The sequence below is a fragment of the Gymnogyps californianus genome, chromosome 12, assembly GCF_018139145.2.
Source record: "Gymnogyps californianus isolate 813 chromosome 12, ASM1813914v2, whole genome shotgun sequence".
NCBI lineage: Eukaryota > Metazoa > Chordata > Aves > Accipitriformes > Cathartidae > Gymnogyps > Gymnogyps californianus.
This window is the reverse complement of record NC_059482.1, coordinates 20,326,236-20,398,324: the sequence shown is the minus strand read 5'-3', so window position 1 is coordinate 20,398,324 and position 72,089 is coordinate 20,326,236.

Genomic DNA, 72,089 nt, shown 5'->3' with positions numbered 1-72,089 from the left:
GCAAAATACGAGTGAACTGTTTTCCATGCTTGATTACATGACTGTAATTACAGAGATGCAGCCATCTCAAGGTGTCAGTGTTCCCTTGTTCCCTTGTGATCACTTCACAGCCTGACGTTTTAACTGAAATCCTGTCATCCTGTATAGGACTCATTCCATGAAGCAGTTCAAGATGTAGGGTAAGGGAATTTAAGCAGCACTTATTGGCTCACCTTAACTTCCACTTAAGTCGATAACAATTTACAGCTTATGGAAATCTTAGTAAAAACTTAGTAAAAATGTGGATCCACTATGATATCAGAAGTTGAATTAGCTGCATTACTGATACTCATGAATAAAGCAGTACCCATTCAAACTAAGGATTTGTCAGAAGGAGAAGGGAAGGAGAAAAGTGTTTTTGCAGACTTGCCATTGCGATGTTCATTTACCAGTTTCTCCCTAAACTTTCTTCCTTCTTCCTAAAGAAGGTAATCAAACATTGCCTAGCAACTCTGCAGCTCATCCCTTTTATGTCCATAGGCTGCCATCAGGCAAGAAGCCATTATAAACAAGATGTCTAGCTTAACTGAACTAACCTGTAAAAAATAAAATATTAAGAAGTGTGCATTTACAAGTCTCATTGAATACCAGTGATGTCAGCAGTTAAGTATGTGTCTGCAGAAAAAAAAAGGAACACCCTCAAAAGTTCACAGAGCCTGCTCAAGCCTCTGGCATATTTAGTAAGGAGCAGAGTTATGATGATGCAATCTCTATTCAAAATAAAGAGGTATCAAGCACTTGGGCTAAATTTTCAAAAGGAGTCTTTGGAACTTCAGTGATGCCTCTCACTGAATTTCTGTAAAAGCTGTACATTTAAGCAGATACGGTGCTGTTATTAACCACAGCGTTGGTAGCTTTAAGGGACCTGAAACAGGGCTATGAAGTCCATTGACTACTCAAAACAAATCAGTCCTTCCGTAACAGAGCCCACCCTACTGGAGTTGGATCGGTAGTGACAAAGGTAGCTCTTGTCACCTATATCACAGCCTGCCCACAATGAATGGGAAGTAGTAATCCTGTTCATTTGACCAAAGGTTGGCTGTAGCTCGTCTCCTGCTTAGTCACCTTAGCAGAGAAACTAAGCTTCATGCTGGCATGGTATCTCATATACCTCCTCACCCCAAATGGGAGTTTTTCTATGACAGAGCTGAAAATTTTCTTATGATCAGACTGTAAAACTTGCTCTGTGCTTTACAGTTAAGTGTGGTGTGGCAACAGATTCTCATTTCCAAAAGCAAATCATCTCAATTTGGTAGTCTCAGATCATATTCCTAGGCCAAAACCCATACCCACACACCTTCTGCTACCTAAATCAAATTGGATTAAGTTTTAAACTTAATATTAAAATATAAATTCAATTATGTTAATGTATGGAAACACACATTAAAAAATGTAAACAATTATAACCAATTGAATAACATGAAAAACATGACAGTTTTGTCCCTTTTTTCTTTCAAAATGGATGGAAAATTGAAGCTGAATTCATTATTGCAGAAAACAACCAGCTTTTATATTCCTGCAAACAACCTTGATTCTACCCTGACACAACAGATATTAGTTGCTTAAAACTTACGTCTGGAGTCATAAATGCAGAAGGGACACATCGTATCTTTCAAGCCTAGAAGAGATTTATTCTTTACTTCACACATATAAACTGCAGTCCCAACAATGAACAGACAATTGGTTTGTCTACACTGAGCTACACACCAAGTATACTAATGGCTCCCAGCAGGCCTGACCCAAACCCAGAAAACTTCACCAATCCAACTCCAAATTCTAAAGTATATCTCCAAAACTTTGTGCATTCTGTTATTTTAATGCGAGTGCACCAATATCAGCCTGTAAACATAAGCTGACTAGTCAGATACATGCCACGTGGGAACTTTTTAATAGGGCATTTACTTCTACTTCACCGTAGGGTGCAAAGACTCATCTGAAAATCTGGACTCCAGACACTTTCATCAATTATTTTTATTTCACTGGAAATAGCAGACTAACAGTTTCTGTTATATTAGAGGGGCCAATGCCACCAATGCCTCTAAAAATATCATGGTTATGCAAACTAAGTAACACAATAACCAATGCCAGTTATGATCAGCAAGGACATTACTTTAAAACATAAATTTAAGTGCATCATTTGAGTAACTTCTTCAGGAATTCATACAAAAAAACCCCAATCAGCAAAACTGTCTCTTCTTGTACAGGAGACACAATCACATATTTCCAAATTATCAATTCATATTTATGGCCTTTGGAACTGGCAAGAAATAGAAAATAACAGCAAATACTTCATGCAGCTTTAAATTTTCAGAAAAGCTTTGCTATCAGGCAAGATTTAGACAAAAAAAATTCATCTGACTACTTGGTGATCTCACTCAGTACCTGGAAAGCTAAACACTTTCTATTTTGAGACCTTATTTGGTTACACTACCTCTCAGTAGTGAGACAACTGCAGCATACAAATGCATGAATCTGTGACACTAAGCTCTGTTTATACAATAGAAATGGAACGGGCTCTATTTACAAAATCACCTTTTAGTGTGCTTTAGCCTCGTATTTTACAGGAGCTGAAGTAATTCAATAATAGCTAAATAAATCTGATCTTTGCAGATGGTTTGTTTAACAAATCTTAGCGAGATGGAACAATATTAGCTTTGGGTGCCTAAGACAGAATTGGAGATAAAATTTTTTCTACTCATCTTTCACCATCTAAAACCTACACAGGCCTGACTACAGCCATGCCTAGTCCATAAATTGTCAGGGGGCATAGGCTCCCTGTAAAATGAAAAGCTGTACTTTCTCAAGCAGCACTTTAAGCCTTCAGGCTTCTGGTTAGTCCAATATGGCTCATCAGAGAGAATTATAAAGTAATCAATTTTCCCCAGAGTGGGTATTTTTATACTGTTGAAGTTGTTCTTAACAGTTGGTAAAGAAAAGTTATCTTAGCCTACAGTAAAACCAACAGAAATCCCTGCCAATAAATATCCGTTCTTCTATAAAAAAAGCTCACCTACAATTCTCAGAATACTTTATAAAGGAAATTAAAATACAACACAACTGAATTAAAACACAGCTACCCCTATAAGGAAAATTAAAGTACATTTATTCATGTTGTGTATATGGAAAATTGGAAAAACAGAGCATTTGTAACTTAAGTAAATTTTCATGGAAACCCTGAGATTAGACTCCTTAACTCACAATTTCCTGCTCTGCTGACAAAGGCATACTTCCTCAGGATTCACAGAGATCTAATTGTATGGTGGATAATCATTAAAGAATCAGCGTTACTCAAAACCCAACACATAAATACTGAATCTTTCCCCCGAAACTTGTTACCATATCAGCCTCTCTGACAAAAATGCAAGAATTCAAACTCAAGATTTTTTTTAAGATTAAATTGTTCTAAGATAGGCTGAGTATTTTTGTCGCATATATCTCAAACAGTTAAATGTAAGTCTATTAAAATTCTGGTTTAAAAAAAACCAAAAAAAACCCCAAAAAACCCCAAACACCAAAAAAAACCCCAACAAACCACCCAGAGCACTCTACATTTTTGACTTTTCGAATGTGGTAACAAATTCAAGCAAAAATATTTTGTTTATTCATTTGTAAATCCATTTCACTGTAATACACTGGTAGACTAAAGTACACCAATCCTCTCATATTTTCATTTCTTGTTACAGAGTAAGACATAAAAAAAAGACAGTTAGCAATATATGATTTTTTTTTTTAAATATCCCATCCAATCAGTTTGTACTTTGTCTCAGAGAACATTTGTTGCCATCTTTACATAAAGCATGGCTGAATTTTGCTCAGATATTAGAAAGCTATTCATCTCTCAAATACTCATGAATGAAATATTTAAAACCACAAAATCTGTTTGGTGATTTGTCTTAAAACCACTCCTAAGAAAGCAGAGAGAAGATTTCATGCAGGTTTATTCTAGGAAGCCTCGTGCCATGTTACAACTGCAAAACACATCACGGAACAGTGGTGCAGACCTATTTCAACTCTTCACTGTCTACAATGGAGTAATATGTCATTCTTTGTTACACTGGGTATCTCTGGGAGAACAGTAAGTTATACCTAATAAGACCCATGCCAAGAACCCACTTACTATCTAACTACACCACTGCTTCTACACGTTTGTAGAGATACCCTGCAGCATTTTTTTTAAATGTATTTGCCACCAAAACCGCATTCTTGGAAAAAAAAAAAAAAATCTTCTAGACTCTCACAAGAATGCAAAACAGAAGGACTGCAATATGTTTCCCACTCATCCTAAAACTTATTTCACTTTTTATTAAGCATTGGGTTATACAGAAAATGCTGATCCTTCCTCTTTCCCTTCCAAGACATCCTGACAAACTGGGAAACACGCTCAGTATGTTCTGGACACCTTACTGTTACAGCACAGGAAGCAACGTTCAGTCACAAAGCATCCTTTGAAGTCTGCTAACACTGCCTGATAAGAACCAGGTTTCTGGCACTCTCCACTAAATTGCCTAAGAGTCTCCCATATTTTCTGCTGGCAGAACAGATCCTGGCTCACGTCTGGATGCTTCCAACCCTTCAGGTTCCATGTTTCAGAGATTCCTACTCTACATACATCACTGTGTTTTTGTGCATGAGTTGGGGGTGCATTTGGTAGAACAAAGTGAACGCAAAATTTGAGGTGGGTAGGGAGAGGGGAATCTTATTTCTGAGCCAAAAGATTTTATATCTCTGTGGAAAAACAAGAATAAAGGGAAATCTCATTTTTGTAGTATGGACAAAACGATGTTTAATCCGTAACACACCCTGAAATATCAAAATTGTGTTGTTACTCAAAGTGGTCCATGTTTAGAAAAGAAACAAGAGAAGCTATGCTAAATACAGAACATTCTAAGACTTCTACCACCAAATCAGAGAGTAGCATAAGCCAGTAAAAGAACCTGACAAGAATTTAAAAAGGAAAAAACCAAAGAACAAGTGAAAATGAGCAGCTACTTTATTTGGGTATGCATATCTGCATACAAAGTTCACCTTACTATTCTGTGGACTTCTATTTTCCTTAAAAATACAGTAACTGTTTATGGTTTTTCTGTTATTAAATGCACTTGTAAAGATCAGGACAATCTACAGATACTCATTTTATACTTCTGACCCCATTTTTTAATTCCTCTTGCAACTACAATGAAATCAGCAAGTTTTCCACACCCAGAATGAACAGGAGGGACAGAGTAGTTTATTTACATATTTAAAAGGAATCCCTGCAGTGTTCTTGTGTGATCACCAACAGATCATGCACTCTAGATGCCTCTCAGCCATCAGCAGAAAAAAAAAATTATTCAAATATTTAATATGCTTTTCAAAATTTCTGAGTCAAACTATTGCCAGTTTTTTCATTGTGACTGAAAGTAAAATGTTTAATTCAAACAGCTGTTACTTAATAAATAATCAGAAGCTGTGTGCACAAATGCATGGTATTTCCAGATTAGATTTTCATGCATGGTATTTCATGTAGGATATTTTCCACATACTAGAATATAAGACAAGTCTAAATAAGATCTCAATCCAAATAACAAAACTTTAGAGAACCAGAAGCGTTGACTCCAAAATAGACCCGGGCCTATCTCCAATATAAACAACTTGATCTCAGTATTACATTTAGGATGCAAAGCAAGCATCCTAGATCCTCACTGCTGCTTTTACTCAGTCAGGTAAGCTTTACTGTTGCAACTGTTTAGCAAGAAGACAAGATACTAGAAATAAATACTGCTATTCCAGGGGCAAAAAAAACCTGAGTGCATTAAAATTTCGTCAAAACATGGTCAGAAAAACAAAGAGTGGCTTTTTTTTTTTTTTAACCAGATCTCTGATGCATATTCATAGTGCAAGCAACTGATTTTAGCTTCAAAAAGGTTGGTTTTAGTAGCCGCTACACAGCCAGTTCTACCATGGCAAGTTAAATGGGGTTTTGGTTTTACAAGACCTGCATCAATGTATTTGTCAAGTTTGTTCCATTCCCTGGACTAACTGTACAGTCCATTATTTTCAAAGAGCATCCTCAGACATGTACAATACCTGTATAAATTATTAGGGTTATAAAAGTGCTAAGAAGTACGGCATTCACATAGCAGAATTGTTAATAGCAATGCCTAAAGCTGGAAAGACTTTTGCTACATCTTCCAAACCAACATAGTTTTGTCCTGCCATTAAATAAACTCACTTTGCACTGTGATTCACTTCAGAATTCAATTTTTAGGAGTCATTTTGTAGAGTAGAAATACATTCCTAAAATATTCAGTTGTCTCTACTAGAAAAGCAGGCCTTCATATGGTGAATGCTATAATCTTGGAAGGTAAGCTCTTCAGCACTGAAATGAAATTCATATTCCAGTGTAAGTTTGCATTATCTCCTGCATGTAACAGGACAGTTGTCAAAGAAAAAGGTGTAAATTGTGGAATGCTACAATTCTGATACTTTAATCTCCTTGGCTTTGGGTTATCTGATCCCCGCTACATACCTGAAGTTGTCACATACCAATATCTGAGAGTCTGTGTTATGAATGCTACAGCTTCAGTGCTGAAACAGCAAATGTCTTTTTTTCTTTAAGAAAGTGATCTTTATTAGCTATTAGTTGCACTTCTACCTCTGCTAACTGCCCCTTGCCTATGCTACACTTTGCAGGACATACATTTACTTGAGTATTGCAGGTAGAGATGCCATTTGTTTGTTGGCCGTGGCTTGCACTCCTATATTGCCTCTAATAGGACTACTCCCAGAGGTAAATTTGCATTAGTGGAGCAAATGCATACTGGGAAAGTATCAGAGATCTGTTAGACAGAATAACATTATTTATATAATTCTGATTATTATGCACCCCAAATTTTCTAAGATTTGAAATGATGTAGAGGGAACATACTGTTAGTATCTTACATAATTCATCCTGATCACTTAAATAGTTTCTTAAAACAGCATCCCCTGGATGCCTGCTTTTGAAGTGTTTAACGAGGTATACATAAAGAGGGTAATAATTATAATGGGGGTGTAATGAGCTTCACTATCAACGGGAGTCAAAGTACCGTAGATTTTTATCTCAGATAATTATTGCTATGTGCAGTAAACGTACCAGGAAAACTGAAGAAATAAAGCCTTTGGATTACCTCTAGTGAAGGGAATTCACAAAAGAGAACATTAATTTTTATTCTTCATTTGTTATATGAATCAGACAGGTGTTAAGCTGATAAATCAAGAGACCAGAAGCCTCACGTATTGACATAGAGCTACACAGCACAGGACACACAGTAGCACTTCAAATTCCAGCGTGTCTTGGCTACAGGTAACAAGAAACCACTTGTGTCTATGCAATTAAACATCAAACTTTCGACACCAAAAGGACAACTCGTTGTAATATGATCAAGAGAAATAACTGCCTTAGCTATGAGAAGCAGACTGCTATCACACAAATACCCAGGGACCAGCATAATCCATAAACTACACAGTTACCCTAAAATGAATGGCCTTTTCCTACGGAAGAGAAGGCATTTATTTACAAGCCATGTTCATTCACTCTTGAGCCCTACAGCCAAAACAACCATGAAGCTCCTAAATACTGCTGACGCATTTCGTAGTAAGTGTTGTCAAGCTGGTCAGGGCCTGGGCTGAGATCACTGAACTCGCACAGGACACTGAAAGCAGGTACCACCAGCTGGTTACACTGGTTCATTCTGGTTAACAGGATTATTGATGTTTTGATGGGAAATACTACTGGGCAAAAGCCATAAGGCCGGTACATGCAAGATTAAGCCATTTCATCCTTCCAAAGACAAAAAACTCTTGTACTAAAATAAAAAGTTTGTGTTCTGTTTTTTTGTTCTGTGTTCCATTTTTCCTAATGAATAATTTTTTCCTTCGTATCTCAGACTGTCTTACGCATTTAAAGAAGTAATTTTGTAGCTGAGATCAAAATTACTCTCTGAAGTTATTATCCTGAAACTAACTGAGAATTATGACTGGCTCCACTACGGCAAAGAAGCCCAACTGGTAAGCAGTGAAGACAGTAAGACTTTGCTGCTCACTCAGCTGATAACACAACTTGATTTTCAGCATTACGAGAAATTAAGTAAACAACTCAGGTAGGTCAGTTTGAGAGCTCCAGCCTAATCTCCTAAAGCTATTGTTGGTACACCACAAACCTGTCAAGGTTCCTTCACATGCTGCTTGGCATATTAATTATGTCATCATTATACTATGTTTTCAAATACACAGTTGATACATGTATCAATGAAATTACAAGGAACTGACAGAAGAAGGGAAGGTATGAATACAAGCTAAGTACATTCAAAGCAAATTCATTTAAGTTCCAAAAACGCTCCTGCAGTATAAAAGCCATTCTTTGAAGTCAACTGTTATTTAAATGCAGGTTTACTGACGATTCTTTTTCTACATCCCAGGATTTTCTGTGCTGCAACATTATCTGAAAACAAACAAAGCAGAACAACAACAAATAAAAGCACTAATTCTATGTTTGTGAATATTTCTCAGAAGCCAAATAGCTGCCTTGTTTTACCACATTCATCCCTCTTTTCAATTGCAAGAACTCTGACAAACAAGTTTTGAGGAAACAACTGCTTTTGTAATCCACATTGATCTCTACAGGCAAATGAGTCTTGGCTGTTCCCTGTCTTAGGCCTCTAGTAAGCTATTTACATTTACAGCTACATTACAGCTACTTGCTATAGTTATATAACACATATTTATATGTTACATTTATATAACAAGTATGCACTGGAAACCGTGAAGTATTTAAGTTAGGACCCACTTTTGAAAGTTCTTCGCTGAGTCCACCTACAATGGCTCATACCCACAAATACACAACTGATTTGCAACAAGTAATTCAGCCAGGTCTAAACATTTTTCAGGCTGTATCTGTGGCTTTTCAAGCATGCCATTCTAAACACTAACTCTCCAGTCATCTACAATCACTGTCAGTCTCTGAAGAAACTCACATCATCTACTTCTGGCAAGAGCCATGTGAAAAAGTACTTCGAAGCAAAACTTGACTTGGTAGAGGAAAAAAGATCAGGAACCTCAAACTTTGCATTACTCTAACAGCACAGATGCTGATTATCTTATAGGACAGAGTTCAACCCAAAACATTTCTCCACTGTGTTGCGCTCAGTAGAATATTTGGAAAGCTGAAATAACAGAAATGTTTATGGGCTTTCTGGGGGGAAGCGTCTATAAATAAAAAAAAAATTAAAAAAAAAAAAATTCTGACTGCCTACCCACACGTGTACCTCCTAAACAACCTCCCACTGGGGCTTAGAACAAGATCTTCTTTTGTAATCTTGGGATACGCTTGAAACAATATGTTTGAAAACGCAGATTAATACTTATCAGTACCAGTGCTATATTTTAAAATAAACGTCACAGTAAAGGACTTGAATAATACTGAATGCAAAATGCTCACTTTCCCTTTTATTGCTATACACAAAAGGTGATGCCACCTGCAAAATAAGTTAATACCACAGCAGCTGAATGCCAGCTTCTGTCACCAGGACACAAGGGACCTGGATACGGGTGTCAGATGCCACAAACTCCTCCAAGGGAGATCTATTACTGACCTTTTCTTCCTTAATTTGATTGCATTTCAAAAAAAGGCATGTTAAAAACAACATTACAAAGGCTAACAGAGTAACATGCAGAGAAGTCAAATAGAATTGAATTAAGACAGCTTGTACATACCACTTGCAAGCCCAAAGACAAGGAAGCACTGAGGTGAACAACTCGATCCTTACTCCACTGGGGTTTTGAAGTCTAAATGGATAGGGATAACTCATATGAATCTGAATTAAGAATGCACCTATAAAAACCTAGGCTTTAGTGTGCAGTACCACAAACAGAAATAAAAAGTTGCCCCCAACAAAGTGTATGGAAGGCTTTATAAATGAATTTAATGATTATATTCCACTGCAGAGAATGGCCCTTTCTTGAATCCCATCACTGCAGCAATCATCCACATGGACCCATAACAGATCTCAGTGTTAGATTTTAAAGTGTACTGATCCGAAGACTGGACATCGTGTTTACCATTCTGGACGTACTCCTGACTGGAAATGGGACATTTGAGAACAAATTACTTCTGCATGCATATATTTGGCTCAAAGAACCACTTGTGATTACTACAAACATACAAACTTCTGGCTTTATTTGGAAGGCAGAGTGATGGCACATTTTAAATTGTGAAAGCTTAGAATGCCACTGATCACGTTGTGTCAGCTTGCTGTGTAAGCGTAGGATTTCAGTGTCCAAATGCTTTAAATAACTACCAGAAAAACTGCATTTTCTCAAAAGAGAATAATCTCTGGGATTATATCTCTGGGATAATCAGAATAATCAACAAACCATGCATACTTTGGTTACCAACTGTACTGATATCTTGGTTGTCTGGTACTTCAGTGGACTAATTTTTTTCTTTAATTCAGTCATCTCTCCAAGTCGCAATGTAAAGAGAAGAGAGCTTCAGTTAGTTCTCCTCTAATTACATCTTTGCTTGCTTTTACAAAGCACACAATGCTTCACGTTAAAATACCATCAGCAGAAGAATCAAAACAGAACTCTATCACCATCAAGTAATTTTTATGATAGTAAAAATCGTATTCCCTTAGAAGCTAACTCACAAACTACAGACTGCAGGCACTGAGTAGTCAAACCCTCACATATCAAACTATCACTGTCATCAGCATACACACTGATTCTTAAAAACAAAACACATTTGTATTCTGAATACTCTCAGTCTGAACTCTCCAGTTACCTATAAAAGAGCTGGTCTCTGTCTGAAGCAACACACTTGAGACTTCCCAGGAAGCACAACATACAGTAGCAGCCATCAGCTGTAACTCTAGCAACCACAGGGAGGTTGAGGAACAGTTGAGGAGGATTATGGGATATTGTGCCTCATATGAGGAGGCTGCAAGCTGATGAAGTTTAACTACTGTAATTTCAGTTTCACATGGTGAGGCTAGGACAGACTTTATGCTTTAATTCAATGAAAAAAAATCTATTTATAAATGGATAATCTAGGCAATGTACCCATCAAATACTCAAAGTAATCATAATGCAGGATGCGTGACTTAACTTCCTGTTTTGCCTTATGATACAAACCTGTTAGCCCTAGTTTTTAGTGATTTACTAGCTATTGGACATATTTGTCCCTATTTCTTTTTCCCTATCGTCTGTGACCACATCTTTCTTTCCCTTAGAAAAATCCTTTGAATCACTTCTATTTCTTCTTATTTGAGGGAGTATAACTGTATTATTATTATTATTACTACTACTACTACTTTATGGAAATTGCCAAAACAGGAACAGGTTAGGTATATCTACACAAAAAAGATCATCACCAACAAAAGACTTCGCCATTCACACAATAGGAAACCCGAATCTTACAACGTGCCTTGTTTTTTCCTCTGCCTAACATTTTCTATTTCAGAGCTTTCTTTTAATGCACGTGGACATGTAAGTACTGCTAATACACCTTGTTTCTCCTCATTTGTAGTTATACAGCATATGACTGCTTTCAAGGTAGCACTTTTACCTACTTTTAGATTTAAAACCTTACCTTCAAGACATGCTAAATTAGAGAGAAATATTACAGGAATGAATGTGTCTCTTGTCACTAGCTTTCATCTCAAACAGACGGTGGTAACGATGGAATTAAAAACTAACTGAACTGTCAGGCCAGGACTAAAGGGTGACCTACACAACAGCCTAATACTGTAATTCTAAATAACTTCTATAACTTTTTTTTTTATTGCATCAGGCTGATAAACTTGATGACCAGAGTAATGACCAGGTTATGGCAGCCAATATAGCACAAAGCACTGATTCACAAACTTCTAGTCATGCTTCACCATTTCTGACATCTCTGTGTCACCCATGGTCCCAATTCAAATGCTGCCCTGCCTTTGCCTCCCTGCCACTGCACAACATAAGCAGCTGAGACAGGGTGATCCAGAGACAGGGTGATCCAGAAACTGCTGAGCAGCAGGAGCTGAGGCAGAGACACAAAGCAAAGCACATTCCTGCACCTCCACCTGTCACCTGCCCCTAGGCAAGCTCTTGGATGTCTGTGTGCACCTCCTCATTCACTGCCCCATTTCCCAGTCCAAGCTGACTTACCTGCTTGAGTTCTGTGCTGTGTTAGACCTTGAATTTAGGCACAGCTTGTTAGGGAGGCACCTCGCTGATTAGGAGCCCAATGAGCTAGTGAACCTGCAGCCAGTCAGCATATCAGAAGACAAGCTGTCCTCTGAAAACAGACAATTTTATTCTTTGAGGCAACAATCAGCTGTGTAATGCTAGTCAGGCAACTCTCCCCACTGAGATCACTTAATTTCTTGCCCTGTGTCTCACCCCTTCACACCATAAGCTTTTAGGAGTGCAGTAACTGTCAAACTTAGTATCTTTGATGGACAAATTATTATTCATTGTATAAGATTTCCCATCATATATCTAAAAAGATGTATTTCATACTCATCACATTAAAAACTGACGCATTTTCATGAACATAATTAATGTTTGTTGTGCTATCACTCAAATAAGTATATACAGTTGTGGTTCGAGAACAACACTCAGCTCTAAAATAGCACCCTTCATCTGTAGATCAATGCAAATGCAGCTGGTAATTCAGCTTTTGTGAACAGGTCATCAGCATGACTAGCATATTAACATCTCAGCCAAGGAGCAACACTTAGAGGCATTCTTTTAAAGGTTAATTAAATGGCTCAATATGTACTTCAGCAGTGATTATTTCCAAGAAACTGGTTAAAGGCAAATGGGCCTCACTTGAATTTTAATTCAAATTATAATTTTAATCTGAACAGTTAATAGGTGTTGCCTGTTTGTTATGAATATATGCTTGCTCCTGATCCTGTTGTAACCTGCTTAGATTTGTTCAAATTAATTGCGTATGGTGTTACTGATTAAATTCCCTGGGAAAGGACACAATACTCACATATAATGACTAATTCTCTGAGCTTATTGATTCTAAGTTCAGAATCATTACATTAGTACAAATGCAGAACACATGAAAGACAGATGCTATACTTGGTTCACAGAGAAAGCTCATACCAAGAGGAGCTCATAGTAGCCGTAACTATTTAACATTAAAGTTGTACGCTGTTATCTACTTAATTTTACGTCGATTTGGCCACCCACCAAAATAATTTTCTGACAAAAGAAATAAATAAATACATACACTCCAAACATCCATTTGGAAGCATTCAGCATATTAATATATTACTCACTGTAAAGACCTACATTGGAGTCCTCCAACAAATTGTCATTACAAACAGATCAAAGAGCATCAGTTCCAAAGACCTAAAGACTACGGGAAAGAACAGGTTCATCCAGGCAGCCTACCTGCTGCTACACAAAAGCTACAATTATCTTTCATATTTCTTCAGCTAGGCTTTATGTCTCTTGTAGGGTAATCTTCACCTTTGCCGTCTGAGATCTTTGAGGGCTTCTTAGAAATGCATCCTGAGAAAGATCAGACCCTTGAGACAGAATTGCATCATTCCTTGAGTCATAATGCCCCACGTAACTGAATCCTCATTCACCAGTTTCTCAGCAAAGGCAACCAGCTAGCATTTCAGCTACAAGAAGAGCTGAGACCATTGTGTAAATGCAGAGACCCAGAACGACTCTTTCAAAATTAATACTAATTGCACATGGGAATATAGCAAACAGAAGAAAGAATTAAGAGAAAGGAATTCTTCCAAATTCTTCCTATATCTTACTGAGGGGAAACATAAATATTAGGGCCAACTTATCCTAGCCTCATTATCTTCTAAGGAGAAGGGTTCTGTCTGCTGGAGGGTGCTTCTCAGTAATTTCTGGGGATTTTATTTTTAACCAAAGAAGGTTTGTTCAATCTAAGTCTGCTGAAACTCCTCAAGTCATATCTGGTATCACACCCTGAGATACTGGAGATAAAATTCAAAGCACTGTTAGCACTCAGCACAGTCTACTAAATGTTGTCAAAGGGATTATTTGAAGCTACTCCTTGTCTCCTGCAGACATAAGATGTGAACTTAACAAGAGATAACCCTTTGAATGCAAATAGCAAAGCAAGATGAAACAATAAGAAACAACAATAAAGAGGCAAGCAATATTATATTCATAAAAATAATGCAAGAAGCTCCCAACAAAGAAATAATACCGCTTGCTTAACCAGCATGATTGCTGCCTATCTTTCACAAGAACAATGCTGTTACAATATCACTCGGAAATTCCATACTAAATGCTATTTAGCATTTTTTAAAGTGTTCAGTAGTGTGCATTGTTTGTCAGATTTGTTGCTTTATGTGCTTGCACTGGAAAAGCTAAGAATAATTTTTTCTCCAACAGTACAGTTTTTAAAACAGATGTAGATAGTAACAAGCAAAAAAACTCCTACCAGTATTGAGGTTACACAGTGTACGAGAGATGAAACAGTATCTGCCTCTATTTCTGTGGTTGTATATTTCTTTGCAAGGGTTAGGAAAGAACTGGACTTGACAGAAGTGTTCTGCATAAAGAAGGAAAAGACACAGCTCCACAATCACTGGAGAAATACACAGAGATTTTTTTTGGCATTTTTGCTATTTATTCTGCTTTATTTTTTAATTGCCATCTGTTTTAACATTCTGGAATTTATTATCTAGTGTTCTATACTTCCTGTATTGTGTGCTGACTTTATGGAAGCATGAGGTAACCTAAATTATTTTAATTAAAATTTCTGTTTGCATCTACAAAGTTATTTAATAACTTTCTATCCTACTGGTCTAACTGTATATTACTGTAATTTAAAAAGGCATTTTAAAAGTCTTTAGATAATTTCTGTTATTATTGTAAATTAAATAAGTATGGGTATTATATAAATTAAACATGTCACTTGGAAACAAATCTTACAATCTCTGCTAGGCAAAATTCCCAATCAAATTAATAAAGCTTTACCTGAGCTATACCTAAATAAGAGCTAGAGGAGATGGTCACAGTTACCAGCTACCAGCTCCTAATAATAAATAATAATTTTTTAAAAAATCATTCTAATGCATATACTTATTTTTTCCAAGATCAATTAACTTCTTCTCTAGGTATCACTGAAAATCATCTGATGGTAACACTTATAATCCTTTCAAGATACACCAAAGTGAGTGGAATAATCTGCACAGACAGCAAGAAATGTAATTACTTAAAATCCATAAGCATGTGCAGTTTAAGAATACAGTTATGATAAACAACCTAACCTGACTTTCAGATTTTCTATTACTCAAGCACAATCTGCTCCTAACCCCTCAGCAGATCAGGCACCCTCAGTGGGAATACACAGTTGCAGCCAACAGCAGACCAACAGCCACATTTTTAGTCTTTCCTTGCATACTCTACTCTTGTAGGACAGCTTTTATCCTTGTATTTCTGCAAGCAGCTCAAATCTGAGCAAGTGGGAGGTGTACAGATCCAAAGACAGAATTTGTCCACCAGTCCTAACTGTGTTACGTGTTCCACAGGAGCAGATCATGACAGTTATGCAACTTTGGCAGTAATGAAGCCAAAAGGCAGGAGCTGGGAGACACGTCAAAAAAACAATTAGGAGCATAGGAAAACTTGTCTTCAAGAGGGAACTTACTCTGTACCATGCTAACCATGCTCATGACTTTCCTCACTTAAGACTTCATCTATATGAACTGATGAGTATGTAGGTATGCATGAACTTTCATGTATGTATTTGCGTATATTAACACTGACTAGCAGAACTGTTAAGCTGTTTTATAATCGCTCATAAGAGCTGTAGGAAAGAACTGGTAGATTTATTGTGGTGCATACGTGCATGTTTAATACTGCCAGTCCATCCTTCTCCACAGTATTAAATTATTTCTTTCATTGAGACAAGGGCAAAGTATTTTTACTTTATGATATAAAATCTTCCTAAAAACAACAGAAAATAATCCAAAGCAATCACAGATAATATGAAAAGAATAAAAAATACCTAAAACTCAGCAGGCATATATCTCTGTACTGTGTATAAAGATCCCAAGGGAGAAAGCATCAGGGAAGAGGAAATTCCCTCATGCGTAAATCTCTTCTGGAGATTAATTCAATATAGCATGCGCCCCTGTGGATTAATAAACTCCAAATACATAAAGTACACATTCACCTGTTCATTTTCTCCCAAATATGGAAAAAAGATATGTCTTCCAAGAGACACTAAGACAGAAACAAGAATCTCACTCTTTTGAACTCATTAAGGAACTAAACAACTGACTGCCCCCTTTATGGCTCTGAAAACCTCCTTCTATTAAAATCAACTTAAATGCTACTGTAATGGGTGCTGATCAGCATAATGTTATGGTAACACATGCAGTTTCTTTCTCTGAACAAAAGATGCTGTTTTTCCAAATTAACTTGAAATTAACCCACTAAAAATTGCTTACAATGAATAGCTGCATTACTAGATTATCTTTTCATAATTATTAGTTTATATTCATCTTGACGACAAAGATAATTTATACTATGAAATGAAATGTTCCTTGTAGCTCAGAATGATAGAGTTGTGCTTTGGATAGCCATTCTTCAATAGCCTTGATGTCCCTTCCAAGCTGATAAGAGGTTTATACACAGTCTGTGTGCCAACTAGTGGCTCATTTTTGCTTTCAGAAATGCAGTTGGCAATAAGTAAACTGTAAAAATTCTCAAGTCTTCTGAATCCTGTTCTCAGTTAATTGTAAGCGCTTTCTTTTTTCTCGCAATTTGTATGCAATTCATTACACTTTAGCTTTTCTTCTTGGCCACAATAAAATCTGAAACAGTAGTTCAGTTTCTCCTTAATTAAAAATATTTTTTACTTTGTTTTAAGGTTTAGGGAAGTGCTTTATCTTTATTGTCTTTGGTGAGAGAGGGTACATGAACAAAAATACTCTGTGGGCCTTTCTGCACCAGCTCTGTTTCTCTCTTTATTGCCTGAAATTGTGAGGGCTTTGTATTTGATAACCCAGATGGTCCCTTCTAGTCTTACATTCCTTAAAAAGGACACCAAGTACTATAAACTGATGCCACATGGCATACAAAAATCACAAAATTCTTTAAAATGTCATGCAGTTATTGAGCAAGTTTTAACCCCATTAATGCAACTTCACTAAATGAAAAATACCATTTTCAAATGCAGTTTGTGTTAACAAGCTCTGAAATCAGAAAATAAAGCTAGCTCTACTATTAAACAACAAACGCATAAATGCGGCGTATTTCTCCCCCAGATCTGCAGCAGAATATGATTATTGAAAATATATGCAATCCTGACAATACAAAAAAGCAACATTTTTTTGGACAAGATGATCCTAAAAACAGTCACCGAGATGTATTATTCTGTGGAGATGAGTATTTGACAAATACAGGAAGAGCAACCCTCCATCACTATTATTATGATCTACATCTTGTCCTCAAAGTTTTACACCTTTTTGCAGCAACAACTGTCTTTTAATGACATGTCAATATGCCACCAAGCATAGTGAGGTCCTGACCTCATAGGAACCCCTTACATGGCATGCAATGTAAGTGAACAACACAACTGATTTTCTATTAGGAAACTGAGTTTGTAGCCCAAGAGTAGCATTTGTTCCTGTGCACATCCTAATCGTTCATGGAAGTTATGCTGGTAATGGGTAGCTCAAGACTGATAAGAACTTTCAGACAGATAACCCTGACTACACAAAAACACCATTAACACGATGCCAACAAAACATAAATAACTTCAGTAGGGATCCAAGCCACCATGGTTTAGAAGCTAGGAATAAGCTAGTAAGGAAACATATGAAGAAAAGCACCAAATTGAGTTTGCAATAAATATGGAGATGTGCACTGGAAAATTTAATACACATTTATGTAACAGTCAACAAGGAACTAAAGCACTGCTCTCTGTTAGGCATCTCTTTCAGGGTACCCCACTCACAACTCATCCTTTTCAGGGATCCAGACCAGGTATCCAAACATTCATTATGGCCTTCTTATTACTAAGAACGCGCATGAGTTTGTAAGCAAGTAGCTATTAGATTAAGAATGTTTGTCCTGAAATTGTGAAACCAGTATCAAGTCTTACCAAAGGCTTTCCAATTGAAAAGCCTTTCTAAATCACCTTTGTTTTCACAGGAGGAATTTTTAAAAGGCACAAAGAACAGTTTGTTGCTCAAATGCCTTTAAAAATGTCTTTGATAGAAAGCCACCAGGGAAGTCATTTAGTGTCACAGCTCTGACTTTTTCCAACACTACAAATCAGTGCCTTGTTCCTCTTCTACAAAAAAAGCAACATAGATTTATGCAGTTTCTTGGAATTAAGAATGAAACGTACCCCTCCTCACACACAAAGCATCGAAGGTGGGATTTTCTGGTCTCCTTACAAGTCAGTAGCTCAAATAAGACTCCATCTTTACCTTACAGGGCTCAGAGAACTTAACTCTCATGCCCCTTTGTAACAATGGTAACAACTCTATCCCTCCCTTTCAGATGCAGGCTGACCTACTTCAGCAAGACCAACAAAAATTAAAAATAAATGAATAATAATTAAAAAAAAAAAAAATCAAAGGGAACACAAAAAATTCCTGAAAAGTATCTGCAATAAATGGTAGTGAAAAGAAACCACAGCAATAAACAAGAAAAACTTTGCATCGGGCAGGTGGGTGCCTCCCCCCCTTCTCCTGTGCCAGCCACGTATTTTGGGGAGAAAGAGCCCAGTTTGGATCAACTCACTCTGGCCTAATCCACACCTCTAACCCCGTCGCCTTCCTCCACAGCTGGTGAAGATGAGCTTGGGCACTGCAGCGTGGCCCCTGCCTGCTCCTCCCTGGGGACTCTATGATCTTTTATAAGAATTCTTCGCATGCTTACGTGGGAAAGAAAGTACCAGGCTGTCATACCCACTGTGAGCAGCTGCTTAAGAATAATTACACACTGTTTGGATCACTTTTCCCCCCAAGTTTGCTCACTAGAATACTGACTGATGTGAAGTTGAGTGACTGGTCCATGATGGGATTTACAAGAGAATAATTAGGTTGCCTTCCTATAACTCAGTAACGTATTGTAAAACAATCAGTAACACTTTAAAATTTGAAATGCTCCTGCTATGCAAACCCCTGAAAACATTGACCAAAAAAAAGCATTTGTACAGCTTCTGCTAACTAAAGGAAGATCTGGATGAAGCATGCATCATATGCGTGCCACAAATGTGTAAAACAATCCACTGAATAATTTTACAGGATGCAGTAAGATTGTTTTCCTGTCATCACCAGAACAAAAGCACAAGTGCTGAAGAATTACGATTAAAAGCCAAATAATCCAAGATGTGACAAAAAGACGTGTACCTGAAACAAGTATTTAGGAACATAAGTCCTTTTTGAGGGTCTTGAATGCACTGGCTATGCCTGAATGAGTGAACAGCATGACAATGAAGAATCAAACTAGCACAGTTTTGTAGAAACATACTGGTCTGATTTTTGCAAATTAGTATTATTGTCCAGTTAGGTCACAATTTTGAAATGAAAGCTGTCATGAAAAAACAAATATGTCTGGAAAAAATCTCTTGTGAAAAATAAGTCTAAGCTATTCCCAAGCGTTTCACCACCTTCAAGAGATTTTCAGTAGAATCACTAATTTGCAAAAGAACATTCAATTTAAAGGTAAATGCTTCTAACTAGCAGGACAAGCAATGATATGCAAGCCTTAAGGATCTTAACTCAACTATGGATCTTTGTACTAGAGAAGTGTATATACATAGACATCAAGTTTATGTTACTGGGTATTAGTTCTATCTTTGGGGAAACAAATTTTTACATAAAAGGGAAATGCAAGTTTTATATAAACTGGGTTAGTAGAGAGGAATTTATTTTCAAGGTTTAGTATCACCTTTGGACTGAGACCAAATATAATTTGCAATAGATACGGACTTTATCTCAAAATCCATTTTCAATGTCTGCCTTTGAAAACTGATCCACTTCACTCTTCAAGGACACTACTGAACTGGAAACATTTTACAGTAATCACTTTTATTAAAAAAAAAAAAAAAAAAAAAAAAAATCTGTTCCATTTTTACCAGTCATCACTTGCCAGCACAGCTATGTTAAGTGAGACCATTTTCAAAATTATTTGCTGAAATCAGTTTCTGGAGGCAGAGGTGGATCCTCACAGGGTGCTAGGAATATAGTTGCTGCTAACATGCTTAACTACCATGTGATACAAATGCAAGCATAGCCAACAGGTTATTTTGAATCTCAGGAGGGCAGGAGGCTTTAAGAAAGAGTCAGGAGAAGCACTTGCAACATTTTTACTTAAAAATTAAAAAAAAAAAAAAATTCTAGAGAAAACACTAGGTCAGTCCATCATTCTCTTCACATGTATAAATAAAAGTTGTACATGTACGCTTCTACTTTTTACATGGAATATATACAGAAATACATATATATATTTATGCAATACATTTATATAATACATATATGTACACACACACATATATATTTATCCATATCCCTATCTTTTCATTTGCAGACCCTCCAAAACAATTTAAAAGACTGATCCAGGAAGATGCTTTTCCCCTTTTTTATTTTCTTTTGATCTAAACCTGTTAATTCAACCCTTGTGCATAGCTTGAGTTTATTCTATAGACTGAATCTACAGCCAGATGAAGCAGATGATTTTTCAAGTAGGACCCTAAAAAAAATAAATAAATCTTGCTCAACTGTTAAGGTAGAGCCTAATGAGGCTTCTGTAGAGAACTATATCTTTCAAAGGAGTATTTAATTTACAATAATCAGAGTACATATTTCAAATATAAGCACTGTTTTTAAAATGGGTATTCCAGCTGCCTTAAAGATCAGCTTTCATTTAATTGAAAATGTGAACTATTCCTCAAATTTATGCTTCATTAAAATGAAGTTTTCACAGAATAATAATAATTACACAAAAAGTACACAAGCTTGGGTGAAATCATGTTTTTAAAACTGTATGAAAAGAAAGAGGTAATGTGTTTGACACTACCTTTTTGTGACATTAATCTGCTTTACAATGGCAGTTCTTGCAGCACATCTGAGTGATGAAGAATGAGTACAAGATCATTATCATACTGCTGCCACCTTTCCTTAAAAAAAAATTTAAAAAATCATATTTCACCCTGCTTTCTGTGTTCTGAGACATACTGTGCTCTCTTTTACCTAATTATAGGAATGCAATGAGTTGCAATTCATTTTCGTATCTTAGTCTCTCACATGTGCTCTCAGAAGGGTATCTAATCTCAGGTGCTTTAAAGCTGTATTATTCTATCACGTAAAGCATTGCATGGGGAAGGGAGTACGGGGGAAGAAAGATAGATGAAAGATTATTTTCTAAGGATATCCTGGACAGGTAAAGAAACTGGCTGTGATCTAACAGAAAACATCTATTCTTATAGACACCTGAAAGCCATTTAATTCCTTACCTTTTGGGCACCTGGACTTCAGAGAGGAACCCTCTGAACTAGACACCTAGGTTTGCCAGACAGTTCATACTGAAATCTACCTTTAGAGCTTAGAATTCAAAATAACTGATAACATGAGCAAGAAACTAGCTGGAATTAGCTGTTCAAAGATATTCCGTTACTTGGTTAAAACTCTGACAATCATCTCGCAAGGTTGCGGAAAACTGTGCCGCCCTGTTGGCCTCCACAGGCTGGTTCATCCATTGTAGACATGCACTGGTACACTTTCAAACAAACTGAGCAGAGCACTCACCTAGTGGGGGTATTCTCAACTGTACAGTTTCTGGACGAGTTAACTACATGAAACAGTCCTGGAAGTAGATTGTAGAACACAGACTGGAGTCCTGCTGTCCTCAAGACACTGTGTTGTTCATTCCTTAAGCCTTAAAAACTCTTTGAAGAATCACCGGGAGAAAATGACAGAGCGGAAACACCACCCAAAAAGTTCTCACAGCAATGGTCCGGGCTACAATACCAGTAAGCTGCTGGTGTACAATATTTACTTTCTTCAAGCAACCTTGGCTAGTTTCCACCATTATCCTTTCAAACAATCTCTTCTAAGCATCTCTTGTTTAAATTCTCTAGTATCAGCCCACCACAGTCATTTAACTAATGATTTGTTCACTTTCCCCACTTCCCCCACTGACTTATCAACATGGTCGGTTAGCTTTTTGTCCTTGACGGGATCAAGAAATATTAACCCAAACCTCTCCAGTATACAGCACTGCCCATAGGAAATATTAGTCTAAACCTCTCCAAAACACAGCAGAAGACAGTAAAATCACTCAGAGAAATATGCAAGGAAAAAGCAAAATTCCCAATTCTGGAAGGAGTAAAGATTTTACTAAAGCAGCAGCACTCAAATACACAGGGAGATGGGAAGTCCCTGTTTCCTATCACTAAACAACAGGACAACAGGAACAAAGGTATAACAACAGGGTTCTCCAAAATACACCCACATCACAACTTTCATATGTTTATATTTGGGGGGATTCTTATTTAAGGCTGCTAGCAAGTTTTTGCTGTCATTTACCCAACCGCACTTACCCTAATAGGCTAGGATAAAGGTCAGAGGACCAGCAAGCACACAGTTCACCTTAAAAGGATTACAAAATAATGACTTCAACTGCAAAGGGTCTTTCCTAATGCATATATAAACTAAATAACATTTGAATTATTAGGGTATGTGTTACTGGATTCAAAGCTTTGCTCTGTCAGACATATAGATAAGCACCAGCTGCTAAGTTTGGAACTGTCACATTGCAACTCTAGATTTGAACTTGGGTCTAACACTCTTCACTACTAGCCTTTCACATTTTTAGTTGCAACTTTCAAAAATTCACTGTCTTTTCCTATTATATTTGTTCTCCTTTTTAATATTTTATATTAAGTTGGTGCTATAAATAGAATTAGGCAAGTGGTTATATAGAAAGAAAACTGTGCTTTTACAAACATCTTTAAAATACAAACTATTTACAAAAAAAAAAAAAAGTGATCATCATGTAGTACAAGTCTGCTATCCGTACGCATACTTAGAAAGAAAATGGATATATTTGTGAAGGGGTGAGGAAGGAGTGTTAGGAAAAAGATCAACTTAAAGAATTTTTCTCCCAACAGACACTCTGCATACGGTTACCTACTTAGTGCATCATCCTTTCTTTTTATACACTAAGTAACTCTTTGTGCTTTTTCCCTTTACCATTCCCAAGGAATCGATATAGTCCCACATGAAAATATGGTCCAACTGGCAACGTTATGATCACAGATCTTTATATGCAAGTCTTTCACAGAAGACATTTGTAAATCTCCTCCAGTTATATTCCATAATCTGTGAATCTACAGAAATGCGCTGTAAGCATCCCTCTCCCTTCTGATGTGAGTTCTATCCACCAGTCTTCATATCCTTTTATTTACTGATCAAAACTTGTCTGCTATTCTATGCAATTAGATTTGGAGTGCCTTGATATATAGTCATGCCAAGTATAATACCAAATGATCACTCCGAGACTCATGTCTTCTTGTGTCACAAAAAGATCCCAAAGCCCCAATCCTGTAACACTGCAACATTGTCATCAGTTTTCTTACACTGGTGCACGTATTTCCAGACACACACATATACCTAATTCAAACAGCAAAAGTCCTGTTATTTTTCTGAGTTACTCTCATCTTAACCCAATATATTGTGTTCATTTTAAAATCCTCATTTAGAAATTTTCAAGATTTATCTTTTACGTCTTTTATCTTTGAAGTAGCATTTATTTTCTTGATGAGAGAAAAGAGAGAAAAGAAAGAGGGAAAAAGATTACTCTGCTTTTTCCAGTGATCATAATCTTTCCTGTCTTGTGAGAAGTTCACTTACCAGAGGCTAACAATTCTAGAGCTTCTTACTCCCTTATAAACTTCTGTTAGTCTTTGATTTCTCACCTTACCAATACCCTCAGACATCAATCTCAAGCACCTCTTGAGTTTACAGACAATTTGCTGCTTTCCTTAACAAAAGAACTCCTCCAAAAAGTGCACTATTCACACCCATCTGAAATTGCAATAAATCGCATCAATGCAAATCATGGCTTGCAGGAGTTTATCCTCTTTAAACACTAGGGGAGTGGGTTGCCACAACTACACCAAAGGCTGTAATCAGGGCAAAGCCTCTGACTTACTTCCTCGCGAAGGAAGTGGGTGAAAGCAGAAATCATAACAATTTTACATATGTTGATAGGTTTCTCCCAGAGCTGCACAATGTCTCTAGAACAAAAAGCAGTTTAGCTCCATGAGGCCTAGCAGGACTGGGGACACAACTAACACAGGGCTGAAAGTTTTGACCACTTTGTCACCCAAATTTCCTGTACAATGGAACAGATTGCATGTAAGTTTTATACCCTGAACAATTAAAATCTACATTTGGTATTCAAAAAACCACTTATCTACAGCAAGAATTTTCCCATTAAGCTTGATAATTTTGACATTTTGAAAGAAAAATTACATCTTCTTTCCAGCATATTCATTCCAATATTAGCTCCTTCCTCACCACAATGGAAACTAAAAAATCGTATTAGTAGTTAGCATGTTTACCAACCTTGCCAGTTTGTCTTAACTGAACAGCCACAGCAATAACATGCATGCACCTGCATAAGCAGTGGTTATAAAGAAATCAGATTACATTCTAAATTATGAAGGTAACACACAGACTGACAAATTTTTAGCTAAGTTGTGCTATATTTCACATACTTCAAAATGATATAGTACATCATGAAGAATGAGTTAAGTTAAAATTTTAAGAAGTCTGCAAATGATAAGTAAAGAAGATCCTTTGGCATTGAGAAAGAAAAATAATGCGCAGAAAATTCATTATATAACTTTGTTTTCTACAACTTATTTCATACATGGTCTGAACCACAAAATTATAAAATTTAATAAATGGAGTTAAGTAGTCTCTTTTGTTGGCTGAAAGACATTTCTTAACCCATCTCAAAATTAATTCATTCATTTGACGTATTCAAGTGGTTTCAAGATACACTGATAAGTGTAACAGCTAAATACTCAAAATCTAGCTTGGGGTTAACAAGCTTCTCTCACTACCTAACTTGTTATTTATTCTCTCATTGTCATAGTTCATGACTTATCAAACATGCAGCTAAGATTGAACTTCACATCATGTAATTATTAAAACACATTGACAAGTTATTTCATTTCAGTGAACTGGTGAATTCAAAGTTTTCCTCCACTCACTACTCAATTGTTACATCAACTTCAGTACTCAGATTAACAGTCTGTGAAGAAGGTCTACATAAAATTAGTTCTCATACATTATACAAATCTTAAGTTTATCCAGTTACATTTAAGAAGAGTAGGAAACACAGGGAAATCAGGAAGAAAAAAAATTAGGGTTCCAGTGAAATGTGGAAAGCACTAGAGAATGTAAAAGGTTACTCTAAATAGTGGCATTGGAAGATTTTCTCAGCGTCATGGCGGAGACTTTCAAAGAACAAAGGAGAGCTTTGGAACAGGGGAAAAAAAAAGCAAAGGAAGACAACAAAGTCTAACAGATATCTAGGGGAGATTCTACAGCTGCAGAAACTAAAACCTGGATTTGAATTCTTCAACTTAGCAGTTGACAAAAAATGTCTTTGTGTGACACGCTGTCCTGCTTACACATATCATTCAAGACAAGCCACAGACTGTCTAGAATCCTCTGATAATAACAATGCCCATCAGAATCAATTTATATGACTATAGTCATCACAGAATGGAGAAGCAATGCTGGTAAAATACACCACATAAAATGAAGAGTTAAAAAATTAAGTAGGTGCAGGGCATATGTTACAGGGAGTTTTCCAGAAAGCAGAAAAAGATACTTTTATTTACTGACTGCAAGGAAAAGCACCCCGTGTCCTATTGAGGTCCTTGTATTATTCACCTAGTTTTACAAAAAAATACTGCAGAAAGAGGAAATTTCTGTTTACATATAGATTCCAGATTCTCTGGTTCAATAAAAATCATTAAACATTTATTGATTCCTCCACCTTTATTTTAGTGATTTACAGATAGGATTAAACTGTTAGAAATTTCACCTGCTGATAGTGAGTATGAAATTCTTTGGGAAAAAGCTCAGCACATTTCCAAGATCAATTGATCAAGTGCTTTCAGAATCCAGCAGCAAAAACCAGGAATCTTGACAAAAGCACTGCAATCAGAGTGCTAATGGAACATATGTTGCCATCACAGTACAGACAAAAGAGGTGAAATGCTATTTTTATTTGTTATTACTAAACCCTGCATGCCTGGATGCCCATTTGTGCATGCAAACACTTGCACAGCATAAGCTTCAAGGAAAATAAAACTACAAGAGTATAAGCATAAGCAAAAAACTGTAACATAAATGTATAAACAAATAAAGGAGAAAAATCCCACAGCATAAGCTCTCCTTGGTAGCTTACAATATAATAGACAGTGAAATAAAACTCTGGGATAGAGTTTTCAGCTCAAATGTTGTCTTTTCTTTCAAAGGTCACCAGCATATACTTCCACTTTCTACACATTCATGTTGAAGTGTTTTAGAGTAGAGAATCCCTAAGCAAAACAGAGAATGTCTAATAGCATCTCTTACATATCTGAAGACACCATATGTGATTGCACTTGAACTGCTCATCTCCTTACACTGACCACCTTTTATCTCATCAGCTCATTATTCTGCATCCTTTTATCTCATCAGCTCTCCCATCCAAATTTAATATTACTTTACTGCCACTATTTTTTCATTATTTATATATTTCCTTCTCTTTTTCTCCATTACAATCACTCATATTTAATTTAGCTATTGCTGTATATTTTGATGGACTGTTATATAAAGCTCTAGTTTAGTAATTTTATCATATAAACATACTGTGAATAACAAACACACTGAAATTACTTCTGTGTTAGGACCAACCCTACCCAATGTGTCAATGGATTATGTTGATACTGTTGTATATCAATTTTTTCAAGATGAGCTGCATTAACATTTTTAATTCTTGAATACTGTGACTACACCCTTCATAGCTAAACATGTTCAACAGCATTATTGTAAAACAGCATTAAAGAGTGACAATGACATAAAATTTCCAAGTACTCTGACAACTTACATTACCAAAATGAAATTTTAAGTGCTGGCATTACGACACCTCTCAAAAAGAAACAATAAATAATTAATTTGAAGAATGTGGTGCTTCATTAAGTACAGCTACCTCATTACCAATACGAACATCAACATAAGACATTCAGACAGTTTAGGGTTTTGTCGTTTTGTCAATAGCTAGCAAGATCTGCTAGCAGGGCTGAACCAACCAGATTGCCTAACAGCAAAACCAAGTAATCAAGCAGCACTGAGACCTCTCAGGCAGTGTCATAGCAAAAATTCGGAACTACTTTCCCCTGATATCAGAAATTACAAACACATTATAGAGGTCTTAATTATTTTCTCAGACATATAGTTCAACTCCAGCTTTTTCGCTTGGGCAGTAATTAAGTGAGGTAAATTTTATTCTTAGATTTTAGAATTGCATGGGGATACTCAACAGACTTTACTATCACCTTGGGAAGTCCTAATCACACAACTCTGCTGCACTCGCTTTAAATATTCAAAGAGATTCCTATGAGAGCAACGCATTGCCAGTTTAATATGACTGGTAACATTTTTACTATAATCCCTACTGCCAGCACTGGATTGTGATCAACTGTGTCCAGCTCCTTTTTAGCCCATTCTTTGACTGCAATTTTCTCCTTCACTCTTCCTTTGCAAATCAAGGCTTATTTAGTAACATACAATCTCCATTTTAAGTACATCTTTTTATAAGTACATAAAGATTAGCACACGAGCACATGCTAGGATCAAGCTGCAAACTTCAAGGTTCTAGTCTTTATTTGACAAACGAATCCACTACACGAAAAGTCAAGTGACAATCTTCTGAAAACATTCCTGAAGAAAATGGGAGTAGATAAAGGGTAACACATGCTAAAAAGAAGGCATCTGTTTATTAACTAGATGTTGTAATATGCTTTCCATTTTTACAATGCAGTTAGAGTTAATATTTATGAGGCACGCTTTCAATCAGGTGGTTAATTTCCGCATTCAGACAATCTGATGCGTTTTAATTCAGAGGCATGTCTTCACTTACACATCAGAATACCAAGCTCATTTCCTGCATAGTGGAAGGTAGATAGATGTAGTGCATAGAGTTACCACTTAAATCATGTTTCCAGGTGTTCTGCCTGACAATGCATGATGTAAAGATTAAAGTATCCTCTGTGAGCTGATTTGCTGTGATTCACAATTAAAAGCTTTGCATTAACCACTAGTTAGGGCTAAAAATTTCAGATTAATTTCAGGTACACACGACTCATAGCTGTCATGTCCTGCTGTTGCCTGGCTTCTTCCCATTAAAGTAGCTGCAAAAGTTGCATTACTCTCTACAGAAAGTAAATTTATACATATTGTTTTACAAAGTTATTACATTTGAGGCCTGCTCAGTTCATTAGCTAATATGACCAAATTAAAAGTTTTCTGAAAAACAGTCTTCCTCCAATCTGGGTCACAAATGTAATAGCAGAGTTCATTTTAATATAGTAGCAGCAGGCATTCAAGAATAATGTCATGCGGTCATTCCACGGGGCAACAGAAGTTTCATTTGAGCTCCAGCTGCAGAATTTGGCCTTACACAATTCAGTTGTCAGAAAACCAACAGAAATCCAAAGTTGCTGGTATAAGATTAGAGCCAAAGGCTTCTTTGCTTATGAGAAAAATTCTGCAAAGTTGCTATGTTCTTATGGATGTTTTCATCAAGGGAAAAGTTCATTACATTTATACAGTTGATCAATACACAATCCCTACACGGCACAACCTAAAAAAATAGAATCTGTTCAAGGGAATTCTATAAAAATATGAAAAAGGTAAGTATTAGTAACTTATAGCTCCAGATCGTTCCCCTCAGCTTAATTAATTCATACTTTTTACAGGAAAGGATTGGGGCTATGAAAATCTTTGTTAAGTCAGAATTACAACTCCCGTGTTTTCACAGTCAAGTTTTGTGGACAAATAATGAGCCGGCCCCAACTGCTCAAGGAATTCATACATCATATGGAGTCGCAGGAAAATAGCTTACTGTGCAAATGAGGCAGTCCAAGACAGACTGTATCTATCAGACATATATCCAGACAGGCAATTATGTGCATCAGACATAAAATATACATATATCATACAAAATTAGAGTCCATCATCTGTGTATTGTTTCTATGTCTGCACTCTGTGTCGATATAACAGCTGTTATGCAGCAGCTCCTAATTAGATTTTCTGCACTCATCCCCCTTTCTACAGTTTAGCCTCATTAACACGATGCTTGCAGATGTCAAGAACAACTTCATTGAGCCTGGTGCAATATAAAGGCTTAAATACATGAAGCTCTGGCTGCCATCTCAGAAACACTCCCAGATGAAACCACTGGTTGACAGGAGAGAGTCAGATGCATTAGTATCTTAGCTATCTTTAAACTTTAATTCCTAAGTCACTCCTAAACTGTATACACAGCTGCACCCAGCAGATCTAAACCACAATCCACATGTTTTGGTTTGATAAGCTTCTATCTACTAGCAGACCAGCTTTTTAAACTTCATTGCAATATGTATTAATCCCTTTTACAATTCCACATAACTAATAGTGATAGTTACCTTTTTGCCTGAGATCTTATGTTTCAGCTGCACTTTCAATGTTTAATAATGAACACTGACAAAGTGCACTTGCTGCTGTGCTGAACATTTCTTAGTGTAACTGTGGTCTGGAAGGAAGGAAACCTCATTGGGACATTATATAAGCACAGTTACCGTTAATTTCACTCTGCTGCTTTATGCCTTTAGCAAAAATCAGTATGCAAGAACATTGCAGTTTAGATATTTTTAATTAGCTGCTATTGAGTTAAAGACTGTTTTCTTTAATATGACCCAAGAAAAATCTAAACTGACTACTAAATTTTGGAGCCACGTGAGCTTTATGATGCTTTCAGTCTAAATCTTCAAGACTGGCATTTCTAATGCACAAAGTAACCTCTCAGAGACTTGAAAAAGTGTTCGTAAAATATCCCACAGAATTTCCACTTACATAACCCATCCATAGTCTTTCAAGAAAGTTCAAGTAAGTAAACCTGGCAAGCTCACCATGTTATAAACAGCTCTGTCTGTACTTTGCATGTATTTATGAGTGGAGGATCGAGGAACAAATAAAGCAGCAGAACAAAAAAATTGAGCTGTTAAACTCATAGAAAGGATTTGCTTCAAGGAGTAAGTTTGTGAAGGTATTAAAAGGTGCTTTCCAAAGCAGTCATTAAATCAAAACGTTCAAATAGCACAACATTGTAGAATTGTAACATACAATTCTAACCAAGGTCTGTGAAGGCCTTAGAAATTTATGACCTGCTTAAAAACTTACTGAGAATGATACTCCCTAATCTCTTGTCATTTCCCCCAACCTAGAAAGCACAAACACAGGGTGGGAAGGAGAAGAATGCGGAACAGTGCCCTTTTCTTGAATCTAAGGAAGGAGTACTTTTGTAAGCTATGACTCCAAAGGAGGATGCAGCATTAGGTAAACACATCTAGAATACTACGAAAAAGGAGGTTTGTCTTTGATATTTGACAAATACCTAAAGATCAGCTGTAGGCAAACGTAGAAAACTCACATATAAGCACAGAAACACACTTAAAATAAATTTTGTCCCGCACCACTGTCTCGTGTTAGTTTTGCTAGTGGTCCTCTTGTGAAACATTTTGCTTGTCCCCATATTGCCACCACAAATAGACTGTGCCTGTCCAAAGTAAATGAGAGCAGAGTACAACTCCAACAACTTTACAGAGACAACTAGATGGCAGGCAGAATGCGAGTCAGAAGCCACTCTTTCTTCATCATATCACATCCATTTTATAATCCATTTTTCATGGAACTGACTATACACTGTATGTTTTGAAATGCCAAGTTCTCTCACACTCCAGAAAAATAGGAAACTGTAGTATGCCCCCAGAGGGAGAAGGGAACAACAGGAAGACCAGATTAATGCGTAACGTTAAAGATACAAATGGTAAAATAAAATGTACATGAAAGCCTCAAATAGTGCACAGCCACATGGAAAGGTACCTCCCTACTTATCACACAGAGCTTAATTTCATAGCATCCATCTCTGTGTGGCTACACCCCAGGGAACAGTGTTGGCATGGTAACTGCAGGCTCTATGGCTTTCTTTTTTTTCCTATTAGCAGTCATACGAGTTTTTCGTTAGCTTCAGGATCAAGTAAATTTAGACTGATAGCACGGTTTATCTGGGGCAAAAAGGAGAAGAGGGAGTTTGTCTGAAAACACAACCAATCCTGCAGGAGGGAGAAGCAGAAGCATAGCTTAGATTGAAAAAAAAAAAAACCCATAAGAAAAGGTTATACATGGCTGTACTCCTCAAAACAGTGTCAAGAAAGAATATGCATCAAAAACTTTGCCAATCTGACCAGACTCACATTAAGGACAGAAGGGGCTAAATTTCATTTTTACTCTGGTGCCTTCATTATCAATTTCAGTAGAAAAGCAGAAGAGTGGTCAGAATTAGAAAAAGCCTTTAAAATACAGTCCATTTTAAAATTATTTTTGTAAATGAGGATGTTTTCCAAATAAGTTTGACCCTAAGTTATCTTAATAGCCATCGTATTTGTAGATCCAATTTTATATACAGGAAAAATGTTGGTTTTAACATTTTAACAAAGAAAAGAGTGTCTCATACCATGCTTCCATTATTTTTATCACAGAAGAGTAACTCGCAGACTAATGAAACACTACATATTAGAAGACTATCAGAAAAAAGGTCTGGAAATCACAATGCATACAGTTTAACCTTATCTCTAACAGTGTCTCAAGGTTTCCCTCAATGACCGGGTGAACAATCTCCTATTAGTGTTGCCCCTTTCTACACTCCATTTACACAATATGCACTAACTTGACCCAGTCAAAGACATGTGGTGCATAATAAATGATATAAGAATTCATTAGACAATGCTTGTAGTGGACATGCTGTGGAGATGGTAAAGGGCTATAATATATCCTCATGACAAGCACTAAGTGAATTCAGTAGTCTTGTCAATCTAAAGGTTTATGTAACTTTCTCTTTTATACATGCAAGGGTTTATTCATTAGTTAGAAAACGCTCTCAATAAAATTATACTCTAGCCAATCCAGGCACCTATAATATGTGATGCCTCTTTGCACCACCATGTAGTAATATTGCCAGTATTATTGCAGAAATAAATAGAGAACATTCTGATACCTTCTGGAAATTTCTATGACTGTGAATTAGACAAGCTGTCACACTGGTATCTCAACTACGTTTTGTTCTTCCAAAGTGTATCTCATTTGCCAGATGATGATGTAAGAAAGAGAGAGCAATAACAGATTCTCTTTCTTTTTTAAAAGTTAAATCTATTCCAAAAGCATTTTATCCATTTCTTTCACACTGCAGTCTAGGCAACCATTAATCAAATCTCAACTTCATTCTTTCCCAGTTCCTTACAGCTTTTAAAAAAACGTAAGAAAAGCAATATAATTAACAGAAGTGTATTGGCTCCTTGTAAGATCTCTCCCATGTCTCAGTTCTTCCACTTTACCTCCCCTATTCTCTAAAACATTAGATCTCCAAAACCATTGTCCTTTCTCGCTACCCACCAATAAAGCTGACCTTCCTCAAAAGCATTCAGAGTGCTTTGGCCACCATCAGTGGGGACAAGTGGATGTGGAAATACTTCCGTGTTCATGTTCACATAATCTAACAATTGCTATCTGACAAAAAGAAGCCATAATGCCTGTTCATTCATAGTGCTGTGTGCCTACTGTTGCAGAAATAGCATTTATAGTAACTGCAGGTGTGCAAGAGGGGGGTGGTCTGTGGGTTTCATGCCATACTGTTACTGTTACTTTACTGTTCCATTTTGTAGAACTCAAAGAAAGTGCAACCAATTGTAAGCCAACGCTAGAGCAGTCAGAGTATTACACTTCCTGTCTATTAGAAAGATGAATACTTTAAAACAAACAATTTTCCTCCTCCCAAAGGCAATCCTTTTATCAAAAACAAGAAGCTAAAAAAGGGGGGGTATTATCTGTGTTTCAAAGAAATGTTTATGAGACGAAGAACTGAAGCAGCCTGGTGCATTTACGCTTACTATCAGGAAAAAAAACCATGCAAACTTGTTCTGATTAATACCTACCATCCCCACTTTTTTGGAGAGCCCAATTCTCACTAGTAGAGGTTATTGGCAGCATACTGATTAAGCAGGTATGGCCAAAAGCCAATCAGGAACTCAAGTAAGTATTTAAGAGCTTTTCTTCTTGATTGAACAATAGGGTCCTTCACCTCCACTTGAGCTCAGTTCAGCTTCATAAACCTCACTCTGCAGGGCTCTGCTGTTTCTTCTAGTGTAAGAGTCCAGGCTTGTTCAGTGTGGGTTAACCAGTATTTCTGACTCACTGACACTGAGTTCTGTACAGTAGCTGCACAGCAGCTTTGGAATGAATTTGCCTTCTAAGCATCTAATTTCTTATATGGACATTGAGAGTGAAAAAAAAAAAAAATTAGAATTACTTTCCCATAAAGTTTAAGTGATACCACTCAATTCCATATTGTTCCCATTGGCCAGAAACACCTTCTTTAAATATTATTACAGAAATTAATATAATCATCTACTTCTTTTCATAATTTAGCATTTTTAATGACTCTTTACCAGATGGGGCCATTTCAATTCATGTGAGAAAGAGGACACCTTTGGTGCATAAAATGAAAGTGCAAGATTAACTTCAAAAAAACCTAGTGGTGAAAGAGTTGTTCATTTGCAAATAGCAAATTTAGAACTTGAAGCAATACTGGGTGTAAATTTATGTCTTTTTCTATTATCAGTTTCTTTTTAATAAAGGTTAGAATTGTAGGCGACAGTGTTCACTTGCTTCCACAGCTACTGTAGTTCCACATGTAGAATAGTATGCTAAATTTAAAAATCAATGTATTTCAGAGTTAATAAAAAGGATACAGTGGCAAGCGAACATGAATCATAAATAAGACACAATTTCTTCAAATTCCTTTTGGAACAGTCTATGAAACATTTGAATGACAGAAGGCCAAGTAAGTACAGTATCCACGTTTTAATGCAAGATGATCTATAAGCCTCTAGAAACTATTAGAAAAAAGCTCAAACCCTGCTAAGGCACATTCATCAGTTTATTTTCCATGCTACGACTCTGACTAAAGGCTAAGACAATGTCGTCTTGTTATCTAGGTAGGCTGGGACAAGTCAAGTAATGAAGCTTGTATTATATAGCCACATCCTTTTAAAATTCAGAACAAAGATTCCTGTTCTGCTTATCACCAGGTTCTGTCACCTGCACTGCTTTTTGTTTTGTGGGGTTTTGGGTGTTTTTTCCCTAAATCATTAGGAAATCTAGATGTACTTGTCACATGGGAGTTACACATCTGTATCTTAGTAGTGAACTGAGCAGTGTGTTCTTTTCTCATACAAAACCATTTCTTTCTACAACTAAGAAAAAACCAACTGCAACAACAATAACTTTACCTCATTTTTAAGACAAAACACCATGTACAGTTTTAAAACTGCATGCTAGAACAGTTAATATGTAAGAAGCGCTCAAATTACGTAAAACTAGATATACAGAAAATACTGAATAGAAGACCTAGTTGTCTCTGGAAGTTTCTTACCCAAATTACTGTTAGACCAGATTGATTATGACACTGAGATTTGACTGCAAATGATTGGACATAATGACATAATACCACAAGCTATTTGTAAGCATTTCTGGGTATTATATGTAAAGATTTCTTTTCATATACATGCTAGTTTTCACTTTCTAAATTATTACGACCAAAGCCATTCAATAGAACCCCTTACAACATGTTATTTCATAGCATGGCCTAATCATATGCTATATCAAAATAAGATTTGGTAAAGGCAGCACAGGAAATAAAGGAAATAAGATTACACTAATTCAAACACTGAATAAAGAATGGAATGACTGTCTTAATTCAGGCAATTTGAATTATTAATGAACTGTTTGCATCTGTAGAGATTTACTCTATTAGAAAGATTTCCTCAACCATCTGGATCAGGAAATTGGAACCTCAACTTCTGAAAGGTCAGATGCAACAAGCTGGAAAGGGCTGCTCTTTTCCAGAGCTTATCTCTTTGACTCAACCAAAATTACCAGGAAGTCCATCCTCATAGGTGGGTGACAAAGTGCAATAGTAAAAAGAGTGGGATACTGAGATAGCAAGCTAAACACATGGTTCCCAAATTATTCTCAAATACCGTAAGGAGATGGCATTTCTACCATCGAAATACCATAGCCACAGACCAACAGGTGTGATGTCAGTTTTGTATGAGTTTTGAATATGTCTGTCATCATTCATTACTAAACAGTCACAACAAGAAAAGAAGTCCCATCTTCTCCTGCACCTGGTGCCCTCACCTTTCTGCTCCAAAGAAGAGTATTTGTTGTGAAAGCTGATAGGCCATATTAGTTTTAGTCAGCCCATTAACCACTTCGAGAACAGAGAGAATGCTTTTCACTCATGAACAAATGTTGACTTTGTTTGTTCATTCTTCACACTGGAGAATTCTAAGACTTACAGCATCTTAAATGTAAAATCACTCAGAATATGTAAATCACCTGATTTACATATCAGTAGACCTCTAGGCTTACAATAATAATCGAATTTATTCTCTGTTCCTAGCAAATTCTACTTAAAGAACAGCACTATTTGTCAATGTCTAAATTTGACTGAGACTTCCCATGAGAAATTTGTTGTTGTTATTGCCAACTTGGCTAAAAGAAACCACCAGTCCTTCGCATTAGATATTTTATCCCTTTAATCTTGCCTCATTATATCTTTTATTAAGTCTTTTATTTATTATTTTTGACCTCTCTGCATGCCATCCTTTTGGTAATTTGCCAGTCTTCTTTACAGATAGTTACTTCCACTTCAAAAAATGCCCTCCTTCATTCTAATGTTACTCTTCCCTTTTAAACTGAGACCAATATTCAAATCTTACTTTATTTTGGAATTGCAATGAGAGAGACAATTCCCTTCTACACGGCCAATAAATATTAGAGAGATTCAGGTAAAGAAATAGAGGTGATTTCTTAGGTATTCAAAATGTTGTTTTTGCAGCCTCGTAAGATTTGCACTCATGACCAGAGGCTGTCTCTTCATGATAGTATATCAGATGCTATTAGAAAAAACACAGGCAACTGCCATAGACACAGAGTGTACTGTAAATAAGAATAAGCAATGGTATTTAAAAGAAATCCAGTACCAAGCTTCAGAATTTTACATACAAAAGTTAAGAAATATCCCCTGCATATATGTCTCACCAGTTGCTCAAACATCCTATGCCTTGTAATCACACAACCCTCAGAAGGGATGCATATAATCAGAAAATGCTGTCATTGATTTAGGCATACCAGTTGGTAAATATACATCAAATGTACCGTAAGAGAGTTCTACCACCATCTGCACTAGAAAAAAATAATCACTTTTTATGATGCTTTAAAGTCAGCTGGCTAATGGTACATAGATAATTTTCCCATCCATATTGTCAAAAACTATTATAGCTACAGGATCCTGCACATTCAAGCATTGCAGCTTCTAAAACTGTAAACAGAAATCTTGCAAGTAAGACAATCAGAAGATAAAGGGACAGATGGCATTAGCAGTCTAGCATCACTGGGCTTAGAGTAACCACTTCCCTAACAGAGTTCCCCCACATCTCATCCTATCCCACTGCATCTTTTAAGCATCTATTAGCAGGGCCTGTTTCCATAGGACAAGGGGTAATGGTTTTAAACTAAAAGAGGGTAGATTCAGACTAGATATAAGGAAGAAATTTTTTAGTGAGGGTGGTGAAACACTGGCACAGGTTGCCCAGAGAGGTGGCAGATGCCCTGTCCCTGGAAACATTCAAGGTCAGGTTGGATGGGCCTCTGAGCAACCTGATCTAGCTAAAGATGTCCCCGCTCATTGCAGGGGAGTTGGACAACAAGACCTTCAAAGGTCCCTTCCAACCCAAACTATTCTATGATTCTATGAAATGACATAGCAATTCTCATTATGCTCTTGGCAAATCTTTTCCATCTAATCAAGTATAGTATTCCCAACAGTAATCAAAAGTTATGTTTCCAAGCCTGGATTCACCAGCACATTTGTCACACATAATAGACGCCTTAGATTTTCCTTATGAGTGTAAGTCACAAAAGCCAAATAAATTGCATTACGTTTGTTTTGTACTTCCAGCTGCATCACTCACTTGACCCTGCCATTCATTTCTGCCACAACTGAGACGTTCCACTCTTCAACATTTTCCAGCTATAACATCCTTAAAACAAACCAACCCACAAAATAAAAAACCCCAAGCCCAACCAAAAAATACATTTTTACCACCAATATGCTTGCCTTGCTATCATTCATATGAGACATGTCTACTATTCTTTCATAAATTTCAGCAATGCCTGTTGAAGAGGAAAGCTGCAAGAGAAACACAGCAGATTTCTGCTGGAAAAGAAGTATGCAGCAAACGATGGCATTTTCAGAGTTGTACGTATTTACCTTTGCTAAGCAAAGCATGAGAAAGGATGTGGCAAAGCACAGTCATTAAAGCAGTTTTCAGTAATCAGGTAATCAAAGGTTTTACTTTATACTAATGCATCGTTCTTGACATTTAGCTGTATGGTTTTGTTCTACCATCAAGTTCCACAAATCCTAGATGGAATTACTGAGTACCTCATGCACAGTCTGTAGTAATCAGGGCTTTACAATTAATATTTCTGAAACAAAATGTACTCTAATTACTTTAGAAACTTCTTGTTTAAAAATTGGCATAAGCAAAATGGAACGTACAACTGAGTTCCAAGTTCAACAGTTACCACAAACACTTGTCAGAAACCCTTTACACAGTTCCACGTCATCCTCTACAGAAGACTACATCGTCTTACACAGTCACCATTTGAATTGTGTAAATGAACATATGGCACAAAAGTGATAAGACAAAACAATGACTGCTTTTCATTGTGCCTCTGAACTACTTTGTTTTGAAGCAGCCAGCCAGAAAGACAGACATACTCTTCTCCTTATTAGTTTTCAGAGGCACTGATTCAACATTTTGTGTAAGAACACAGAAAAAAATTAACTGTGCAGATGCATCTTAAATCTGCAGGTATCAGTAGAATGCATTAACTTCCCAAAGGCTTCCAAAAATTCATTTATTTATAATATTAATACCTCAGCTGTGTTTCCAAAGTTTATTCAATATGAATATCCCTAAACAATGTTTAACGTTCTACAACACATCAGAAGTTTCAGACTTTTTTTTTTTTTTTTTAAATATCCATTTTTCTTTCCCGCATTCAGCAGCCAGCTATGGATATTTCCAGCAATGTGCTCAGCACCGTCTTCTCTCAGCAGCAGTGTTCAGCACATTGCATTATCTTACTGACACTGCAGATAATAACTGTAGTTTTGCAAAGAGATCTTGACTGCAACCAGTTCCTGCTGTACTGATGGAGAGAGGGTACATGCAACTCTCTATGAATGCTGACCGCATCAGAAGACAGAACCTTCCAAGACCCATCAGGGAACACATATCCTGGCTTCCCTGGACTGAAGATCTGGCTCCTAGAGAAGTTTGCTATGTTATTCAATTAACATCAATAGGAATCACACAGGTGAATATTCACATCAGGTCCTGCATACATACATTTCTGATTTTAACAACTAATGCCAGCATACCAAAGGTAAGAATAGTTCTCTAGTCAGGGATTAGTGGGAGAAAAATCATACATAAATGATTATGAACACAAAAAAAATAATTTGGCTATTCAAATAAGGCTTTAAGGAAGAAAAAGTTTCTGCGATGCTACTAATACAGATTTTTATTTTACAAATACCTATCTCTGCTTCAGCAGGTCAATTTACATGCACAAATCTTTGTAAACTGAAGAACTATAAACAGCTTTCTTGAAAACAAAAAAAAAGCCCGGCCAGCAGCCTACTTTTATAAAGATTCCACCGCTACTTGTATGTGTAAACATTCCAGAACACATTCCATTATCAAATTCTTGAGAAGATTTGAAAACCAAAACAAAACCAAATGACATTCCCAACCCTAGTAGTTTGGTGTTTCCTCACAAAACCATGACTATGCTGTCAGACCCCAAAAATAATAATTTCTGACTCTAAAGAGTACTGCAGCATAGACAACCTAATGCTCCACAAACTATTTCTAATGCAAAATTTTCAAATTTAATACCAGACAACAAGAACTTTGTGTATTTCCCAATAAACATATTGCTTTCTGATTTTAAAGACCTGTTTGGAAATCACTATGCAGCAACCTTTTCTCCTCAGTGGGATTCAGCAACAGATTAGCAGCAGTTAAAAACCTGAGATTTGTACCCTGTGGCTAAGCAAAGGAAAAAGCCATGCTGGTTGCTAGTATTTTGGTCAAATCTGACTTTAAAGAAAATAAGAAGCTTGGGACTACTGACTGTGATTTAAGTACTATTCTACATGGGATGAGTTCAACCTTTGCAATAATAGGACAAATTTTTGATGACAGGTTCTAGAACCATTCTAAGACTTTCTGCAGGGGAACGGTTGGGCATACAAAAGTCATGCTGCTAATCACTGCAGCCATTTGTGAACTTGGTTCACATACAAGTGAACCCGATTTCCTGCTGACTTCTCTAGCAATTACATTTGGCTTTATACAAGCAACACCTGCAAGTACAATTTTACAGTTTGACTGTGAGTATGGCTGAGCTGATTATTTTAGCTTGAGCCCACAATGTGTGTGAATTCTGGTGAGATTAAAAAAAAAACCTATATACACAAATGTTATGGTTTCCAAACACAAAAAATCCTTAAACATTGTGAGCCTATTGTGAAGATCTCTGGAAAACTTCAACAGAAAAAGAAAGCAACCTAGTAGTAATCTCCCCAAACAATATAAAAGAAATAAACAAGCTAAGTGGATTATGTTGTTTACAAAAATATCTAGAAACAGTTTTCATCTTTCTCTGTATGTTCATGAAACAGGCTTCAAATTTCTGTCCCTTTCATGTCAGTAAAGCAAGCAGTGGTAGCAATATGTTATTGTAGTCCTAAAAGCATTATCAAAGCCCTTCGTATTATGAAGAACAGATTTCCTTTCCAGGTTTTATTTCAGAAGGGATCAGACTTGTCCAGAGACTGATCCCCATTATGCAACCTCTTCTCTCTAGGCAAACAGCCTTTAGGCAACCTCTAAGCACCCTATTCAGTACAAGGTGTGCCTCTAGTCCAATTCTTTCTTTTCCTTGTGCCTGGTTGATGTAAGATTAGTTTTTGGCTTCAAAGTTTGCTATTTGGACCATTCTGATCCCTTTCCCTTAGAAAGCCTCTATTCAAACTGTGAAGTCTTTGGCACACGCCCTGTCTTTCGTACATCCTTATAAAAGTTATCAGGAATTATTCTGGCCCAGTAGCAGCTAGAAATTATGGAAAAAAAGACGGGGGGGGGGGGGGGAGAAGGAAAAGAAAGGAAGGAAAAAAAAAGTACCCAATACAGAATGAAGCAAACTGTAAGAGAAATTAAATGCAAAAAAGTAATTAGAAGTTTGTAAAAAGACAGCATTTCCCAAAGAAAGCAAATATATATCCTTCCCCCAAAAAAACCCACCACACTACAGGATTCGAAAGACAGTCTGCACTAAAAAAACCACAAGAACGTGATGCAAGAAAGATGAGAGAATTCTCCATGTAAGTGACAGGAGAGCTAAAACATGCAGCGTAAAACCTGTGGGAAAGAGCAGATCTGTTCCCCCCTCCCCACTTCAAGTCTTGCAGTTACTCAGACAGAACTGCTTGGTTACATCCCTCGACTAATGTTTAGATTCTGGTTCTGTCTGTGGCTCTTCCTCACAGCCCTCTCTGAGATTCTGACACATCATTTTTCCCCCCTCCATCCCCCTGCCTTGCCACGTGTTCTTGCCAACCTAAATGGACAAGAAGGACTTTTTTGGAGCAGATGCTGCTTTCTTGCGTTTTAGTACAACACTGGTCAAAACTACTAGTCTCTAAAAGATCTAACTACTAATAAAGTGTCCAGAACCAAGATTTTGGCATGGTTCAGTATTGCAGTAGACACTGATCTCACCTTTATCATGGCTATGCAGTCATCTGAAAATACATTTGGGTTTAGGTTTTAAAAGAAGTCTAAAACATGCAAGATTCTGTCTTCTGTGAACTCCTGTGAAAAGCTCTGTATTAAATTATTTTCTCAGGTCAGTAAAAGGTCTTAAATATTGAAATATTTCCTCAAAAGTGGAAAATTTTCAACTGTCTGCCCCCTCCATCTTAATTTTGGTTCAAAGTCATTAGCTTAATTTTAAATGTATTTTGATTTTAGAACTTTTCTTCTCCAGAAATAACTGAAAAAATGGATTTTTTTAATGAAAACCCTAAACATTTCATTTTGAAAATATAAAAATGTAAAGTTACATTAATTTTGGTTCAAAATTGGTTTTTCTTAAGGTGGGAGATTAATGGAAAACAATCCTATTTGGCAAATGATTTTGTTTTCAATTAATCCATATTTTGACATACATGGGTTATGTAGAAAAAATCATCAGGAAGGTCTATTTCCTTTGTCTATAATATTCTTCAGTAGGAACTGATGATGAATCAGAGTTTGCATAATCAGATTTTTAATTTACACAGAGGTTTCAGCCTCTTGGGGGAGGAAAAAAAAAAAAATATTATTTGCCTGGAATACAGAAGGGATACAAAGACCCTAACACTGCTTATCCTGTGGCACTTGCCTCAATACGGTAGAAGGGGAAGGTCACTGGAAAAAGATCCTGCTGGATTTTTAAATGCACAACAGAATTCGGTGCAGAAGAAACACGCAGGGCCAATAACCCAGAGGTCAATGGGCTAAAACCATTCTCTGCTATTATTTAGCACCCTACCATGGCACCAGGCCTAAAGCTTGGCTTTTGGGTACAACTGAGGCATCAGCTGAGGTCCCACCTTCCCTCAAACCAACAGAATTATATGATCATTTACAACATTTCCAAATACGGAAGTATAGCATAGCAGATTGTGGAGGTTTGCATTTTTGCGAGGTATTAAGGAGAGAACATCCTGTCCTCTTTCAAAGCAGAGTCCTGAGTAGGAAGTGTATCAGAGGAAACTACAGAGTTCATATTACCACATTCAGCTGAACCTAACTCTGTGAAGGTAAAACTCAGTGCTGCAGCTGAAAAAGCAGTCTCCTCTCCATGTATTGCATTCCTGCCATCTACCTTGTGCTGGTGCTCATGGTGAGTCGGATCAGTGCAGAGGGAAGGCAAGCCTGCACAGACAGCAGCAGCGTGACGTTAGATTGGCTGAAGTGTATCATGAAACCACCCTCAGGGATAACCAAACAGTGCTCCCAGCTAAGCACAGTATATTGATATCCGGCTCACTCTCAAAGTCATGCAATCTGCACTTTCCCCACTCCCTCTCTATTAATTTGACTTCAACACTTGGGGCCAAGGTGAGGACCTGGATTTAGGGAGAAATGGTAACTGCTACTTTTCTGAACTGTGCAAAGGCTGGGAAGACACAGCTATGAAGTACCTGGTCATCAGCAGCAAGTGACTAGTCAAGTATTTGGACCAATAGACCTAGTTTAGATTTATACTTCACATATACAATGTCATACAATTCCATTTTTATACTACATGGATATTAATGACATTGTTACAACTGTAATCATACAGTTTGCTTTACTGCATACAAGTTCCCTGCATATTAAATTTACCTTACTAAGCAATAATAAATTTCATTTATTCAATGATGTATGCACTACGCAGTCTCACTGGTTGGCGTTACTACAGCTGCCAACCACTTGGCCTAGTAGTAAACAGTTATCACATCATCATTTTAATGGATGGGAACTCAGGTTTTACTGTACATGTGTCAAACTACTATCACAAAACAACAATTGTAGCATACTAATGAGCTACATTACTACCGACTGTTCTCAGAATTTGACTATTCACAATCACTTACCTTCATTTAGGTTGAGCATCAGGATTGTTCAGCACCAACTCTGTTCAGAAGACACTGTACCTGCCTGAAATAACCTTTTTACTTTACATAACTCACCTAAGAATTATTTAGTTAAAAAAAGCTTAGCTCATTTCCAGATTAATGAAGGAATTGTCTCCCAAACAGGTTTCACCACACATTAGAATGTCAAAGTCCTCAGTTGCCTCTCCATACTCACAGGATCATGGGAAATTCAGCTTGGAAGGGACCTCAGGAGGCCTGTAGTCCAATCTCTGGCTCAATGTAGGCTCAGCTATGAGGTCAGACCAGGTTATTCAGGGTTTTATCGAGTCTCAAGTCCTTTCATTAATGAGAACAAGAATAAATATAAGTGTATTTAGCTCATGCATACAAACACTCTTTGAGCTAGCACAGTAGAAGCAGAGACATCTGAGCTGGATCCACATGATCCATGTCGATTCAGAAAACCCTCTGTGGGCTGAGCTGATTAGTTTCAGCACAGTTCACAATGAAATGATGACAATATTTCTGGTCCCCAAGCTAGGAAGCATGCATAGAACTTGGGCATTTACTCCTCTTCCTTTAAACTACTAGCTAGGGCCATCAAGAAAAGTGCTTATCCATTTTTTTCAAATTTATGAATAAAACAAAAGTACAATTTCTTCAGGAAAAAATACCCAGTTAACTCAGCCTGTTTCCTAGGCCTGGTTCTTCATGCACTGTTACACAAAAAGACCATGAAATGGAGCAAAAAACCCATGCCTAAACAAGATGTAAGGTTAGTGCTTGATGTTTCAAGCTTTCTTTCAGTCCTCTCCTGTTTCTGCATAAGTAAGGCTATTGTTTCTTAACCAGAAATTAGATTTATATAACTCAAAATTACTGAGGAATAAGTAAATATCATTTTCATCAAATAAAAGTTAAGAAAAGAATCATAATAATCTAATATTTGAAACATTTTTAGAACAGTCTGTGTGTAAAACAGCTAAGTATATAACTTTTTTCTCCCTACAGGTTGAAAGAAATTAGATTTCCTAAAATAGATGCAGAAGTAAATTTTGATGTGTATAGTACACAAATAATAATAATGCTGATAGAGGATCAGTAGTATTTATAGGATTTTGCTAGTAGGGAATAAATTCAAGGGCTAAAGTTGCAGAAGAGGGAGAGGGGACAGATCTTCAAGTTTCTTGCTGCATTTCACAAGATTAAAATCTAAGCAATCCAGAGTGAGAATGAGCAAACCTTATATTCAAATATTTCTGGCTGTTCAAATTTAGCCTCCTGTTAAAGCTCTATTAAGAACCTTTCAGAGGCAAACAATGGGCTTTTCAAAAATAAGACAGCAAATCTCTGCTAAAAAGAGCCGACTTTGAGTCAAACAAATGAAGATTATTAAACATTTTTTTAATAACTGAAAGCATGAAAGAATTTTTTCCCCTTAAAAATGTAAGAATTCACACAGAGCTATCAGTCAATAAATATCAATAGATTTAGGGGAAAGCACTTAGTTTTCTATTTTAAATTGGTTCGTATGTGTCTGAAATAATCCAACTGTATATTACATAGTTAAAATAACAAAGTGCCTTTGTATATAATTTTTTTAGGTGACTGCCAATTTTGAGAAGTGATTACATTTCACATAGATAGAAAAGAGTTATAAAAGAAGTTACATAATGAAAACACCTTCACTATATAGGTAAAGTCCTTCCTGCTTGTACTAAGTCTGAACAACAAACTTCCACCTAACATAGTAAAATAAGAGAATCCACCAACCCTGAACCATAGGCTCAGAAACTACAGCTAAGGAATTGTTTCAGTGCAGCTACTACTTCAGCCTACTGGCTGGAATGCTACCAAGCCTCTGAACCTTCCCTGCAGCATTTTAAAACCAGAGGCAGAGGAGAAAAGAAACACCAAAGAAACAGAGCATCAGCTGCCTGACAGGGACTGAGCACTTTCCACTCTCTTTAATTTCCATTTCTGATTAATTTTTAGACTAAACATCTACACGCATTCTGTCACTGCAAGCTAAAAAGTTATTACCAGAAGTTATTAACCACAGTCTTTTTCCCATTGAAGGGAGCAGCAAACAACTTCCATCAGTGTTAAGGGATGCAAGAACAACAGCTGCTGCTATTGTTGTTACATCTCTTCAGTGCTCAGTTCTTGGCCCGCTCCTTAGAAGAAACCATTGAAGACAATTATGCAGTTTCTGCTCAAGTTTACTACTGCACTGGCTTCTAACCAATTACCAACCAGACAAATACAAGTTAGATATTCGAGGCCTATGAACAGCTTTCCCCCTTTGTGACCCATTTGCTAGCTGCAATCTGTGAGAACAGAATGCGGTCCATGAAAGAATCACAAAACTTGATTAAAAAACACTTTCCCTGCAACATGCACATTCATAAACATGATAAAATGGGAGGGAGGAATGAAGATGTAACAAATATTCAAGCATTAGTCCTATTTTTTAGTAAAGAAAAGCCTTTGTGATTAAATTGCAAAATAGCACATATGGATTTTTCTTTCAATAAAGCAACACGACTCATGGCTTTTTTTTTTTTACTTTTATGTAATCAGTAAGATCACTTTAGATTAAAGAAGGTGCAGAAACACTACAATAAAGAATGATATCTGCAGGTATATAGCATACACAAAAATGCCTGTATAGCATGTGCTGTATGATCCCTCATACAAACAAAGCGAGAAACAAGAAATTTCAGCCTGAGAAACCAAACTTCTGACACTTCCCAGGTCCTTCAGCAGGATGTATGCCAGACAATAATATTAAGCTTTGTATACTCTAGGAGAAATTGTTCCACGCCAACAGAGACCTTCACATAAGAATGTATATTATACACATGAAGCTAAGTAGTGGAAGATGTACCATATTTTCCATGAACAAAACCTTAAATATCTTCTTTACTTGCAACTTCAAATGTAGTTTTCTGTATGCAATTCATTTTGGACTGGAGATCTTTCTTCCTCCTTTTACAAACAATAATACTGAAGTCACTTCCCTTAGCATACAAAAATGTCCTAAATTTTGCCACTCAGTCTCTTTGCATTCTAATACGTATCAAAAATTCATGCAAAGAAAACCATGTCTAGAATACAAATTATGGAATTAAATAATTGTGAAAAAACTGTATTTAACTGCACTTTCCCAGGTCTAAGTCTACCAGCTGAAACTGGCATATAACTAGAAAAGAAGAGACTGAAAGCAGTCTGGAATTACAGATTCCACCTTCTCCCAGAAGCATTTACTGATGCAACTCACAAAAGGGTTGAGACTGACTTGCAAGCACTGGGCAGAAGCAGCACCATCTCTGTAATGGAGGCATTCCTGTCCCTACCGTTACATTTTGTTATTGGAATTTTGTGGATCTTTTATGAGGCCATGCCCCTCTCACAGTAAAGCAATGAAAGCATATTAGTTATCAACTGAATATACAATTAAGAGGTATGGGAAAGTGGTCCCCCTATATTCCTCAAGTTAATTCCCTTTAGTTTAGAGAGACCAAGTTATGCACCAGGTTGCATAATATTATTATTATTACTACTTATTATATTATTGCATAATACTATATATATGCAGTCCTTACATTGTTCAGACTCCAATTATATAAGTTCATCCAGAGAGACTGTACGGAAATCAAGTCACAGTTATTACTGTGCTATGCCTAAAAGATCTGAAGTGCTTTAGAGCTTATATAAAATGGTCAAAACCACTCAAGTCATCCCACAAACAAAAAGGAGCACAGATTTTCTGGAAGACGGCAGTAATCATTCAAAATTTTTGCATTTTACTTGTAGAAATGGGAAGTAAAGAAGGAGCTCTCTAGGTAACTAGCACTCTCACCGTTTCTATGGATGCAATTAGTATCTCAAGGCAGCTACAAAATTTGCTGAATCCAAAACAAGCTTGTAAAGTCTTAAAACCTAACACACTAATTTTTACATTCAGTGTTTTATCCTCCTGAAAAGGCTATATTAACACAAATTAGGACTGGAGTCTAAGTTAACAGACACAATAAACTTTAAAACATAGCTGCCTTGGCAATAAAAGAGGTATATTTTTGCTAAGTAACTCACTGAACTATAGTAAAAAAATTTACGGCCTGAAAAGAGGACTTTTGACTTCACAACAGACTTTGGAAGAGAAGAGGTCACCTCTTGCTATATAGCTTACTAGTGTTGATGAAAGCCTACAATACAGTGTAAAATCTTTTCAAGGTCATGCATTTCAAACCCATGAAAAGCAATCTGGTTAAACTCAATTATCTGTTTACTACCATCTTAGCTCCAAACAACTCAAATTTTGTATCTGAAAGCTTTACCTTAGGCCTTAGAAAGTATTTAAAGGAAAATAAATACACCTCCAATTCCTGAGTGAATTGCTAATGCTGAGAGTCAGTGATTTTTTAAAATCAACTCCAAACTTGATTATTCATACTCTTCATAGTTGAACTACAGCAGCAGAATGAAAAACGGACACTACCAGATCCACACAACATGTAGACTAGATTTCAATAAAATCAGAAATACCATAAAATCAAACTGAAGGGTTTAGAAATCTCATGTACCACAGGCCAGTAACAGGAATGAAATGGTGTTACAGCCCTTTAAACCTGACAGAACACAAAAAACCCCTTTCTCTATAGCTTGGCTATCTACAAATAGCTCTTAACATTTCAGCCAAAGAAAATATTCTTGCAAACACAGCCAGTCCTACAAGGATACAAAAAGCATTGTAAAACACAAATACAAACTTCAGGAACTACTGCAGTAAAGGACTTTTTTCTTTACATAGAATCATGCTGGAAATCAGAAGGAGCTACAGAGGTAAGTATCTGATCAGCAGAAGCATTCTTTTAGTGATGTAAGGGATTGAAAACATTTCTTTCCTGTTTTCTACTCCCCAGTTAACTCTACTGAAAACATGCAGGACAGACTGATGTTACTTCCAAAATGTTTTTTGTGCATCATATTAGTCAACATTGCTCCACGTCAAATACCCTCAAGGCATCTTGAAGACAAAAAAACCCCAAAACATTAGGGCCAGTGTGAGCAATTGCCTTTTTAACTGAAATGGCTCAAACCTCAAACAGCATGTAGATACCTTAGAAAAACATTAATTAATGACCAAAAGTCTTTCCCATAGAAGATAAAACCATGAAGAGAACTTCACAAGAAAAATACAGAAGATGTCCATATGTGTCCAGCAGTGCCTGTAAAAAAATATTCTATTAAAGAAAATTTCTTTTCCATTGTGCTGCCTGGCATTGTGCCTAATTACTGTGGTATAAAAGGAGAAATGGATGAAAAGTGTTCCTGCACAGCTCTAACTCTCTCTAAGCTCTAACTTGAAAATTATATTTGCTCTCAACAAACGTTAATTTCTCTACTAAAAAATATCTAGGATTGCTGAGAGGTTAACAAGATATATTTTAAGTAATATTTTAATATATTTTATTATAGCAAGATGGTAATTACATTTTATTAATAAGAAAGCAGTAAATCCAAAGTTACGCTTTTTATAGACCTATTCCCCTAAACATCTCCAGTCATTTTATAATAATTACCTCAAAGTCTCTACCCAAATAAAATTCTGAGTGGAAACTGCTTCATATCCACCTCCAACAGTGTTTGGTTCTGACTCCAGAAAACTGATTTCATGGTAAGACACTAACTAACCTAAGCTGGTTTAATTTTCCACTCTGTGTTTTGCGTTTTTTGCGTTTTGTTTAATTAAAAGAGAGACTTTCAAAAGTCTAACTCCTCTATACTGCACTTCTTACTTCTGGCCTGAACATGCTGCTATGTCCATTCAAAAGATTATCTGCTGGTCTGAGCATCCAGTCAGTTCTATAATTTAACATCAAGCCTATTTAACAGATGGTTCAAACTAGGCTTCTAAGTGTTTTACCCACCATCATAGAGCAAAGCAGTGAATGGAGGAAAATGAGGCTATAAATCCTGCAAATACATCCACAGAATTTAACACACCTTTGCAGTTCTCAGTTAAGTTTAACAGCAGGCAGGTGACCAAGTAAGCAAGTCTCTGAACTGAAACAGGTAACTGACATCAATCTAGCAATTCTGACATCAAACTCTTTTTTTCCTTAAAGTGAGAGAATAGTTAACAAAAGCTACATATATTTCCATTGAACTTCTGATATAAACTTGAGATGTAATTAACAAATTGACAGCTTTACTTAAAGGAATTCACCTTGAGGGTTGTTGCAGGATATCAAGTTGTACTTGTCTTTTCCATTGCTGGGGAAGAACGATGCATAACAGCAGTTCTGAAATTATGCTTGTTCTGTATCCTGTCAACATTCTATTTCATTAATTCTGTCAATGAGAAACAGACACTATGTTTGTTTTTCTCCTGACAACAGTTCAATGGGGGAAGGCAATGAGCTTGAAGACAGCTCAAGAATGTTTAATTGGTTTACAAAATGGGACGCTACAGGACTCACTCTGAGTGCAAAGTAGCAGATGGACAAAATACCTATCAATTTCAGTAAGTTTAGGACTGTTCCCAAAATCATATTCCTATTACACTGCACAATGACAATACTTTATGGGAAGAGGTCAGCACCTTTACTGAAAAAATAACACACCACAGACATTAGGAGCATTACTGCCACTGTACCCACCTCCTAAAGGTTAGCTATAAAATCAGCAAGGTACCCACTGAGTTATCCAATAGATGTAGATTCTGTTTTCTAGCATGAAAAAGTCTACAGAAGGTAGTCTTCTAGTAAAGCTGCAAAGCAAGGCAAAAGGAAAGAATGTAAAAAAGAAGACACTCTTAGAAAAACAAAAGGTTTTTTCTGCCAGAAGTTAATCATTATTTTCTCTTTGGATTGGTAAATATTAGCTATGAATATTAAAGGTCTTCCATGACAATATTTAACATTTTATTCGTGGTTCAATCTGATGAGAAAAAATCATGCCATATTTTCTTTTCTTTACTTATAGTGACCTATGCATGGAGTATTTTTAGCTAGTAAAGCATTTTAAGGATTTACTTTATTTTCTGTTTCTTCTTCCATCCCAACCCTTTAAAGGGCTTTAAACAGCTTCCTGAAGTCAAAAACTTAAGATTTGTCATCAACCTGACTGCGACGTGCCCACACTTGCAAGCACCATTCATAATGAATCCACAACTAGGTGGATTTCTCCTTACTCCCAGGTTTCAGGAGCATGGCTTTTCCCTCATTGTTAGTTGCTAGCTATAATAGGTTTATATGGATTAGCTGCATTAGTGTTGTGTCACCAATAAGCTGTGATCCTAGGTAGCTAATCATCATTTCCCTCCTTTCCATCACCTTTCTTCAACACAAGTTGTTTTTGTCTTTTTTCAACTGCCCTACTCCCTGACCTTACAGACCTATTGATCTTTTAACATTTCAGGAGACAGTGGTAGAATGTATAGCAGGCTATTAGTTGTCTTATTGCATCTTAAGAAATTGATGATTCTGTTACTGTCTAAATCAAACATAATCAGATATATAATTCCATCTTGTAGCTTTGAGTAACCGTTACCACATTGTAAAGGCTACACAGTTAAATCAGTGGCTCTGTTTCTGAATCACATCAAGAACTGGTGTTGGATTAGAAGCGGACAAGACAACAGAATGACTCTGGTCACTATGGGTAGATTTTCTTACCTTACTCTTCCCCAATTTTCAGGCCAAACCTGCTTTTACTGTAATCAATTTGAGGGAATGAAGAAATTACAATACAACTTTCCCACCATTCTTAACTGCAAATTACTAAGGAAAACAGTATTGACCTGTGGAGTAACCATCTTCTATACCAGACCATGCTTGTGAATCTGTACCTTTCTCAAAATGAATTTTGGAAAGGGCAAGAGCAGGATAGAAAGCAGAATCAAGCAGACCTAGTGCTATTCTTCCTATCTTACAAGTCATTTCTCAGGAGCAGAATACAAAGAACCAACCAAACGGCTATTTAAAGGAGCTATCTCACTATTATGAACCATAGTGAAAGAACCATAGTGTAAGCTACATACATTTCACTGCAGAGATAAAATTGTTCTGTATGGTTGTTGGTAGGGTTAAGTATCATCTAGGAGATAATGAGCACTCTCTGTTCTTGCTGAATATAATTTTGTACAAAATAGCAATGGAAAGGATTTTCCTCATTAACGAACCATGATGGGGGGAAGAATGAAACTTAAGACAGTTAATTTTTCCAGGATGATAATGTTCTTCATTTTTAGGTCATTTGAGTTCCATATTAATTATAGAAAGATGGAGGCTTTACAATCCCCCTGCTACCTCTCTCATTACATATGTAATTGTAAAAGCTACCTTGCTGTAATAAAACATTAATCTCTGTACTTCTTATTATGGGATCACAGACTTGTAGTGATGGATGACCATGTGTCAGAGCACATTTCCACAGTACACTGTAATATCACTGAGTCATCGTTTGGAATGTGAATGCACAAGTCCAGAATCTTAGCTAGACTATACCTTTTTGTTTGTTTTAAACTGACCTGCTAAAGTAGCTTCTGAGTCATATCATACACAGACACATCTGACGTGTTATTTAGGCATAGTCATACCTCATTGAATAATTCTGCATATGTACAAATACACAGAACTGTAACTATCTTCTGAAACTTGCCTTCCTTGCAGTGTTAAAGGCAGAATTCATGATACCCAGGAACAGGAGTACAGGATATGTGCATGAATGTTATGCAGATTTAAACAAAAAAGACTGGAGAGATACTACTTCATTGCAGTTGATATGACAGTGTTTGCTTTGTAATGCAGTAATGACAGAAATTAGAACACTTGTTAACTTATCTGAAGATACATCGATGCAGTTTATTTCATCTGCAGACCTGCAGAAAAAAAAATTGGCACATATCTTCACTCAGCTGGTATTCAAATATAATTTCTAATGTGGCTTTTTACTCTTTTTTTATGTGTTGTGTGGTCCAGGACAGCCACAATCTACAAATGCATCTGGAAGATACATTTACCTATTCACAATAGGTACTTACAGCCGCTTCTAGATTAAAAAAAAAAAAAAAACCACACTAGACTGAAAAAGTTTGTCAGTCAGCAGCTTTCACTAAAAAGAAGTAAGTAAAAAGAAGCAAACACTTGATTCCCAAGTTCTCAGAAGCCTGGACTGGAAGCTACAGAAAAGTCTAAGCTCAAGATGACTGCATTCTCTTAACCTAAGATTCCTAAATCTTTAATTAAGAACAATCTTCACACAGAAAGTTAAGTACAGTTCTTTCAAATATCCTACCTCTCAAAGCTCATTGCCCTGGTCATGGAAATTACAGTGTGCAGGTCTGCCAACTTAAAAGTCTTAAAATAAGAACTCATTTTAATTTTTGGAGAAAGACAAAAGCAACACTGGCTCCTTGGTCCTTTTATCTGAAGGAAAACTGGGACCTAACTTTAGTGCTACTGACAACAATTTTTATATGATGAATATACATAAATATCCAAATAAGAATCATACAATATCATCAATGCACTAGCATATATATATACACACACAGGTACATATATTCACAGCAAGTTACATAAACAGGTCTTCTGGAACGAGGCGGGGGGACGACAAAACAAAAAACCCTCAAAAATTTAATCTATGTTATGTATCTAACTGCATATGCATAATCTGTATAAGTATGCATAAATCAGTCTCTCACACACACTACTTATACAGAATGTGCAAATCTCCCACACCTCTGAAAAGAGAAAACAAATTGCAAACCCATACCATCTTGTTGATTCTTACAAACAGGAAGGTTTACAGTGGGAAATCCCAGTCTTTGGATCAAAACAGTCAAAATCAGCATCACATTAGTATAAATGGGATGGTGTTGCTTTGCCAATCTATGTACTTCTCTGTAACTCAAATTATACCTGTATACCCTTCACAGAATATTTTCCCTTCATCCTACCCAACACTAAATGTTGAGTTTCACTTACCCTTCAGCATGTCCTCTTTCATAGGGCCACACTAATGTTAGTTAAATTAAAAAAAAAAAAAAAAAAGTGTTTGAAATTCTAACTAAGCATTTAGCATTTTCAGTGCTTATCCAAACTGAGTTATATATGAAGGTATTTAGGTTTCTCAATAATTATCAAGCAGAAAATACAGAGCAGTAAGTATTTATTTTTAGAGAAAGATCTTAACATCATGTAAAGTGAAAAATAAAGGTATGAAATTCATGTCTTCAGGTTTCACTGTCGCTGGACATTATTCACATAACAGGCTTAACAACGACTTGTGGAGGAGTGACTGTAACAAATAAAGGGTGCCTATAGTCATTTATCTTCTGCAAAAGCAAATGTGCTTTGTTGGGGGACAACAGCCACCTGAGAGACCTATGCAGTACTTTTGGATTAAGGCTAAAGAAATCCATGGTAAGACATTTACTGTAGACATATAAGCAGGACACAGGAATGACAAACTGATTGTTTCTTACCATCATTCCACAAAATTTCAGTATTCACAACTTAACAGGTATTAGTCTTTAAGGATTCAAAAACCACTGACTTCTTTAGTATTTTATACTTCCTATCAGTTCACTTGACCAAACAATACAAGAGTAACTAACTGGAAACTGAAACTTTTCTTTATATCAGAAATTATATGTCTGCTTTAGTTTTTAAGTAACACTACAATGCTCTCTTTCCCTAGACACATTGTTTCTTCATATTTTCTTTTAGTTCTGATTTACTTTAATTGTTGCCTTTAGCACAAGCATGAGAACTAACAATACAACACATCAACATCCACCTGACATCAAGAAGAAGGGGTAAATACAGACAGTCAATAACCAAATGCTCCACTTTCAAAATGAAAGAATTATGTTAGGCACTTTATAGAACAAGCATGTCTTGCTAGTGCCACAACTCTTTGTGAAGAGGTGACAGTCATTTAGCTGTGCTATATGTTAGTAACTGCAATCTGTTATAAGTGATCAGTTTTTGGACAAAACCTATTCAAAGCAAATCTGTTCTATGTTTAAGCATACTCAGGACAGACATATGTAGTTTAAACATCATCTGAAGTGATATAAGACACAGCCAAATGTGTTGTGCTCTTCTTACCCTACACATATATCCAACAAGTTTTACGGGCATAACAGGGCAGACTCCTCTGATCTCTGTAAAGCAGCTATTTTCACTCAGATTTACAAAGCTCAAATGAACTGCACACTGAAGTGCTTATGTCTTTCCACTGACAATAAAGGTTGTGCAGATGATCAGCTCAGATGCTGTGTAGACAATGTGTTTATACTGTAGTTGCACAAAGCTAGACAAGCTGAATACCCCTCACAGAAGTGTAACCTGTGTGTTTTCCTTGGCCTTTGAAACTACTTTGAACTATTCTATTTTGAACTTTCTGCCAGAACACCTGTTTCTTTGTCCTTGTTGTCTTGAAGATACTAGCAGAACAGGTCATTTGTACTAATAAATCCATGCCAGTTTTAAAATTTTAACCGTAATTAAACTGGAAAAGCACTATCATGAACAGACAAACACCTGAGTATAATGGCTTTATATTTACAGAAAGTACTGGTAGTTAAGAGTATTCAAAGTTAACAGTTTTCATATAAGGGGACAGCACAAGGCAACGCGTATGCTTTCTAACTATCATCTATAAATTGGTACATTTTCCACAGATAATTCTTCAGCATTTCTAAAGGCAGGAGGGCACAAGATTTCAAAATGTCACACAGAGAAAACATGCAGTAACGTCAGGGAAAGAATCCAGAACTCTCAGTTCCTAAATCCTACATTCAGTCCATTGAGCCCCTTCAGTTTTTTTCAGGAACCACAGTTTAATACACAGTCAGTCTAAATTATGTGAATTTCACCCTCCAAAACTTAATTAAAATTAAATTTCACCATTTTTTACACCAAGGACTATGAGTAAGAATGAAGATTCCATACAGAAATGAGATAAAAAAAGCTGAAATAATTAAAGTTATTTTGCCTCGGTCTGAAAAACAACAGATTTTTTTCAGAAGTCAGATTTACAGCAAAGGAAAATGAGGAATCGTGAACAGTAGAGCAGAACTAATTTCTGAAACCAGAAAAATCTTTCAAACAGGATTTACTAAGGAAAAGAAAGCATGCTACACAAAATGCTATCTCAAATAGGGATTAGAAATAGGAAGCTCTCATGTAAATTCTACTTTTCTATAGAGACAGATCAAACAATAACTAGAAATCTGCCAGTTCCATGAGATGTCACCATTAAAGTGAGAAAAGGTATAATATGTATATGTATAAAAGTACTCCTCTGGTGATTTGACACTGGAAAATACTTGAATTTCTGATTCTAAAACAGTCCACTGAAGACATTAGAACCAGTAAGGACAGTTTTAATGTTATCTCATTTTTTTCTTTTTCAATGTCCAGCAGTAAAGAATGAAGGATACAATGGTGATTATCAGCAGACAAAAATTGAGGAACATGAAATATTGGTAATGTTTGAGACAAAGCCATAACTAAACCTCTAATACTCAGGAAGAAAAAAAAAAATCTCTACTACAAACTAAACATACGTCTGTCTTCCCCATGTGTTCTCCTCCCCCTCTCTAGAGTGTTTGCTATTCTCTCTCAATTCTTCTGATAAAAACATGAAAGAGATTCGTCATACAAAGGGTACTTCCCAATTATACTGGAGAGCCACAGACATTTCAAAGAACACCTAAATCTTAGAGGCAACAAATATAGTCTAGAAACAAACACTTTTACAAGTATTTATGACCTTTAATCTTTTGTAAATTCTTCTGGTTCTGAAAGCTGGCGTGCAATGCCAGCTTAAATGCAGGTTTTTATTGGCTGACTACTTGACTTTGAAAGTGAAAGGCAGATTTAAGTCAGACGCCTATTTATTATTTCCTTTATTTAAAACTTCATATAAAGAAGTCATCAAAACAGTCCAGGAGAGAAACACAGTCAAAAGAAACTCTATTTTGGAATCCAGATCTCTGATAAACAAGTTGCATATGGCAAAGCAGATGATACCTGCACACTGAAGTAATTCAGAACTAGCTGCTCATCTTATCCATCAGATGCACTTTCTCCTTTCTCCAGTTTCAGACTTGCATTAAACCTTGAAATCAGAATCTTCTTACTTTTAAAGCAGTACTGTTATCCCAAAGGATTCTACATTATTTTTTCAGCTAGTAACTAGGTACTGTTTGCTGCCAAACACTAGCAAAATAAGCGCTAACTAATGTAAGCCATGTCAGAATCGGCTCTATCTTCAGGCAAAAACATTTGCAGTCTCCACTGGAGCCCAGGAAAAGAGAATAGCTGAGTACAATCCTTAGAAAAATGCAGACATCGCTACAGTACTTTCTAATAGCAAACAAAAATATACTGCAGTAAGCAACTAGCGCTTCTCATTGGAGTTCCTCAGCCCCTCACTGTTGCAAGAAGTGCCATGGACTCCTGAGTGAGTTAAATTTTGCAAGTTTATTTCCAATGAAAAACTGTAACTGTGAAAAAAAAAAAAAAATCTATTACGCACAATGCAACCAGGTCACAGTTATGCCCAAGAAGAAATGAAACTACTTGTTGTCAGTATTTTCCAGAACCACAGAAAACAACCTATAGACAACATGTCCATTTATTAGGACCCAAACCCCACTGTATTTTGTCCCAAGTTATTCAGGCCACACCACTGGAACACAAAGACAAACGTTGGGATGAAGTTTCTATTTGCAAAATAGGTTGGATTGCTACTTCTACCGAAGTCCTAATGGAACACAACAGATTCTTCCACAGTCAGTTCTTCTTGTTTTAGTCTCAGTAGTCCTTCCCTGTAGCATATAGCAATCCTTCACATGTATTACATAGGCTACTGGGGGGGGGGGGGGGGGGGGGGGGGGGATAACAAAAAACAAAAACACCCAAGTGCAAGTTCTCATTTATTCCTGCTTTACTAAACAAAGTATTAGAGTAGCTTTTTGTAACAGCAAAATTTGAAAAAACTAATACAAACACTAAAATATTTCCTTGGTTTCAAAAATCTATGCACAAAACTCAGCTTCTATGTATACTTCTGAAATTTCCAAGAAATGTCAACATTTTGTTTCAATCGCACGTGGCAGTGGAATCTCAGCACAGCTTCATTTTCGTTATAGTAAACTTTGTGGGCAGAGTTTGGGGATGGCTATGGCATGAAGATGGACAATCAAAACAGTGATTAATTTCCCATGCAATACAGCAGAAAAAAGGTCTAACATTCTTTTTAATTTAACGCTGATCTAACAAGATTAACAACCCCTAATATACTTTTTTCTTCTAAGGTTTCAGCAAATTATATGAATCTTAATTCTCTTAAAATAAAAAATAGTCAGGGAGTCTACTCCCCATGGCTGAAGAGAGGAGCTGGAAATCTGTGCTGTATAGGCCCAAATGGCAGTGACAGATGATACAGAGAGAAAAATTAAGAGAAAATTTTAAAAACTAAGCCAATTATTTGGGGCTGTAAATCAGGTCAACAATACTGGCAGAAATATGTATTCCTTAAAAATTTTAATCTACATACCTGTAGATAGTTCCATCTAGGAGACCAGTAGGAATTGTTCTCTGCTGATCATGGTTTATATATGTCATCCATTAGCAACTTAAGCTTTTGAAGTTATGAACAATATTTCTGTACAGTCTTAAAGATCTAATAGTACTTTTTGATGCCAAAGGATTATTTAATATTTTATAAGGAACATAATACAAATTAAAATAAATAACACCTTTCATGTCTTGAATCACTAAAAGCTACAGGGATTCACATGGTATTCTTCAAAGTAATAGAGCACAAGACTGATGCTCATAGCTCCATTAGAACATTTATATGCCAAACACTGCTTTTTCCAATCGTGAATTTCTTTTGAGATTCATTATTGCCCTATAGTACTTTTGTCTGAAAAGAGACTCTAGGGAGATGACACTTTCCTTGGTTAGCATTGTTGTAGCTGACAGAATGCATAAAAGGCAAACTGCTTTTTCTCCAGCTTTCAGCCTGAGCCAATCAAATGCAGAAATTCTTGGCCTCTTCTAATCTTGAATTCTGGATTTTGAAGTTTACAGAATAATTGTAGCTTTCGAGCACAGAATCATTTTGTCACACAGCCCATTCTAGTTCGCGTAAATGCTACTGGTGCCCTAAATACCATTAATAAAAAAAACTTGTTCTTTGCATTGTAGACATGTCAGCCTGATTAAAAATGATTGCATATTGTTAGCATTAAAGCACATTTCATTATGAAGAAATGATCCCTGAAGGCACCTTACACTTACCTTCCTATCAAAAAATAATTTATACCTGGAAACGTTTTTTTCTTCTCTTTCGAGCTGGTATTACAGGCCCCTGCCTGGATTCCTGGGCCCTGCTGTGTTAAGCACTTGTACAAAAAGACAATCTCTGCACTGAAGAGCTTACAGAATCTTTCATTTTATTTTTAGACAACAGCACAGAGTGACTGGAAAGTACAAGTAACAAGATGATTTTGAACATCATGATAAGCACTGTTTAATCACTGTAAAGGCTTTATAGATATCACAGCAAATGAGAGTTTCAAAAGGATGGACTTGAAAGGAAGGAAGGTGACCTCAAGGGATATTTAGAGGCAGCTTCTTCTAAACACAAGGGAAGGTAAAACAAAAGAGGCTTGTCAGAAAGCTTGCTAAATAAACAACCAAGACACTTTGCTCATTTGTAGTTCAGAATAGAAACTAACAGCAAGTGAGGCAATAGATAAGGCAGAGCAGACTAAGCAGCTTTGTTTGGAAGTAGCTGGAAAGATCCTGTCACAAGTATACTTAAGAGGTGTGTAGCAAAACCATGCAGGGTGGCTAACTCAAGAACCAAGCAAATGACCTTAGCAGCAGAGTTCTGCATTGATGTTAACTGCACAAAACTGGATTCAAGGTTCATAGAGGAGGGTTTTTTGTCGCTCAGAGTGAGGGAGAAATCTGGGATTTGGAAAGCTTTTTTGAGGGTTCTGTTTCTGGTTTTGCTCCAGTTCAGTGCAAGACACTGTGGCAAGTTAACAATGACAACAGCATTTAACATCACCCAAGAATTCAATGATGAAGAAAAAACAAGCGTTTATTTCATTAGCAGTGGCACTTCAAGCTACACCTATACTATCTCTTCACCCCTGGCTCCTCAGTTCTTATAAAAGCCCTATGAGTTGAGAAGCCATCTAGAAAATAAAGGTCTATAAAGGTCAAGACAACCCAAGTACCAAAAAGATACTTCATCATATACTGGGACAGAAAAAAAGCCAGAGGTGAACAGGCAGTGTAATCTGGCCCAAGTCTGCAAATAATAGAGACACCTGAGCTGGCATCAATTCAAGCTAATGCAGCCATATGATGTGGCTCAGCCCTGTGTGGACACAACAGGACGCAAAGAAACTGAGTTTCATTAACAAAGCACTGGGGGTAAGCTAACAACCTCTGCCTCTCTGCAGGCTCTACTACCTTCCCAACAGTCTACCACATACACTGCTAGCTCAGCAATTCTGTACTGCACTCCATTGCTCTATGTTACGCACCAACAACCAACCATGTTCAACAGTAACTGCAGCCATCTGTTTCCCTTTTCCAGGCCTCCACTGAAAACATTTCTGACATCACCACTGTCTCCATAGCACCTAGAACACTTAAGTGAATTTTTCCGGTTTTAAAGCAAACCAGAGCAGAAAACTGGACAGATTTAAATGCAAGATGACATTTAATAATTTAATAAACTACTCCAAATGGCAAGGAGTAACTAAACTATGTGCAAGTCCATTTTCCATATGTTCACAGAAATTTTGATTCACCCAGCGTGAACCTGTGCAGCCACCAGAAAGGATTGTTTTGCACTTCTTCCCTCCTGCTATATGCATTTTCAGCATATCCTTCGCACTGACCCTAGCACCTCAACCAGCCCTGCACAGTCAACTAAACCAAGGAACTGATGCAGCTAAAAACTGTGTGTAGCAGCACTGATCTGCATCATCTTAAAACTGAGCATGGATCTGCACCCCAAAGTACTATATTGTATCACAGCATGTCACACTGCAGCTGACACCTTTGTAATCTTTATGTGACTATTTGTACATAAATTGGTAAAAAGGGCAAAGTATCTAAATGAAACTCGCTATTACTTGCTATTCTGCCAGTTGGCAGTCGTCTTATTCATATTCAACTGGATCCCTTCCTCTGTCAGAAGTTCCTCCAGTTTGATATACCTCCTCTGAAAAGAATATGAAGCTTTTGCCTCTGCTTCTGCCACTTTTCTTAGATTTCACTCTTTACTGTACCAAAAAAAGTTATTTCCTTGCTGCTCAGGTTTATTCCATTTTCTCTGGCCACCAGTCCTCTCTGGGTCTGTTTCTTCTTCAGAATGGAAATACTCATACTTTTGAAGCAGTATTAAATCATTTCATACTAAACATGTAATTTATATGGACTCTGCCCCCTATTGACAGTTATTATCCCTCTGCTTCCTCTAATCCTTTTAGCTTACTGTGGTACATTCAGAATAGTCTCAGTGAAGTGATCCTACAGCAGGCAGGAGTTTCTCTAAAAATGTATCCTGTAAGATCCCATAACAGTCAGTCTCACAAAATTCTACTCACACAAGAGAAAGGACATTTTGGAAAGGCACACAAAGTTAGTTTCTAATATCTTAAACCACAGAAGACAGTTACATTGATTTTATACCAATGCTAATAAATATTTGTTTTCTAGAGCACAAATAAATCATTTGACACTAAATACTTGATTTTCAAAACTGAAAGCACATTAAACACTAAAGTAGAAAATATGCTTCCATGTCAGATTTTTTTTGACGTGCAGCTTAGACATTATTCTCACAAATGAAATAAACATTATGATACCCAACTACTTGACCTTCTTTCAGTACAAGTGCTATGCCGTACACAGAACTATAGAAATTGTAGATATCTGCATCTGAGACAAATTCTAGTCTGTAGCCTGGATGAACAGGTGACGGCCCAGTAATGTTTAGCACTAACACTTCTTGGGGACTCTTTCAAAGTAGCCACTTACAAAAAATGGCCTTTTGATAGATATCGGTGTAGTAGATAGATTTTTTTTTTTTCCTTTTGCCTCATTTAAAATTCTTGCCACACTGCTCTGGGTGTGTACCCTTCATTACTAGGCCACTTCTTACCTTCATGCCTGTAATTGGAGAGTAATAATGCCATAATGGGCTCACAATGTCAGTGAGGTGCGAGCTGAATCAGCTTCACTATATTAGCCTCACCAAATTAAATCTTCATTTGCAGAAGGACATTTCAAGGGATACAGATGTAAAACAGAACTAAGTTAAGCCCCCTGAAAGCATGACAAAGGAAGCTGAGTCTCAAGCACATCAAATATTCTTTGTCCAAAATGAGGCTTGTGACTGCTGTGAAATTTCTCTAGCCTTCTGTGATAGATTTTTTTTACAAATTTTTAATATCTTCAGTCTTTGTGATGAAAGAGGAAAGATTTATAAAACATACCCCTTCTCAACCTTATATATTTACCACTGTGACAACTGTGTACATACCATAAAAGACAGAAAGAAAGCACAGTGACCCAATGATGTGTCTGGGAAAATAGCTTTCACTGATCTACAGAGTATGTACAGGCTATGTGTTGCAATTTTAGTGTTCAAGTTCTATGTTAAAAAAAAAAAAAAAACAAAAACAAAACACACAACCAAACCCCGAGATGAAACATTAGCAACTGCTACATGAAATTGATATTGATAATTTTAGAATCTATATGTCACTCGACTTCAGAGCACATATTACATGTGTTTATTAGCATGGACATATGCAACACTAGAAAGATAACTGAAACTCCAGAACTTTGTGTCCATGCTAACAATGAACACCAGAATATTTCTCAAAGCCCAATCAAAATCTTTTTTATTAAACTTGCTTGCACTTGACACCAATAAAACAGAAAAATGTCATATCATCACAGCTAAGTTGCAAGTAAAATACAGTCTCCGTTCAACCACATAAACAAGCTCTGAAACAAAATAGAAAGACCTGTACCTGGAGCTTACAGAGTGGTGACAGTGTTTATGGGCAGTTCTCTTCATGCAAGTTTTTTCAATCTGTACAATCACCACACCATTCTAATTTATTAAGTTTTTTAAAGCCTAGAATTTGCTCCAGCTAACATTGGCAGGCTAGAAATAGCATGATGTCTTAAGTCTCCAATTTTATGAAAGGTCTGTAAAGCATTTATCTTAACAACAATTCATCTCTTTTTCCTTATCACCTTTATTTGAATGTTTCTGAACCTTACTGCTCTGAGAGTTATTGACTTAAATTTAGCCATTTTGAGTTTATTTTCATTTGTTTATCTGAGGTTCACTCAGCTATTCTGTAAGCACAACACTAGCATATAGACAGGTATCCCATGCTTCCTACATAAGAATTACAGTATTACAGTCTGCTTAATCTGGATTATTTAAAGTCCATATTTAAACTGTGCAAACACAGCACAAAAGAAGTACAATGTGTGCAAAAATACAGCTCTGTTTTGATTTGTTTTGTGTTTTCTTTTTCCCCTCAAAAGTCCACAGAAAATTATTGGTTTGTTTCTTCAGTTGCAACAATTAATAATTCATTTTCCCAGGGTTTATGCTAGCATCAAGTGATGGAGATTGTGTATAAAAGAAGTTTTGTCCAAAGACATACTAGATCATTATAAAACAGCCGTGTTAATATCTCTTGCATTTAAAACAGAGGGTTTACTTTTTCCATAACAAATAATTTTCTATCAAATAAAGTTGATCAATATTTGTTTTTCTGCTTCTACGGAAGCAAGACTAGAAAATTTACATGGAATCTCGCACTACATTCCCACTTGGCAAAATGGGCACATCATGCACAGCTTCTATTCACTAATAAGGCATTGCAAAGTTTGTTGGACTGCAAACTAAATAAGAAAAAAAACATACCTAAGCTTAAGGAAACTTTCTGTGGCTTGACTTGGCACACAAATTACTTCCAAATCCATTTACAAAAACTTTGCAAATTCATAATTATCATTTGTGTCCTGATAATAAAAGTAAAATATTAAATCCTTATACAGAATTCACATAGCTACTGTAAGTACTTCTCATAAATGCAAACTAATCTCCAACCATGTAAAATTTATTTAACTATTCAATATCTAATCAGACATAGTGATTTTTAAGGGACCAAAGACCAGGCCAAAACATTGCATGAATGGACAACTAAATTAATTTCAAATTAAAGGAATTATTCAAAAACAGAACTAAAAATCTTCTACGGTGCCTGAATCTGCAATAGTAAGTCATGTAACTAGCCAGAAAGACCACATCAATCAATATTACTACCCTGTAATAACTCTGCCAGTAAAAAAGATGGGCGATTGAAATAAGTTTTTTTCCAACACAAAACATTCATTTTGTTTGTACTGCAACTATTTTAATACAGGACTCAACACTGCTAAATCAAACTCAGTAGGAATTGCACCATTGATTACAGTTAAAGGGAATCAAAATGTTTATCCCAGCCTCTAGGCCAGAAGGCAGCACAACTCTAGAAGCAGTGGTGGTATCTCAGAATCACAATATTATTAATGGTTACTTAAGCAAATTTTAATTAAAGCATTTCACTCCTGTACTTTCCCAAACACAATGACATTTGCACTCTTATAAATAGCAGCCTCCCTTTCACAAAAGCTTATACTTTAAACAAACACACAGCCAGAATAGAGGTAGCAAAACAATAGTTACCTTCACTGTTAAGTTTGGTCTCAACCTGGAAAATTATTTGCCTGCATATACCAGAGAGCTCAACCCTGTCTTACTCTGTGCTGGGTAGCAGCTTTGGGGTACTGAACCCAGTCGGAGCTGCTGTATAGATTTTTTTTTTTTTTTTTTTTTTTTGTATGTATTACTGCCCTCATGGCATTCTAAGAATGTCACGCTTAGCTATAGGGACCAGATTTTCAATAGATCAGTTCAGTTAGGCACAAAATCAAAATGGACAAATCTTCACAAGAACTCAGAACAGTCAGTGCTAACCTCTTTTGAAAATCTGTCCCCAGTTATAGATGCCAAGTACTTGAGAACCTGGCTCCGAGCTCTTAAAAATCTGTTTTCATATGCTCAAAACCAACACTGCAGACACAAAGGTTTTGGGACTCCTGACACTATGTATTTCTACCAGGGGAGGAGCAAGGCAAGAGGCAACCTAGAACAGACTGAATAAATCCACTGAATAAATCTACTTTAAATGACAAAGCTTACTATTAAATTTACTGGCACTGTCCATGTGCCAGTTTTGGGTTTAGCCCCTCTTTTATTTATATATTAGTCTTTCTGAGCCAGAAGTGAGCACCTCTTCGTTTTGCCAGTTCCTCACTGATGTCAGGCTAGGGTGTTGCTAGTGACAGTAGATGAAGAGCCAGAACAATGAGCTGGCCTGAAAGAAAATGCAGCAATCCCTCACACCTTTCTTTTCCTGTAACCAGATCAGGTTGAATCTATGTAAATGAATTGAGTTTACAGGACATGGGCAAAAAAACCAATAGAATATTCATCCAACTGATAATTCATACAATTGCGAAAGAGAACATAGCCATTTGTTATTTAAGTGGACTAGGATAGTATCACTTAGCTTTAACACACGCTCCAGGACTCACTTCCTAAAAGAAACTGCTGTGCAAAATGAGACTGAATTATACATTTTGAAGCTTTCACAACTTTGAACTTTAATATAAAATATGGAATACAAAGGCCAAAATACTGCCTTCAGCACAATTCTTTGTCCCAAAGACATGAATAAAAGTTGTTTTGTTATTGGAGTTTCTTTGAGGATATTTGAATTTAGCAGTACAGTAGTTGCTTACACTTTTATGTTCAAATGCAAAACTGAAATGACAGCTTTGGCCATACAATTCATACAGTTATTACACTAGAAAGTCAGTTTCCATTAGCTCCCTGAGCTGCCATATAGAAAAAGAATCATCAGACTTTTTTGCATGCTGTGATTGGAGCTATAAGGAGAAGTCTCCAAGGAACTTTTGCCTTTAAAAGATGTGCATGGCATTAATGCAGAAGTGTTTGGCTTTTTACTGCTACCACCTGCCCTGATAATTTAAACATGTTATTTTCTTAACACAAACTGTCTTTACCCCAGTTACAAATATAGACTTTTTAGAGAGGTAATGTTAATTCTAGCTTATCTAAACACAGATGATTCTTATGAGACAACAAAAACATCAGGGACTTAATATAAAAACCTTCTAATACCCTAGCGTATAATTACATTATTCATTAACAAGTAACTTCAAGTGGGTGTAATTTAATGTTTCCTTCCTGCCCCTTGAGCAAACACAACACAGAATAGTTAATCAATTTGATCCCAAGCTCCTAAAATCCAGTCTCAATAAAATCTGATAAAGACTCACAGAAAAGCTCCACCCCAGCCTACCCTCAAGGATCAAGAGTGCTGACCCAACTTATAGGTTCACTCACTTAAGGTGGGGAGGATGGCAGATAGACTGTGCTTCCTTCATTTTTCAGTAAATTTAGCAGAAAGAAATTCACAAACAGAAATCCACACTCTGAGGAGCATGGTGACCCAGGAAACCCGGCAATGGCAGGCCACGCCTTCCCGCTCACTGACCCTCCTCGCACGTCCCGGTCCTCTCAGCCTCTCCCTCAGCTGCCACTATTCCCGTGCCCGTCCAGGCTTTTTTCTCTCCTTTTTTTCCTTCTTCTGCAAGGCTAGCGCGATAAAGCCAAGAAAAGATGAGCGAAGGAAGCCGGTTTTGGTTACTGCCTACGGGCTTACCTCCCCTGAGGAGATGGCACGTTCACAAACTGAACCAGTCCTCGCCTGCTAAGGAAGCTGTAATGGCGCCCTCACCCTCCAGCAGGCGCGGTAGCGGAGAACTCGCTTTCCCGCCGCCCTCGCTCTGATTGGCTGCTCGGCAGCAGAGGCGGAGACACGGCAGAAAAGCACCAACTAGAGGCGAGGGTAGCGCTCTTTACGGCTGTGAGGCTGAGGAGAGTACAACATGGTGGCCTTTGACGCTTTGAGGTGGATTCGTGAAAGACAGACTCTCCTGTTCCTGGGAGCCAGCTGCCTAGCTTTGGTAAAGAGTGAAACATCAGTTGGTGTTCTCCAGACGAAGTTTAATCTGTATGTTATTCTTCTCAATGTTATATTTATTTGGAGGTATCTAAGGTTGGCTTCAGAAATAAAGTGTCAGTGCCCTCTCGAGGAATAGCCTGGCTTTACCTTACCTATATCTTTCCAGTCCTATGCAACAAACTTGTAACACCACAGTCAGTTTTTAAACCAGGAAGAAGGTGCCTTAACTGGTGTCTTAACTGATTATGATTAATAAGCCCTGCCATCTTTATTGATGCCAAACTTCCTGGCTGGCTTGCTGACTATTAGCCCACTTCTACCAGTTCCGAAACTGGGAAGTGACTGAGGTATGGAATCATTGATTTCAAAGATTGAGTGTAAACCTGGCAGAAGTTGACTGCATTAAGTGAGCACTGCATGGGAGAGATAATAATCCTCTCTGAGATGTAGAAGAGCTGCTCATGTTACCTGTTTGGCCGCCTGGCATTTTTGTTACTTAGTCCCTCCTGGCATCTCCTTGTAGCAGCAATGGCTTTCCTGCCTTCTCGCTGTTGCTTCACATTGCTGCTGCCTTCCAGCAGAATTGGAATGCAACAAAAAGCTAGGAAAGGGAAATTTGAGATGGCCTGAAGAAGAAGGCAAATACCATGAGAGTGTGTTTTAATTTCTGATGTATCTGTAGATAGTTAGTGGGGTGTGGGGTTTTGGGGGCTTGAGCTCTATCAGCTCTCTGTGAGCCTGTTTCCACTTAATGGAAGAGGCTTCCAATTGATATACAAGCTCTCTATAGTTTTCAGAGAGAATGGTTTCATCTAAGACTTGTACTAACTGCCTCTTTAAACTAGCTTGATTAGTAGTAGATTTAGGTAGTCTTGCTGATGATGACTGTTTTTTTTTTTCTCTGAACTGTAAGCATATTAATTAGTTTTTGTCAGTTGCACTGACTTATTTTTGTCATTCTGATGATGATTTTTATACTCATTATTACATTAGTGGTTTGTTTAAATCTATTTTATGTACCCAAAAGTCTGGGATGGGTACTTCATAATTATGTTGGCTTTTTGCATTAATGTGTGATCTATAATATTTTTGAGCCATCCCATACTGTTTATTTAATTAGGTTGCCTGGCCTGTGTATTAAAAATCTTTCTGCATCTTGGAAAGTAATCTAATTTTCTGAATACCAGAAAGATAATCTTATTCTGTAAGAAATTTGACAGGATTTTTAATATTCTACTTGTCCATGCCACAGCCATTTTTCTTGTGCAGTAGTGGTAAAAGTCTCAGCACAGCTTAAAGAATTTTGGAAGAGCTGTCTTCAACAATGAGCTTTTTTCTTGAACTGTACAGCTTAAACACTTAATATTATACAGTACATGTTTCATGAAAACAGCATGTACTGAAGTGTGTATCTGTGTAGTAATGCAACTCTAAGTACATAAACACCACCACAGCACTCAAAAGAAGGATGCAGTTTTCCTCTTTTTCTCAATGACTGGCAGCAGTAATGGGCTGGAAAAGTAGTAAGAAAAAGTAAATTGGCTAATCAGTAGTCAATGCAGAAAGTATTTTTTTATTTAGGTGCTCATTTTGGGTATTGTTATGCATCTCCTTTTTTGTCAGAACTATTGCTTCTTATGGTGGTATCAAGTGCGAATAAAATTTGAGATCAATTTTCGTGAGACCTCAGGACACCTCCCTGTGCATGCAAAACTGTTAAATTCTCAAACTTGTTCTTCCTGCAGCCCCCACTCCCTGTACATTTAAGTCACTCTATTTCCGAGAATACGTTATGGCCAAATTTTCCAGTGTTTTTTTGTAAATGTGAAAAGAAGTGCATTGTACTACAAGTATTTGAAAGCATGTGGAAACTTGATTGCAAATATTAAGTGGGTCTCAAGATACAGATATTGCAGTTGACTTATGAATGTTGGGAATCTTACTAATAGTGAATCTGTAGCTGTGAGAAATGCAAGCTTTGTGGAAACTATTTTCTTCTTAGTAGACAGACTTTAAATCGGGGGTGGGTGGGGTTCACAATTCTTAGCTTCTGACACTTTTTCATATTGAATCCCAAGAGCTAGCTTTTTGCAAATGAATTCTAGGTGATAGATTTATCTTTTCAGTGCTTATGTCTATTGAGCATTTTCTGTACTCACTTGTGAAATCACTTACACATCTCTGAACTACTTGCTGCTGTTTTTTCAGGTAATGCTTGACCTTTTAATCATTCCATTGTCTCTCTGCTTGTGCACTGATGCTGAACTGTCAGGCTTGGGGCCTTATACATTGCCTACAGTTCAGCATATCATCCACATTTTTATAGAAACTGTTGAAATTGCATGATTCCTCTCACTTCACTTATGAGCTTGGCAGCAGTTCCTTCATGGGTATAGCTGCTGTTTTTCCTCTCTACTGAATGTTCTAGCTCTTGCAGTGTCAGTTCCTTCACCAGCCATCTGTCTTGCTGGCTCACTCACTATCTTAACAGCTCTCCTTCTCAGACTAGGTGCAAGTCCTAGTGACTACACCATCAGCTGTTAATTTTTTATTCAGAAGCTTCTAAAACAATGTTGCTGCACACGGATATCCTATATTTCAATCCTCTTTATTCAGTCCTTGGCACTTACGGTTGCTTTCTTCAGCCTCCTCCTTTTTCCAGGTTCTTTCGCAACTTGTTTGTCTATCACTTCATTTCTTTTCCTGAATTTTTTAGAGTAGTTTTCTTCATTGGACAACCTAGCTTGCTCCTTAATTCTGTCTGGCAAGTGCATGTCTGAATGCAAGCAAAGTCTAATCCAGTTCTGTTTGTTGTTTCCCAGTAACTCTATTCTGTAAAATCTCTGAAAGAGGCATCTAAATACTTTCAGATATTACATAAGTCAAGTAATAGCTCCTGAGAAACATAAGATTGATATCTTTTGTCAAGAAGTTAGAGAACAACTTCTTTGTAGCAATATCAGTGTTACAGGTAGGATAGATTGTCTTGTAGCTCAGGGGCTGGCATATTGCTGAACAATCTAGCAATCTTTTTGATGAAAAGTTCCATTTGCTTGTAAGCCCGTCAGGCCTGGATGCAAAATTGCTTTATGAAGCCCCGAGTGTATAGTATCTCTTATTATAGTAGCAGTTTGTTTTATTTTCGTACACTATACGTGCTTTATAATCTGCCAATAGCTAAGGTTCATTTAGATAGTGTCTAGAGCATTATAAACCACTACTCGGTGTTAGTGCAATTTTCAGGGGTAGAAATGAATCACATAGATAATAATAAAGATAGAGGCATACCAGATTTTTTTTAATGTATGTTGATAAGCCTTTCTCAGACCCTCTGCACCTTTCCTGGACAAATTCAAATATTGTTTGTTGCTAGTGCCAGTTAGTCAGCCAAGCATCTGTAGCTGGCAGCTGTCCTCATGAAGAAGGCCCCAGGAGATTAAAATTCCTGGGACACTGATTTGCATGTTAGATGTTACTGTTTGTCATCTTCTAAGGGTCTTTTATATGTGTTGTTTCTTAATGATAAAGAAAACTGAGTGTGCTTACAGTGGTAACTAATAATTAGTAAGCTGGAATTTATTTCCCCACTGTACTTATGACCTCCAGAGTAAATTTAGACCTGTCATTTAATAACTCTAGTGAGGGACTGTCTATGTGAAGATTTGTTTCCAAACTAAACCATTGCTGCTGAAACAGGTCTTTTCCCATTCTGATACTGTTATGCTAGTAAAGGTGTGTTCATAATAGATTGGTCTGTTCTGGGCTAGGAAGTTAAAGTTGTATTACTATATTGGTAATAGAATTTATGCTGGTATAATAATTCCAGTGGTACAGAAAAGCTTGTAGTCTTACTAGAAGTTACACAGTGTCTTTCTGGCATTGCCCAGGCCTTTTTTGTGCACAGAAAGTGAAAACAGTCAAGTAAGACAGCAGCATGGAAGAGAGTGAGAGTGTAAATTAATTTCTTTTCTGTCTTTCTCTCAGACAAGTCAACTTCCTGCCCCCAGGATATGATTTCCAATAGGGAGGTGTCTCCAAAATCCTATTAAGTGAGGTTCTCAAGTGTGATCATGACAAGCCTTATGATTAAGTATGACCATGAGAGGCAGATGAATTTGAAAATGTCCAGAAGTCTGCAACTGTGAGCTAGTAACTAATAAACTTTTCCTCTCATTAAGTGAAGCTGCAGATAACTTACACTAAAAAGAGCAAGCAGTCAAACCCAAGAAAGCTGCAGACAGAAGCTGGTGAGCTACAACTTATCTTCCCCTCCTTGTTACTAGGATGTACTCTGTAGCCTGGGTTCAAATTAATCATTATCCCATTAATATTAAGGAATGTTATCATTGTTAGGTGAACACACTGCCTATTTTAATTTACTGTGTTGGAAATAACAAGTAAACTTGCTACGGAAGAATAAAACTATTCACCAGAATGTGATTGGAAGGGTATTTTAAGAGCAGACAAAATCCACTTACATGCTAGGCTAGAAGGAGCTAGCTGCTACTTAGCATCCTATTAACTAAAAGGAATCTCTCAATTAATTCCCTCTGCAAAAAAAATCATTAGCCCTCAAAAGATTTCAAAATTTTGTGCTTTAAATAATCTCAGTTACCAAAGAGAATTCCTGCTAACAAACCAGTCAAAATTTGAACCAATATAGTTAAGGAATTGTGAAGTGAATAAAAACTTAACTTTTGCATTAGGTTAATAAGATCTTTCCATCATGGAAAATACAGAGGCTTTAGCTTCATCATAGATTTTACATTGTATTCTAATTAATTAAATAGATTTACATTTATTAAAACTATGAATAAGTCACACTTCCAGTTGCCAAGACATGTTCATCTGCAACATCCTAAAGTAATAGAAACATCACTGTGTAGAGCTTATTAATCTTTTTCGTACTTTCTAAAACAAGGCAGGCTGTTCCATTTACTTACAATGGGTTCAAAAAGAAGTTAGATTAAGTAACTTTCCATATTCTGTAAAAATGAATGATATGATATAACTTGTGTTGGGGCGCAGACATTTAGCTGCGTGTAGGTAAGTTCTGAATGGAGGAATCTGGAGCTGGGCCCTGTAGCATTGTTGGAAGCAGCTCTTCAGAGGCAGATTATGAAATTAGAGCTGTAATCTCTGCTTGACATAGAGTTAATATGCAGCCTTTCCAGGGCTGAAGCTGTTTACTGGTTCTTCCATCTGTCAGGATTTTCCTAGCTTCTATGGGAAAGAAATACATACATTTGAAACTGAGATTGCATAGAGGAAAGCTTTCTTTGTGGATATGTTATGGAACCCTTTCTAAGAATTGTAGGTAGCTGCTGGCAGACCACCAGGTGAAGGAGTGAATGGGTGTTATAGAAGTAGTTATTTACAGTAACTGAACAAATTAAAAATCCTTTTCCCTTCTTTGGTGTGACACTTGAAACTTGTTTGTGTGAGAGAAAATAGTGGGAAAAATAACAGTCAAAAGCATTAAGACCTGAGGAGAATGATTGACCTGAATGGAAGCCTATGTGGAGTTTTTTTTGTTTGTTTCTTTTAGGACTGGGCATAGCTTTTTCTTTCTGAGAAAGTTTAGTGTGCAAAATCTGCAAGGCTAATGTATAAACTAAACTTGAAGGACCTTACCATTGTGAAATAACAAAATCAAGCATCATATCAGCTGCCAGAGATG